Here is a 52,989-nt window from a genome sequence, read left to right as displayed (position 1 = left end):
GGGGGGGGGGGACGCTGGGACTCGCAGTCGGGGGGGGGGGGGGGACGCTGGACTCGCAGTCGGGGGGGGGGGGGGACGCTGGGACTCGCAGTCGGGGGGGGGGGGGGACGCTGGGACTCGCAGTCGGGGGGGGGGGGGGGACGCTGGGACTCGCAGTCGGGGGGGGGGGGGACGCTGGGACTCGCAGTCGGGGGGGGGGGGGGGACGCTGGGACTCGCAGTCGGGGGGGGGGGGGGGGGGGACGCTGGGACTCGCAGTCGGGGGGGGGGGGACGCTGGACTCGCAGTCGGGGGGGGGGGGGGACCGCTGGGACTCGCAGTCGGGGGGGGGGGGACGCTGGGACTCGCAGTCGGGGGGGGGGGACGCTGGGACTCGCAGTCGGGGGGGGGGGGACGCTGGGACTCGCAGTCGGGGGGGGGGGGGACGCTGGGACTCGCAGTCGGGGGGGGGGGGGACGCTGGGACTCGCAGTCGGGGGGGGGGGGACGCTGGGACTCGCAGTCGGGGGGGGGGGACGCTGGGACTCGCAGTCGGGGGGGGGGGGGGGAACGCTGGGACTCGCAGTCGGGGGGGGGGGGGGGGACGCTGGGACTCGCAGTCGGGGGGGGGGGGGGACGCTGGGACTCGCAGTCGGGGGGGGGGGGGACGCTGGGACTCGCAGTCGGGGGGGGGGGGGGGACGCTGGGACTCGCAGTCGGGGGGGGGGGGGACGCTGGGACTCGCAGTCGGGGGGGGGGACGCTGGGACTCGCAGTCGGGGGGGGGGGACGCTGGGACTCGCAGTCGGGGGGGGGGGGGACGCTGGGACTCGCAGTCGGGGGGGGGGGGACGCTGGGACTCGCAGTCGGGGGGGGGGGGGACGCTGGGACTCGCAGTCGGGGGGGGGGGGACGCTGGGACTCGCAGTCGGGGGGGGGGGACGCTGGGACTCGCAGTCGGGGGGGGGGACGCTGGGACTCGCAGTCGGGGGGGGGGACGCTGGACTCGCAGTCGGGGGGGGGGGGACGCTGGGACTCGCAGTCGGGGGGGGGGGACGCTGGGACTCGCAGTCGGGGGGGGGGGACGCTGGGACTCGCAGTCGGGGGGGGGGGACGCTGGGACTCGCAGTCGGGGGGGGGGGGGACGCTGGGACTCGCAGTCGGGGGGGGGGGGCTGGGACTCGCAGTCGGGGGGGGGGGACGCTGGGACTCGCAGTCGGGGGGGGGGGACGCTGGGACTCGCAGTCGGGGGGGGGGGGACGCTGGGACTCGCAGTCGGGGGGGGGGGACGCTGGGACTCGCAGTCGGGGGGGGGGGACTCGCAGTCGGGGGGGGGGGGGACTCGCAGTCGGGGGGGGGGGACGCTGGGACTCGCAGTCGGGGGGGGGGGACGCTGGGACTCGCAGTCGGGGGGGGGGGACGCTGGGACTCGCAGTCGGGGGGGGGGGGGGACGCTGGGACTCGCAGTCGGGGGGGGGGACGCTGGGACTCGCAGTCGGGGGGGGGGGACGCTGGGACTCGCAGTCGGGGGGGGGGGACGCTGGGACTCGCAGTCGGGGGGGGGGGGGACGCTGGGACTCGCAGTCGGGGGGGGGGGGACGCTGGGACTTGTAGTCGGGGAGGGGGGGGACGCTGGGACTCGCAGTCGGGGGGGACGCTGGGACTCGCAGTCGGGGGGGGGGGACGCTGGGACTTGTAGTCGGGGAGGGGGGGACGCTGGGACTCGCAGTCGGGGGGGGGGGGACGCTGGGACTTGTAGTCGGGGAGGGGGGGACGCTGGGACTTGTAGTCGGGGAGGGGGGGACGCTGGGACTTGTAGTCAGGGAGGGGGGGACGCTGGGACTTGTAGTCAGGGTGGGATCCTGGGACTTGTAGTCCTCCTCCGGGGGGGAGACACACCTGTCCGGGGCCCAGTAGCAGGACACACACTCCCTCCTCGGCCAGCACGGCGGACATGGAGGGGGTCGGGCTCTCCTGGGAGGTGGATGGCCGGGACTCGGAACTCTCCGGGCCGCTCATCTTCTTCCTTCTCTTCGCTCCGACATGCCGAGCCCGCTGTGATCGGCTCTTCCCCGGGCGGACCTTCAGGACGGCTCCGGACCGGGCGGGGAACATCCGGGGATCCATCTCTCCCTCTGTCTGAGGAGAAGACAGGAGACACTCCGCGCTTTCCCGCTCCTCCTGTACGCCACTAGGACCCGCCCCTCCGGGCCAGCGTCGAGTCGTACAACGCGGCGTGTGTTCGGGTCACGTGACCCGGAAACGGCCCCACAGAGTGGAGCGCCAGCCTACAGCCCGATATTCGGTCTCGCGAGATCTCGTGTCAGGTGACCTTTAGAAGTCCCACAGGGCGTCCCGCCGCTGGCCGCCATCTTGGTTGTGGCAAACTGTATGTTTAAATCCCCGCTGTCTCGGCCGCTGTACCGGGAACGTTATCCTCTTACAGGATACATCTATCCCTGCTCTGGTCTACCAGCCCGCTGGAAAGGAGCCTAGCTGCGGGTTTGACGTGGGCGTCGGAGAACGGGCGCCATCTTGGTTGTGGCAGCCATGTTGGCAGTGGTAGAAAATCTCTGAGGAGGAGGAATTTTTTTTTTCAAATTATTAAACTAAAGTGAAGGGCCGTGGAGGTGTTCAGTGTTTTATTACATTTCCAGGGTCTGTTTACAGCTGAGGAGGGGCTCACTTATGTTGCCAGCGGTTTAGACATTAATGGCTGTGTGTTGAGTTATTTTGAGGGGACAGCAAATTTACACTGTTATACAAGCTGCACACTCACTACTTTACATTGTAGACAAGTGTCATTTCTTCAGTGTTGTCACATGAAAAGATAGAAGTTAGCTGTCGACGAAGAACATAAGACAACTGAGGACAAGAAATCACTGGGGTCTTTCCAAGCAATAAAGCAAAACCAACCATCAATGGCTTTTTCTGAACCAGCAAAGGCCAGCCGACTTGAGAAGGAAGCACAAAAGCTCGATTCCCATTTGGGGAAGTTAGCCGTGGACAAAAAAACATACGACAAAAGTGGACAAGGAATCACTGGGGACTTTCCAATCAATACCAGAAAAACAACCGACAGTGGCGATTCTTAAAGCAGTTCCAACAATGGAGGCCAGCCAATTTGAGCCTGAAAAACATAAGATTGAATCCCATAACAGCAACTTGATCTTGATTTTGAGGAAACATCTCTATGTGGCCATCACTGCCGGAATCGTCCTCTTACTAATAGCATTGGTGTTGATAGGATGCTTTCACACTGGTTCACATTCGGTGATAGATGACTTTTGTGAGCGCCGTGCTTTTGTGGCGGTTTTGTGGGAACTTTGCATCGCTTTTGTACAGCTTATATGTCACTTTTACAAGGCTTGCGCTGGATTCTTTAAAGGACTCGTGCAAACACTGCTCCAAAAATTCGTTTTTAAGGAACTTTTGAGGCGTTTTTGAGAGGGGGTGCGTTTTTGTCGTGTGTTCCCTCTCACCCCACTGTAGTGTCCTGTGCCTTTCCGTCCAAAGCAGTGTTGTCGGCCCTCTTCACATCACCCCAAACCCCCCCCCCCTCCCCCATTGTAGTGTCCTCCACCCTCTTCACAATATTACCCCTCACTGCATACCTCCCAACTTTTGAACTTGAGAATGAGGGACATTTTAGGGAGAGAGGGACCTGCGGCACGTGTAGCGTGGCATGGCAAAAGTGGGTGTGGCCGAACATGATAGTGGGAGGGACTTGAGGGCAATGGTTAAACAAACCCTGGGCTTCCTTGTACCTATAAAAGTATGCTTCAGTTACTGTACCACAAGCTGGAGTCTCAGGGATACATATAAACTTCAACACAATCATTTAAAAAATGACTTCCAACGCTATGGGACATGGAAGGAGGGAACACTATGGGACATGGAAGCGGGGGAACGCTATGGGACATGGAAGGCGGGAAAGGTATGGGACGCTATGGGACATGGAAGGTGGGAGCGTTATAGGACATGGAAGGAGGGAACGCTATGGGACATGGAAGGAGGGAATGCTATGAGACATGGAAGGAGGAAATGCTATGGGACATGGAAGGAGGGAAGGCTATGGGACATAGAAGGCAGGAACGCTATGGAACATGGAAGGTGGGAACGCTATGGGACATGGAAGGAGGGAACACTATGGGACATGGAAGGAGGGAATGCTATGGGACATGGGAGGGGGGAACGTTATGGGACATGGGAGGGGGGAACGCTATGGGACATGGAAGGAGAGAGCGCTATGGGACATGGAGGGGGGGAACGCTATGGGACATGGAAGGAGAGAGCACTATGGGACATGGAAGGAGAGAACGCTATGGGACATGGAAGGAGGGAACGCTATGGGACACGGAAGGTGGGAACGTTATGGGACATGGAAGGAGGGAGCGCTATGGGACATGAAAGGTGGGAATGCTATGGGACATGAAAGGTGGGAATGCTATGGGACATGGAAGGAGGGAATGCTATGGGACATGGAAGGAGGGAACGCTATGGGACATGGAAGGTGGGAACGTTATGGGACATGGAAGGAGGGAGCGCTATGGGACATGGAAGGAGGGAACGCTATGGGACATGAAAGGTGGGAATGCTATGGGACATGGAAGGAGGGAACGCTATGGGACATGGAAGGTGGGAACGCTATGGGACATGGAAGGAGAGAACGCTATGGGACATGAAAGGTGGGAATGCTATGGGACATGAAAGGTGGGAATGCTATGGGACATGGAAGGAGGGAACGCTATGGGACATGGAAGGTGGGAACGCTATGGGACATGGAAGGAGAGAACGCTATGGGACATGAAAGGTGGGAATGCTATGGGACATGAAAGGTGGGAATGCTATGGGACATGGAAGGTGGGAACGCTATGGGACATGGAAGGAGAGAAAGCTATGGGACATGGAAGGAGGGAACGCTATGGAGCACGGAAGGGGGAAACCTATGGCACATGGAAGGAGGGAACGCTATGGGACATGGAAGGCGGCAATGCTATGGGACATGGAAGGAGGGAAGGCTATGGGACATGGAAGGAGGGAACAATATGGGACATGGAAGGCGGGGACGCTATGGGACATGGAAGGCGGGGACGCTATGGGACATGGAAGGAGGGAACAATATGGGACATGGAAGGCGGGGACGCTATGGGACATGGAAGGCGGGGACGCTATGGGACATGGAAGGGGGGAATGCTATGGGACATGAAAGGAGGGAACGCTATGGGACATGGAAGGAGGGAACGCTATGGGACATGGAAGGAGAGAACGCTATGGGACATGGAAGGAGGGAACGCTATGGGACATGGAAGGAGGGAACGCTATGGGACATGGAAGGAGGGAATGCTATGGGACATGGAAGGAGGGAACGCTATGGGACATGGAAGGGGGGAACGCTATGGGACATGGAAGGAGGGAACGCTATGGAACATGGAAGGAGGGAACGCTATGGGACATGGAAGGAGGGAACGCTATGGGACATGGAAGGAGAGAACGCTATGGGACATGGAAGGAGGGAACGCTATGGGACATGGAAGGAGGGAACGCTATGGGACATGGAAGGAGGGAACGCTATGGGACATGGAAGGGGGGAACGCTATGGGACATGGAAGGGGGGAACGCTATGGGACATGGAAGGGGGGAACCCTATGGGACATGGAAGGGGGGAACCCTATGGGACATGGAAGGGGGGAACCCTATGGGACATGGAAGGGGGGAACCCTATGGGACATGGAAGGTGGGAACGCTATGGGACATGGAAGGAGAGAACGCTGGAGCAGCTAATGGAGGAGAGTTTTCCTGATTGCCGCCTCTGAAATTTCAACTACCAGGCGTGGAGGGAAGTCTGTCTCTACTCAAAGACCAGCTGTTCCTGACCCCGAGAGGAGCTTGTTCAGGCTCGCATGATCTCTGTGGTGGGGATCCATCAAATCTGGTAACCAGACCCCTTTTCCTATTTCTGCACTGTCTTAGAAGATCTATTGAAGATTTACATAGTTACATAGTAGGTGAGGTTGAAAAAAGACACAAGTCCATCAAGTCCAACCTATGTGTGTGATTATATGTCAGTATTACATTGTATATCCCTGTATGTTGCGGTCATTCAGGTGCTTATCTAATAGTTTCTTGAAGCTATCAATGCTCCCCGCTGAGACCACCGCCTGTGGAAGGGAATTCCACATCCTTGCCGCTCTTACAATAAAGAACCCTCTACGTAGTTTAAGGTTAAACCTCTTTTCTTCTAATTGTAATGAGTGGCCATGAGTCTTATTAAACTCTCTTCTGCGAAAAAGTTTTATCCCTATTGTGGGATCACCAGTACGGTACTTGTAAATTGAAATCATATCCCCTCTCAAGCGTCTCTTCTCCAGAGAGAATAAGTTCAGTGCTCGCAACCTTTCCTCATAACTAAGATCCTCCAGACCCTTTATTAGCTTTGTTGCCCTTCTTTGTACTCGCTCCATTTCCAGTACATCCCTCCTGAGGACTGGTGCCCAGAACTGGACAACATACTCCAGGTGCGGCCGGACCAGAGTCTTGTAGAGCGGTAGAATTATCGTTTTATCTCTGGAGTTGATCCCCTTTTTAATGCCAATATTCTGTTTGCTTTATTAGCAGCAGCTTGGCATTGCATGCCATTGCTGAGCCTATCATCTACTAGGACCCCCAGGTCCTTTTCCATCCTAGATTCCCCCAGAGGTTCTCCCCCCCAGTCTATAGATTGCATTCATATTTTTGCCACCCAAATGCATTATTTTACATTTTTCTACATTGAACCTCATTTGCCATGTAGTCGCCCACCCCATTAATTTGTTCAGGTCTTTTTGCAGGGTTTCCACATCCTGCGGAGAAGTTATTGCCCTGCTTAGCTTAGTATCGTCTGCAAATACAGAGATTGAACTGTTTATCCCATCCTCCAGGTCATTTATAAACAAATTAAATAGGATTGGTCCCAGCACAGAACCCTGGGGGACCCCACTACCCACCCCTGACCATTCTGAGTACTCCCCATTTATCACCACCCTCTGAGCTCACCCTTGTAGCCAGTTTTCAATCCATGTACTCACCCTATGGTCCATGCCAACGGACCTTATTTTGTACAGTAAACGTTTATGGGGAACTGTGTCAAATGCTTTTGCAAAATCCAGATACACCACGTCTACGGGCCTTCCTTTATCTAGATGGCAACTCACCTCCTCATAGAAGGTTAATAGATTGGTTTGGCAAGAACGATTCTTCATGAATCCATGCTGATTACTGCTAATGATATCGTTCTCATTACTAAAATCTTGTATATAGTCCCTTATCATCCCCTCCAAGAGTTTACATACTATTGATGTTAGGCTAACTGGTCTGTAATTCCCAGGGATGTATTGTGGGCCCTTTTTAAATATTGGTGCTACATTGGCTTTTCTCCAATCAGCTGGTATCATTCCAGTCAGTAGACTGTCTGTAAAAATTAGGAACAACAGTCTGGCAATCACTTGACTGAGTTCCCTAAGTACCCTCGGATGCAAGCCATCTGGTCCCGGTGATTTATTAATGTTAAGTTTCTCAAGTCTAATTTTAATTCCGTCCTCTGTTAACCATGGAGGTGCTTCCTGTGTTGTGTCATGAGGATAAACACTGCAGTTTTGGTTACTGAAGCCCCCCGATTCACTCGTGAAGACTGAGGAGAAGAATAAATTCAATACCTTCGCCATCTCCCCATCCTTTGTAACCAGATGTCCTTCATCATTCTTTATGGGGCCAATATGGTCTGTCCTCCCTTTTTTACTGTTTACATACTTAAAGAATTTCTTGGGATTTTTTTTTCTCTCCTCCGCTATGTGTCTTTCATGTTCTATCTTAGCCGTCCTAATTGCACCCTTACATTTCTTGTTGCATTCTTTATAAAGTCTGAATGCTGATGATGATCCCTCAACCTTGTATTTTTTGGAGGCCTTCTCCTTTGCTTTTATATGCATTTTTACATTGGAGTTAAGCCATCCAGGATTTTTGTTCGCTCTTTTAAATTTATTACCCAATGGGATACATTGGCTAATGCCCTTATTTAATATGCTCTTAAAGCAAACCCATCTCTCCTCCGTATTCTTTGTCCCTAATATTTTATCCCAATTTATGCCTTTTAGCAAGGTTTGTAGTTTAGGGAAGTTGGCTCTTTTGAAATTCAGTGTCTTTGTGTTCCCTTCATGTTTCCTATTTGTGTGATTTATACTGAAACTAATTGACCTGTGATCGCTGTTACCTAAATTGCCCCGTATTTCCACATCCGTGATCAGGTCTGTATTGTTGGTAATCATTAGATCCAGTAAGGTTTTATTTCTAGTTGGTGCATCGACAATCTGACCCATAAAATTGTCCTGCAAGACATTAAGGAACTGGCGAGCCTTAAATGAATGCGCGGTTCCCTCTGCCCAGTCTATGTCTGGATAATTAAAATCCCCCATTATGATAACACTTCCCATACTTGCTGCTAATCCAATTTGTGATAGGAGATCTGTCTCCACTTCCTCCCTCAGGTTAGGGGGCCTATAGCATACTCCCAGTATTATTTTCCCCTTAGCTTCATCCCTTTGGAGCTCTACCCATAAAGATTCCACCTCCTCTCTAGCTCCCTCAGTGATGACATCTCTCACATTCGCTTGTACATTATTCTTGATATATAGGCATACCCCTCCACCTTTTTTACCCTCTCTATCCTTGCGGTATAGGGTATACCCTTGAATGTTTGCCAGCCAATCATGAGAGCTGTTGAACCAGGTCTCTGAAATTCCCACAAAATCCAAATCCTCCCTGTACAACAGTATCTCTAGTTCGCCCATCTTGTCCGCCAGGCTCCTGGCATTGGTGAACATGCCACATAGTTTGGACCGGTCGCATATTGTCCTCGTATTGGGTGTTTCGAGATTGCAACTAGGACTTGCTACTATATACCTTGGGTTTATGTGTTTTAGTCAACCTACCACTAATGCCTCCAATACTACCCTCTGGAATATGTTCATTGCTGACTATCTCTACCTCTGGACCCCCCCCCCTTCCCCTGTCGCCTAGTTTAAAGTGATGTGAAGAGGGCAAAGCAGTGCTCTCTGCCCTCTTCACATCACTTCTATACCCTCTTCACATCATTACCCCCCCTCCCCCACAGTAGTGTCCTGTACCCCTCTCCCCAGAGAGCACTGATCTTGTGGGGGTAGAGGACACATTGTTCCCCCACTGTCATGTCCCCTCCCCCTAATAGCACTGACCTGTGTCCTCCTTCACCCCACTGTAATGTCCTGTGCCCCCCCCCCCCCCCCCAAGCAGTGTTCTCTGCCCTCTTCACATCACCTCCCCCACATTATAGTGTCCTCTGCCCCCTTCAAATTACCACCCAACCTCACCCCACTGTAGTGTCCTCTGCCCTCTTCACATCATCACCCCCCACAGTAGTGTCCTGTAACCCCCTCTCCCAAAAGACACTGATCTTGAGGGGACAGAGGACAGATCGTCCCCCTACTATTGTGTACTCTCCCCCAAAAGCAGTGTCCTCTGCCCTACCCCATAGCAGTAACCTGTGTCCCCCCCCCCCCACTGTAGTGTCCTGTGCCTCCCCCCCCAAAGCAATGTCCTCTGCCCTCTGTACATCACCCCCCCCTTACACACACACACACTATAGTTTCTTCCGCTGCCCTTCCAATAGCGGTGTCCTCTGCTGCCTTCAAATTGCCCCCCAACTCCCACCCCCTCCCACTGTAGTGTCCTCTACCCTCTTCGCATCATTACCCTCCACCATAGTGTCCTGTAGACCCCTCCCCTAGAGGAAACTGGTCTTGGGGGGACAGAGGACAGAGTAGAGTAGGGACTGGCCAGAGAGGGATTGCTTTGATGCAGTTGGCCGGCTTAAACATGCATTGCAATGAATGTGTGAACTAAAAATCCCTGTTCTTATGCAAAGTGTGCTAAAAAGAGGATTCATTCCGAATGTTTAGCGTTTAGTTGACACGAGTCACACCGCTTTTAGAAGCTGATGGTTTATATGTATATAGAAGCTATTTGGATTTGAACACAGATATATCTTATTCCTCTTGCATAATACTGGTCAGTGACCAGACCTGAACCTGTAGCTCTCTTACAACTTGTGTCTAGATGCCCCATATTGGCACTATATCCACTGGAGTGTATGCTATCAGTCTTTTGCATTTTGCAGAGTAGAGTAGGGACTGGCCAGAGAGGGATTACTTTGACGCAGTTGGCCGGCTTAAACATGCATTGCAATGTATGTGAACCAAATATCCCCGTTGTTATGCAAAGTTTGCTAGAAAGAGTGTATATCAGCGAGCAGAAGATTCATTGAGAATTTTTTCTTTTGGGTTACAGGACCCTGTGGTTGAATTTGGAAATACTGAATACATTTTTGTGCATTTCCTGCTCTCTCGCCTTGATGAGATGATCTAGGTTGTGCACCACCGCCAAACATGGCACATTTAAGTGAATAGGGCCATGCTGCAACTGTGTGTGATGCATGTAATTGTGCGGCGCGGTACTGCAGGCTTTCCAGACTTAAAACAGGAGCCCAGGAGGTGACAGGTCATCACCCCATGGCCTGTCAACTGCCCTCTGAAAAGAGATCCAGTGCAGAATGCTTTTAGAATGCCAGCGCACGTCTATATGAGTGTGAAAACATTGTTGGGGCTGATGGTGAGGGGCCATCATGATCACTCTTAACAGAATATCATACTGGGGCCAATCTTGGACATATTGGACAATTACAGTAATTTAAAGCCCAACACCGGGCAAACTAAAAAGTAAGGGCATAGCCCCACTGCACAGGTCAACGGCTCATTTTGTCCAGGGGAGAAGATAAAGTTGTGTTCTCGCAGAGCCTCTGCTTCACTGGCAAATGGCGCTCCCCCACAATCCAGCGGTGGACTGTTCCTGATGTCCTCACTTCCAGGGCAGGTCTATGGGAGTGATGATGTCAGGAACAGTCCATCACACAAGACCGCTAGAACGTGGGGGCAGGAGCAGCAGGGAACAGTGCTGGGAGGATCGGAGGATTAGGTAAGTATATCTCTGTTCTCCAATCCCCTAGACAAACACGAGATATTAACCCTCGCAGTGTAGGCACAGCCCCACGGCATGGGCAAACTTTTTTTTTTTTTGCCTGGGGCTGGGCTTTAACCGCATCATCGGGGGCGTGCGATCGTGGTGAGGCTGGGTGACATCATATGACGTTGCCCCAGAATGAGAGGAGATCCCGCCTGCCATCATTTGTCTATACAGCGGGCGGGATCTCCTCTCATTCTGGGACAATGTCATATGATGTCACCCAGTCTCAACGCGATCGCATGCCCCCGATGATGCCGCTCTTTACCCATGTGATCATCTGTGTCCAATCACAGTCGATCACATGTAAACACGGAAGTGATGTTCATCGGCTCTCCTCGCCTCACACTGATAGAGTGTGAGGAGAGGAGAGGAGAACCGATCAGTGGCATCTCCTTAGAGGAGAGACCTGTGGTGATCATCAGTGCCCTGATTATCAGTGCAGCACCAACAATGCCCAGCAGTGATGCCAGTCTGTGCCCATCAGTGATGCCAGTCAGTGCTGCCTATGAGTGGTGCATATCAATTCTGCCTATCAGTGCTGCATATCAGTGCCCATAAGTGCTGCATATTAGTACCTCCTCATCAGTGCCCATTAATGAAGTCTATCAGTGCCCATCAGTGCAGCCTCTTAAACCACATCAGTGAAGGAGAAAATGTACCTGTTACCTGTTTCCTTTCCGCTCCTGTTGTATTTCCAGGATAGAAAGTGAAGGATTCATTTTAACAATGGGACACGGAAAAAAGACCCTTCCCTGCATTATTGAACACTAATAAAAGTTTTTGGATAGAGATATACTTTAATAATGAATATATGGGCGTCAGTAGCCCGTCTCAACCCTCGCCCAGAGTGGGGGTTTACAGTTTCTGCTGACCTGCTTTGTTTTCTTACCTTTCCAACATTTAAATGCACGGTGTAGGTCATTTGCCTTTTTTTTTCTGCTCTGTAAATCTTCTGTACAGGGCTTATGCTAGATGGGTTTTGCGTGACGGTATATGTTATGTAACATATGGATTGTGCAATGGAGCACCAGAATGCCATAAATACTGAATTCTCCTATCTGTTCTATCATATATAAATGTATAGCTTTCCATACAATATTCAAATAAAAAGTATGCATTAGCTGAAAAATGTATTAAAATATTTAAAATATAAAAATATATATTTTAAAAAAAAGTTCTTAAAAATAAATCTTTAATTAACTTCAGTATTATTATTTTTTTTAACCCTTTCATGACTAAGCCTATTTTTGACATTTGGTGTTTACAAGTTAAAATCCGTATTTTTTGCTAGAAAATTACTTAGAGCCCCCAAACATTATATATATATATATATATATATATATATATATATATATATATATATATATATATTTTTTTTTTTTTTTTTTTTTTTAGCAGAGAATCTAGAGAATAAAATGGCGATTGTTGCAATATTTTTTATTACACGGTATTTGTGCAGCGGTGTTTTAAACGCAACTTTTTGGGAAAAGGGACACTTCCATGATTTAAAAAAAAAAACAAACAGTAAAGTTAGCCCAATTTTTTTGTATAATGTGAAAGATGGTGTTACGCCGAGTAAATAGATACCAAACATGTCACGCTTTATAATTGCACGCACTCGTGGAATGGCGACAAACTACTGTACCTAAAAATCTCCATAGGCGACGCTTTAAATTTTTTTTTTTACGGTTACCAGGTTAGAGTTACAGAGGAGGTCTAGTGCTGGAATTATTGCTCTCGCTCTGACGATACCTCACATGTGTGATTTGAACACTGTTTACATATGCGGGCGCGACTTCCGTATGTGTTTTCTTTGCTGCGTGAGCTCGCGGGGACGGGGGCGCTTTAAAAAAAAATTTTTTTTTTCTTATTTTATTTATTTTAAAATTTATATTTATAAATTGTGTTTAAAAAAAAAAAAAATTGATCACTTTTATTGCTGTCACAAGGAATGTAAACATCCCTTGTGACAGTAATAGGTGGTGACAGGTACTCTTTATGGAGGGATCGGGGGTCTTAAAGACCCCCGATCCCTCCTTTGCATTTCAAAGTATTCAGATCGCCGTTTTCTGTGATTCTGAATACTGTATATTTTTTTTAAACTAGTGCCATTGGCAGCCGAGTAAACGGGAAGTGACGTCATGACGTCGCTTCCGCGTTTACAATTAGGAGGCTGGAATGAAGCCGCTCACGGCCTCGTTCCAGACTGTCAGTAACCGCCGGAGGCGGCGGATTGGTGATCGGGCCTCCCGGTGGCCTCCCGCTCCTCCGGTATAACAGCCGAGCAGCTTTTAGCCTCATCGGTTGTTATACATGGATAGCCGATTGCCCGCTCTACAAAACGGTACCGGGATGATGCCTGCAGCTGTGGGCATCATCCCGGTATAACCCCCGAAAGACGAGTACGCACATCTGTGTACGCTCGGCAGGAGGGGGTTAATGATAGACTTTGCAGGAATTAAAATCATCACTCCAGTCTAGTCATTTCACTAAGTACTTATTTACTTACAGTAAATACAATAAATGGCCCATAGGTAGCCATTTTTCCACTCCTATAATGGATTCGATATTTGAATAAAAGCCAGCTTAATCCAAAACTGATATACTAGTCTTTCAATGTAGCTAGAAGAAGGAAGCTTCTTGGCTTTTTATACATAGCACCCCGATGACCCCCAGAGGCATAAAAGGGGCACCCAGTGACCAGGGCCGGGACAAGGGGTGGGCAGGAGGGGCGGCTGCCCTGGGCACTGTGTTTTTATGTGAGGTGGGGGGGGGGGGGGACCACAAGGAGATTGAGGAAAGGATTTGTGTTGAGAAGGAGAATTTGGGGATTGGCAGGGTGTATGTATTCTTCTAGAAGGGCAAACATGGTAGTGATTTGGGGGTATTTTTGTTGGGATGGGGATGAATGAAGAGGATTTGAGGCGTTAGTGCTATCAAAGTATCAAAGTAATATGGAAAAGGGGAAATAGTTGTTTTTGTTTTTTTTTGGGGGGGGGGATTTGTGCTAGTAGGGATGATTGGAGGGTGTTACTGCTAGAAGGGAAAGTTGTTGGGGGGGGGGATTAGTGCTAGGATGGGGGAGGGAAATTTGTGTTGAAAGGGGGGAATTTAGAGTGGAGGGAGAGGATTAGTGCTAGGAGGGGGATTTTTTTCATTTGTGTGTGTGTGGGCGGGGGGATGTTTGTGCTGGAGGCAGGCATATACAGAGAGAGAGGATTTGAGCTGGGGGGTGGGGCAAAGATTTGTGCTGGGAGGGGGAATTTTTAGCAGGAGGTTGAGCATGCATGCTTAGGGGTTGATCATGCAGATTTATACTCAAATTTTTATTTTTTTTTCAACGGAGGTGATTTTCGCTGACACATAATGCTCATACCCCTTGGGTTGGGTGCAATGTTCGCCCTGGGCTCTAGATGACCTTTTTCCAGCACTGCCAGTGACAGGGCAGGCTAGAATTTACACCAAAGCTGAGTCCTTGGCTGGGGGATGTGTAACCATTGGGTACCAACCACTTTAATGACTTTTTAAACATTTTTATTCTGCACAGAGCGACTCACAGAGAGAGAGAAAAAAGAAATTCAGACACTCAAACTGTGTTGCAGACTCCGTCATTACAGTTCAGTAAAGGTGAAAGGACCTTTAAGTAGAAACCAGCATTCTGAATGTTCTCTAGCAGCATCAGTGATCCTTCAGATGAGCCTTCAGCTTCTCTGTGAGTACCTTGTCCATAGGATCTCCAGTTTTGTTACTCCATCCAAGCATGACCTTCCACCTTCCAGGCACCGAGGACCTCCAGCAGCAAGACCACCTAGGACAGCGAGCCTTCCATAAAATACTACAAGGCTTTGCACGGGCCCAAGCCTCCTAGGCCCCAGGCCTAGCTGAATAGTGGAGCACATACACCCTCTCCAGGCTGAAGCCTGGGGGTAAGAGCTTTCATGGATTGATTCATGCCATGCATGAATCTATCCATTAACCATATAGGGGGTGGAGTAGATAGATGGCCTGCTATTTGAACTGTATTGAACTGTATTGTAATCGTACTCTTCCCCTCTACATTGTAAAGCGCAGCGTAAACTGTGGGCGCTATATAAAACCTGTATAATAATAATAATAATTCTCACCCATCGGATTCAACAATTACTGGGAAATCTATTCATAGGAGAATGACACCATCCATATAGGCTTAGGAGGAGCGAAGACGCAAACTACTGCAGAGGAATCTCACCACTAGAATCCTTATAAAGTATAAGAACTCATTGGATGAGTAAACCTATTGGTTCCCACACTGCCATTTGTTTATGGTGTTGGCCTGTAAAATATATGTAACCCCCAACCACTAAAAAGCTTTAACATATTCATGTAAACTCAAAAGCCATTTTCTTTTCAATGTCTCTCTATTAAAGTTTTTTTTTCCACGAAAAACAACCATAGTGCATATTGTCAGATTGGCTGCTTGTATTACGTATTATTTGATCCCTGGTGATCCTGCAAAAATGGCCCTTATTCAGGCACTTCCTGTTGACAATGCTCTGTCCCTATCTCCTAGTTGTTCTCCTGCATTGTCACTCTTTCAAACAAACTTCCAGAGGAGACTACAAATGGCCGATTCAAAAAAACAAATTACATAGGTGTGGCCCGCTGTTGTCATCAGTAGGAAACCCACCTTGAGAAGTACCATGCAGTCATTGCTGCAGTTCATGCGGAAAAAGGAGTAGCTGCAAAAATGCTTAAAGTGATTGTAAACGATCACCTTGTAAAACAACCCATTCAGTTTAAAATAGAAATGAAAGGCAAAACATTTTTGTATAGATATAAAGAAAAAAAAAAAATCTATAAATACCTTTGTTTTCCCTTTTTTATACGTGATCACATTCCCTCTGTTCTCAGGTACATAAGAGCTGGGGGGGAGGAAAAGCAGCGGCACACTGAGCTTCCCAGTGAATGGCTGTGCAGCGGTGGCATGTCTGGACAAGTCTGATCATTGGAGGAAAGCACACTGAGTTCCCAGCAGAGCTAGAGAACTGACCACACTGTGCTCTCCTGCTTGGCCTGGTCAGTTTTTAATAGGAAAGCAGAGGGACTGGCAGGAACACCAGGGATTTCACAATAAAGAGTAAGTTCACCTTTACAGAAAAATCTGTAAGGTGAACTTACACAGGATCCCCTCCTCACCCCCCCCTCCCCCATTCCCGCTGACCTGCAGTGCGGCGATCTCCCGTTCTGAGCCCTGCTATAGCCACCTCACGGCTCTGGGGCTTAAAAATCCCCGGAGCTTAATCTAAACGTACCCCGTCAGGAGGTAGCTTAATCCTCCCGTTAGGAGCATCCTAATTGACCAATCAGAACCCGTGTAGCCCGTCCTCTCAGCGGGGAAGAAGACGCGTGAATGTCGAGGAGATTTCTAACCCCCCCGGAGCCGTGAGGCGGCTGTAGCAGGGCTCAGAATGGGAGATCGCTGAGGTGAGGGGTGAGGAGGGGGTCCTTTGTAAGTTCACCTTACAGATTTTTCTGTAAAGGTGAACTTACACTTTAGGGAAGCAATACAAAGAGAACAGTATACATTCTCATACAAGTGCATGGTACAGCAGGCACATATCAGGAATATGAGGTGTTGGGGTAACAAATGCTTTTAGGCAAATAGGAGCACTAAGATGCAACAGAAACCAAAAAAAAAGTGAACCCCCCCCAAAAAAAAACAATAGTTCTCCATTGTCCTTTTAGGGACCCAGGAATTTGAAGTTGGGTTAAACTGCCGCCCACAGGAGATTGGGATTTTTTTCCTCCACTCAGTGTGCTTCAGTTTTTATGTTAGTACCCTAGGAAGTTGGACAGTTTTTCTTCAGCTCTGCTAAGAAAGTCTGACTAATTTTTTTCTTGCCTTCTAACTTCCTGTTTTTCCTTGGTCACTTCAATCAAGATTCCTTAAACTGGTCTGTAAAAAGCAGCTATCTAGATCGGTGGCTCCTCAGCACTTTAAAGTCTGTACCCAGACACCGTTGGAGTGAACGTGCAAAGTTAGCCTGGAATGGTCCACAGGGGGACCTCCATGTCCGCTTTGGACTTCCTAGCTACTTGTGCTCAGATACTGGGACGCTCCACCTGCAGTACTTCCAAGCATGCTTCCGTGCAATCCCCTGCAGAGTCTGGCTCTTAACATCCTGTGCCCCTAGCTCTAGTTGGGCCTGCAGCCCTTGTTAATGCCTCTGATTAAGATTTAGAGTTCCAAAAGTCTATCTCTGGTCTCCGCAGTCTCCTCAGATTTACAAAGGGTTGTTTCAAACCCTATAGATGCAGTGTGTACTACCCTGAACCTGGAGGGTCAGCTTGTTGCTCTTTTAGAGCTCTTACTGCTGCAAAGACCATTCTGCTCCATCTGCTTTTTTTTGGTCTTTGCTCTACAGGGGCTGGAAATGAAGGTTCCTAGACCCTACCTGAGAATGTGTTGGAATATTTTACCGGCAGAGGGATTTTATAGATCTGTGATCCTTTCTCACTGTAGATGCACCAGTGATTCATCTTAACAGGCAGGCCCCAAGCAGGTGAACAGTGGTGTGGCTCACTGTCCTGTGTTAGTGGTAATTTGTACCTGCTCTGCCAATCCATGTCAGAATAGGTGGATTCCCTCAAAGATGATCCCTCTATCACTGGGGTAGGCCCCTGCTTTAGTGGTTAAAGAAAATGTCTAGAGCCTTGTGCTTTAGTTTTGATGATTTGTTAGAAGCATCTAAAGTTGTGTTAAGGGACATATGTTTGTATAAATGTGCAGAGCACTTTGGTTGCCTGCTTGGGGTGCGAAGAAAGCTTCCAAGTAGCATCTGATTTGGTTACCCTTTGAGAGAAGATGTCTCTTCAAACCTGCTCTTGACACCGCCATTAGCAATACCACAGGTGGCCAGGGCGAGCTTCTGCCTCAACATAGGAGGTCGGTAGAGAGGGCTAAGGAATCCCACCTTGGTCCTTCATCTACCATTCAATCCATAGGGTTCGAAGCCAGAACTCAGCCAACCCCCCTGGTAAGCCTTCTGCATGAAGGTATGTCTCTACTTCTAGAAGTGTGAGGGGGCTGTTTGCACTTCCCCATGGGTCCTTGAGTAGTTTGCCTCCTTGGCATTCAAATGCTTTGGTCACCTTCTATAACTCCCAGGCTAATCCCCTGTGTCTGGCATCTCTTTCAGCCAACCAAACCCCCTTTTTGTAGTGGTAATTCACACTGAATTGTATCTTCCCAAGTCTGCCTGGGTTCTTCACACCCTGTGACCCCTTGTTACTACCCTTGTAAAATCTTTGTACCCTGCATAGACCTACATTTCCACTTTTAGTAGAGTTCTGGTGTTTTCAGGGATAAGGTTGTTCTGTTCCTGTCCCTAATAAAGGTCTTGTCTTTGTGGGGTCCTCTAGAGCAGGAGTGTCAAACTCAATTTCATTGCGGGCCACATCAGCATCATGGTTACTCTCAAAGGGTCAGTTGTATGACTAATGCCCCGTACACACGGTTGGACTTTCCGACGTAAAATGTGCGATCGGAGCTTGTTGTCGGAAATTCTGACCGTGTGTAGGCTCCATCGGACAGTTTCCATCGGAATTTCCGTCGCACAAAATTTGGGATCTGGTTCTCAAATTTTCCGACAAAAAAATCCTTTCGCGCAGATTCCGACAGTGTGTACACAATTCCAACGCACAAAGTGCCACGCATGCTCGGAATCAAGCAGAAGAGCTGCACTGGCTATTGAACTTCATTTTTCTCGGCTCCTGATACGTGTTCACCTTGTTCTTCACGTTCGGAATTTCCGACCAACTTTGTGTGACCGTGTGTATGCAAGACAAGTTTGAGCCAACGTCTGTCGGAAAAAATCCATGGATTTTGTTGTGGGAATGTCCGATCAATGTCTGATCATGTGTACGGGGCATTAGACTATATAAATTTATCCAGGGCTTTTTCTCTCAGAGAATAGGTGCTAAAACTCAACCCCCTCACCCCCGCCAAACTGCAACGAACAGTGGGTACGGTTAAATTGCAGTGTGTTATGTGTTCAGGAACGCACTATGTACAGAGTGCTGTTTCAGAGGTGCCCTATGTACAGAGTGCAGAGTTCAGGGGTGCACTATGTGCAGAGTTCAGGGGTGCACTATGTGCAGAGTGCAGAGTTTAGGGGTGTGCTATGTACAGAATGCAGAGTTCAGGGGTGCGCTGTGTACAGAGTGCAGGGTTGAGAAGTGCACTACATACAGAGTACGGGGTTTAGAGGTGTGCTATGCACAGTGTGCAGGGTTCAGCTCTCTTTCACAGGTTATCCACATTCTCACTTCCACCCATCCTCAGCTCCGACCTCTGCACCACTCAGCCCCATCCACCACCTCTGCTCACATCTCCCTCCATAGTCCTTATCTCTCCCCCACCCAAAAGCTTTCTCACATCTCCCCTACTCAGCCTGGTTCTAGTACCTCCAGGCAGTGTAGGCAGCTTGAGATCAATGTTTAGCATCTGTGCACCCAGGACACAGATGGGGATCACAGTGCAGCTTACCGCGTGATGCCCCATCCCACACTGCACCTGCACCTGCATCTCCATCTCCCTTTTCCCTACCATGAGTGCAAGGCAAACAGAGGTCTGTTATAGCCTCTGTTGGAGAGGAAAGCTGTCATTGTAAACACTAAAGGCTTCTGTGCTTACAAGTGACAGTTAGAGCAAGACATCCAGATGATCTCTCTGGACCAAGAAATTCCTGGTGCTACCTATCAGTCTCTTGAGGTGAATGGAGGGTTTCTTCCCCTTCTCTGGAGGGACTCCACTTGCGGGTGTGTCCCAATACCTAGGGAGTCAATCCGGTTCCCCTGTACAGAGGGTTCCCACTTTGTCAGGGGACCCTTTTTAACTCAGTAGTCTGACCTGGTCTCCTTAGGACATCATTCAGGTGTTGTGAGCAACACTTCCGGGAAGGTCTGGGACCCTTCCCTGTGACAGGTCAAATTGCTTAGTCCCTATGATGGATGACGTTGAGTGTGCTACGTCTGCACTTTTGTCCTTACAGGCAAGGCAGGCATCATTATGTGGCTCTTCTCCATTGATGGTCTTCACATGGAACAAGGAGGATTTTGTACCTCTGCACTCCTTATCTTCTGCATGGCAGGAAGTATCCATTTCTGGATGGCCCTATGCTCTCCTGGATTGTCAACAGGCTGAATATGCTGGGGTCCTGTTGCCAGTACCCTCTGCGGGGATACAGTACAGCATGAGGCCTTTGTGACATCTGACTACTGGAAGATAGGTCCTCCTGCAGTGGCTTGTGCGCCCAATGCAAAGTAAGTTCTTCCAGTTACCTTCCCCATTCCTGCCCTTAAATTAGAACTGAAAGCAAATATTTTTTTTAATTTTGGATGAAGTAAGGAAAGGATAGAACTCCTGTTGCTTTCTTTTGTTTGTTTTTTTTTTGTTTGTTTTTTTGCCATCTGTATCCCATTGGGTAGACTTCCATTCACATTTCCATAGCCACAACAGGAAGTGAAAGGAAATCCTTCTAAACAGAGGAAAATTCTTGGTAGTCACCAGAGAGACCAAAACCAATATCTCCAGTGGAAGATTTCCACTCTAATCCTGTTCTGATGACCACTCAAAATTTGGGATTTTCTTTCACTTTCAGGGCTCACTGGGGCAGATAGAAGGTGACACTTCCTAACAGGAACACAGACAGCAATAAAAACCTTTCCGGTGTTCTAATCCCTCTCGACGTTATCTATAACTGTAGCACCTTCATAGTTAGGCTGCTGTTTGGTAAATGTTTGGATGTTTGGTAAATTTTAATCTTTTTTAGCTCCTGGCTGTAATCATTGCAGCAGTTGATTTCTTTTGGCTCTTCTGAGTTTTACAGACTGCAAGCTTGATTGCTCTCCCCTGCCTTCCAGAAAGTGCTGGAATATAGGAGTGGAGCAAGGCAAATGGACAGCAAGAATATGGTGCTGCAGCCAATCCCTGGGGTGGTGTGCCCAGAAGGTGGCTGAGAAGCACATACATAACCTGAGCTGTAGAACAGCAGGATCTTCCTCTTCAAGGGTTTCCAGCTGTTTAAGTAGGGGGTGGCTACCCCCTACCTCCATCTGTCCTGCTGTTTCAAGTTAAAGTTAATCAAGGACCTGGTTGTGTCCTTCATCTGAGAGCGTATGGGACACCCTGAAACTTCATCTAAGGATCCAGTCCACATATCTTCACTGAAAGGCACCTGGGAGAAGTTGAATGGGCACAGCTGTTCCCCTGGCCTCTTGAGTACTGCTTTGATGCGAGATTCTAGGGACTGTGTACTATTGGGATTGCTGGGGCTCGTAGTTTTTCTACTAAGAGGTACATACTGACCAGCCCCCCTTAGTTTTGTGGAAAATCTTTAATCCAAGTAGTTCCACTCCTGAGAGGTACATACATTATTCTCCTCTGATTTCTTGAGGAGGACTGTCCTTTAAAGCTGGGTTAAGTAGTTCTCCTCCTGGGGAGTACATACAGTGCCTGGAAAAAGTATTCATGCCCCTTGAAATTTTCCACCTTTTGTCATGTTAAAACCCAAAATGTAAATGTAATTCATTGGGATTTTATGTGATAGACCAACACAAAGTGGCAAATAATTGTGAGGTGGAAGGACAACGATAAATGGTTTTCAACATTTTTTACAAATAAATATGTGAAAAGTGTGGTGTGCATTTGTATTCAGCCCTCTTTACTCCGATACCCCTAACTAAAATCTAGTGGAACCAATTGCCTTCAGAAGTCACCTGATTAGTAAATAGAGTCCACCTGTGTGTAAATTAGTCTCAGTGTAAATACAGCTGTTCTGTGAAGCCCTCAGAGGTTTGTTAGAGAAGCGTAGTGAACAAGCAGCATCATGAAGGCCAAGGAACACACCAGACAGGTTAGGGATAAAGTTGTGGAGAAGTATAAAGCAGGGTTAGGTTATATAAAATAACCCAAGCTTTGAATATCTCACAGTGCACTGTTCAATCCTTCATCCGAAAATGGAAAGAATATGGCACAACTGCAAACTTACCAAAACATGGCCGTCCACCTAAACTGACCGGCCGGGCAAGGAGAGCATTCATCAGAGAAGAGCCAAGAGGCCCATGATAACTCTGGAGAAGCTGCAGAGATCCACAGCTCAGGTGGGAGAATCTGTCCACAGGACAACTATTGGTTGTGCACTCCACAAATCTGGTCTTTATGGAAGAGTGCAGGGGCGGAACTACCACCATAGCGACCCATGCAGGCGCTATGGGGCCCACAGCCGAGTGGGGCCTGGTGAGGATGAGAGCACCTCCGGCACAGTCTCCCAGCCAGGGAAAGAGAGAGGAGAGGAAGAGGCGAGCTGTCCGTATCAGCAGAGAGCTGAATTGCCCGATGTAATAGCTTTCATTAGAACTTCCAGTGTTCCCGGGACTCACGTCACATAGCTCCACCTCTTGGCCTGGCACCTTTGATAGACAGAACGCCAATCCAATGCGGGATGTGTGACGTCATCAAAGGCGTCGGGCCCAGAGGTGGGGCTATGTGACGATGAGCCCCGGGAAGACGGGAAATTCAAATGAAAGCTATTACAGTGGGCAATCCTGCTCTCTGCTGACCCGGGTGGCTTGCCTCTTCCTCTGCACAGGTGAGGTTGCATGGGGCACAGGCAGACCAGGCTGTATTGGGCACAGGCAACGCTGCATTGGGCACAGGTCACGCTGCATTGGGCACAGGTCACGCTGTATGTGGCACAGGTCACGCTGCATTGACACTAGGGCAGCTGTGGGGGGGGGCTGTTTGCAGGGGGGCCCCATACAACATTTTGCTATGGGGCCCTGCTATTTCTAGTTATGCCCCTGGAAGAGTGGCAAGAAGAAAGCCATTTGCAGTTTGCAAGAAGCCATGTAAGGGACACAGCAAACATGTGGAAGAAGGTGCTCTGATCAGGTGAGAACAAAATTGAAGTTTTTGGCCTAAAAGCAAAACGCTATGTGTGGTAGAAAACTAATACTGCACATCATCCTGAACACACCATCCCCACTGTGAAACATGGTGGTGGCAGCATCATGTGGTGGGGATGCTTTTCTTCAGCAGGGACAGGGAAGCTGGTCAGAGTTGATGTGAAGATGGATGGAGACAAATACAGGACAATCTTAGAAGAAAACCTGTTAGTGAGTCTGCAAAAGATTTGAGACTGGGGCGGAGGTTCACCTTCCAGCAGGACAACAACCCTTAAACATACAGCCAGAGCTACAGTGGAATGGTTTAGATCAAAGCGTATTCATGTGTTCCTGCAGCTATGGGAGGTGGATCTCCGCTCAAAGAGTGCCGACAATATCTCCCTTGCTGCAAGAGGTTATCTCACCCATCACATGTACACGCTTACAACAGGCTGCATGTGGAACTTTCGTTACCCTTAGTAACCACTGTACCTTCACTCTGCATTAACTCTTGTACCGTTATCTTCATACCCCAATGTGTGTAGCGACCTGAGCTGTAGACTATATGTGGTGCCGGTTATTTGCATGACACCCCTTTAGTAACTTCAGACCAGGCAAAGGCAAAGTTTCAAACATTTTACTTGAATATATTAACATGATGACATGCATTGATAACAATTCAACAATAAATACAGTCCTAATCCCTAACTCAGGCTTGTGGCTGCCCCAGTGTACCTGCATAGGAATGAGTCCATTCTTGGAAAAGTCCATGGTTGGTGTGTTCAGAAACCATGGTTGGTGTGTTCCTGGGTAGTGGGAACTCCATCTTTGGCATATCATTGGACTTCCAGATTTTGACAAAACAGCAGCAAGAACTCACCTAAGCCCTGTAGACCGTCTATTTAGTCTAGTTGCTCTTTTTCAAGTCATGTTGTTCCACCTGTTTTGGTGGTTTGCTAATGGGTTCCCACAGCCTTGTGCTGACTCAGGCTCAATGTTCCTTAGGTGGTATCATTACCTTTGGTAATAGCATCTCTGTCCTGGTCTTGAGTACCAGCTTCATCCTCTGTTCTCCCCTTGGTTATGGTAGTTCCAAGCTTAGGCGTTAGTCTTTTAGGTACCTCCATACAATTTCCAATACCTTGGGTCTGTCCAAGGCTGTTGCACACCCCTCAGTTGGAGTGCTTTTGGACACCCTGACTGTTTTTATATTTCTGTGTCCCTCAATGGACGATGAAGAAAATACGATATTTTGTACTTACCGTAAAATCTTTTTCTTCATGTTGGGTGTGGGACACTGGACCCGCCTTTTTCCTGGTCCTGTGTATTGCGTTCTCACGCCCTCTTGCTGAGTAGAGGAGGGTTTATACAGGCGGCCGGCCGACCACTTTTCTGTTTGCCATTGTCCCCGCTTCCTGTAGGCAGCAGTATAACCCGACTGTTTTTGAATTCCGTTGTCCCTCAAAGTATTTGCAGATAAATATTTTACGCTACAAAAATCTTATTAAAAAAAGGCCAGTCGTTTTCAATACACAATGATTGTACTGAGAAGAAACATACACTATATTACCAAAAGTATTGTGACGCCTGCCTTTATAGGCACATGAACTTTAATGGCATCCCAGTCAATATTGAGTTGGCCCACCCTTTGAAACTTTAACAGCTTCAACTGTTCTGGGAAGGCTGTCCACAAGGTTTAGGAGGGTGTCTATGGGAATGTTTGACCATTCTTCCAGAAGCGCATTTGTGAGGTCAGGCACTGATGTTGTACGAGAAGGCCTGGCTCGCAGTCTCCACTCTAATTCATCCAAAAGGTATTCTATCGGGTTGAGGTCAGGACTCTGCACAGGCCAGTCAAGTTCCTCCACCCCAAACTCGCTCATCCATGTCTTTATGGATTTTGCCGTGTCCACTGGTCCAAATCATTTGGTGGAGGGGGGATTATGGTGTGGGGCTGTTTTTCAGGGGTTGGGCTTGACCCCTTAGTTCCAGTGAAGTGAACTCTTAAGGCGTCAGCATACCAAGACATTTTGGACAATTTCATGCTCCCAAGTTTGTAGGAACAGTTTGGGGATGGCCCCTTCCTGTTCCAACATGACTGCACACCAGTGCACAAAGAAAGGTCCATAAACACATGGATGAGCGAGTTTGGGTGGAGGAACTTGACGGGGATGACCTCAACACCTTTGGGATAAATTAGAGTGGAGACTGCGAGCCAGGTCTTCTCATCCAACATCAGTGCCTGACCTCACAAATGCTCTTCTGGAAGAATGGTCAAACATTCCCATAGACACACTCCTAAACCTTGTGCACGGCCTTCCCAGAAGAGTTGAAGCTGTTATAGCTTTAAATGGTGGGCCAACTCAGTATTGAACCCTACGGACTAAGAATGGGATGTCATTAAAGTTCATGTGCGTGCAAAGGCAGGCGTCCCAATACTTTTGGTAATATAGTGCAGCTTTCTTGAATTTAAATTGACGCAGGTCTGTGTCTATAGCCAAATATCTCCTTAATTCACTCTTAAACTCTTCTTTGTAAACCTACACAGTGTTTTTGGATGCCATTTGCCTCTGTGGAACACCTCCCTATTCCTGTTGCTATGGAAGGCGAAAGCTTGCGCATATTCAAATAAGCTATGCTGATTTTGTGGAAGGACGACCAATGTATCATATAGATTTGTCATCTACAGCAAAGCAAACTCATCCTATAAATAGACTGTGTGTCCAGAGCGTATTCAGTATCAGAAGACGTGACGCCGACCACCATGAAGGACAATGTGATGTTGGGTGTGCACTTCTTCTATTTAGTTTTTCAGCTCACCCATGCCTCGAATTGCGGAGAAATGAGAGATGATGTGGAATTCAGTTCACCTGGAGATTTCATCCTCGGAGGTTTATTCACTGTCCACAATGCAGACGTCTCTATGCGATCCGCACCTCTGATTGACATTTGTGAAAGGTTAGAACATTTTCACTTTGTTTGGACTTTCATGGCAGCTCTAAGCCCTGATATTGAAAAAAACTGACTTTGAGAGGATGGGAATAAGATCATCAACTGATATGTGTGACTTTAGTAGATGTTAAAGAGTAACTCCACTTTTTTGAGAAAACCCCCTCCTCTCTGGGTGATCTCTGTACATTGCAGGGATTGTAACAAACTTTGTTGCAGGTTCCGACCTTTTGTTATTATGAAGAAATCCCTGTGTGTGTTTGTCTGTATCCATGTGGGAAAGGGAGTGTAATGGGAGTGGTTTCATAATGATCAATCAGCTGCTTCACCTGCAGAGGTGACAGAGGCTCTTTACCACGTAAACAGGAAGACGCATTGATCGGCTCTGACAGACGCGAGTAGAGGAGAGCCGATCGGCTGCTCTCCTGATGGGGGGGGGGGTCTGTGCTGAATGTTTATCAGCGCAGCCCCCCCTCAGATGTCCACCCAGGACCACCAGGTATGCCACCCTATACCACCAGGGAAATGCCAATCAGTGCCCAGGCAGCTGCCAATCAGTGCCCATCCCCAATGCCTGCCAGTGCCAGTGCCATCAGTAATGCCTATCAATGCCATCTATCAGTGCCGCATATCAGTGCCCATCAGTGCCACCTATCAGTGCCAGCCATAAGTACCCATCAGTGCAGCCTTTCAGTGCCCAACAGTATCGTCTATCAGTGCCCATGAATGCCCACCAGTGCCACCCATGAGTGCCCATCAGTACCGCCTATCAATGCCCATCAGTGCTGCATATCAGTGCCGCCTACCAGTGCCCATCGTCAGTGCCCATCAGTGCCTGTCAGTGCCACCTGATTGGTGCCACCTCATCGGTGCCACCTATCAGTGCCACCTCATTGGTGCCACCTCATCGGTGCTGCCTTATCAGTGCCCGTCAGTGCCGCTTAATCAGTGCCCATCAGTGCCACCTCATCGGTGCCGCCTATCAGTGCCCGTCAGTGCCACCTAATTGGTGCCATCTCATCGGTGCCGCCTTATCAGTGCCCATCAGTGCTGCCTTATGAGTGCCCATCAGTGAAGGAGAAAACGTACTTATTTACAAAATTTTATAACAGAAACAAAAGAAAAACTTTTTTTTTTTCCAAAATTTTAGTTTTTTTAAAATTTGTTTAGCAAAAAATAAAAACCGCAGAAGTGATCAAATACCACCAAAAAAAAGCTCTATTTGTGGGGAAAAAAATGATAAAAATTCTGTTTGGGTACAATGTCACATGACCGCGCAATTGTCATTTAAACAGCGACAGCGCTGAAAGCTGAAAATTGGCCTGGGCAGGAAGGGGGTGTAAGTGCCTGGTATTAAGATGGTTAAAGACGGCCCTGACTGGGGGTGACATTAACAATGAATGTCATTCCAAGCGTGACAGACGTTTTTTTTTTTTTTTTTTGCGTATTTCATGAACACATACAAAATTGTGCAATTTTTATGCATTCACATGATACACAAGTATATATGCAATCTAGTTTGCTACAACACTCTGTATCATATAAAAACGCCTTTGTTTCTTAAAAAAAAAATACTTTTTCACTTTTTTATTTTTTTTATCTTTTGTTGAACGTACTGAATGTCCCCGTGAATCTTCTGCAGCCTCTTTGCTGCCACTTTTTATCCACATGTACTCCAGCTGATGGTAACAACAGTGGTAATGCATGTTGCAGTGGCCACTTGTAGTTTCTACCCGGTGTGGCAGGGTGACAACGCGGGAACACAGCTGGGAGACAGGGACAAAGCCGTGTCACCCTATAACAGGAAGTGCCTGAACAAGGACCTTCATGGCAGGATCAGCAAGTATTATTTTCATGAAAGTTGCAGGGTTAAAAAAAAAAATGTAAATGACTATTGAAAAGGCAATAACACAATACAATTTGTATGGGGTTTTAATGTTTAAGGTTTACACATACCCAGAAGTCTTTTTTTTATAAATGTTTTTATCTAAAATGTACATGTTTTTCTGATTAGATTTAATTGGAAAATTCTAACTAAATTCTGAGTAAGGCTTCATTCACAAGGGTGATTCAGTGAATGAATGACAAGCTGACAGCGAGCAGGTATAACGGGTATAGAAAAGAATCACCCCCCTTTAAAATAATCACATTTTGTTGCTTTGCAGCCTGAAATGAAGACAGACACAGTTTTTGTTTTATCCAGTTGTATTTTATAACAAGTGAAAGATATAACACCAACATGTCCGAATCAAATGTTTAAATAAAAGTGCTGCACTTTTATTTAAACACATTTCTTTGTGCCTGATATTTGGGTTATAGCGCTCAGCTGCTGGCTATTTTATGCACGGATATCTCTTTACACTATATCAGAATCAAAAACGGCACCACAGAGTTTGCAGAACCACTCAAGTTCAGTTACATTTGATGGAGAGCGTTTTTGGACTGCAGTCTTCAAGTCATTCCACAGATTTTCAACGGGGTTTAAGTCTAGGCTCTGACTAGGCCATGCAAGGACATTCACCGCCTTCAACCACTGTGTGCTCATTGGTGGAGATTTACTACCTTCTCCTCCAGCCACTGTGTGCTCATTGGTGGACTTTCACCGCCTTCTCCTCCCACCACCGCGTGCTCATTGGAGGACATTCCCCGCCTTCTCTTCCAACCACTGTGTGCTCATTGGTGGACATTCCCCGCCTTCTCTTCCAACCACTGTGTGCTCATTGGTGGACATTTACTGCCTTCTCCTCCAACCACTGTGTGCTCATTGGTGGACATTCCCCGCCTTCTCTTCCAACCACTGTGTGCTCATTGGTGGACATTCCCCGCCTTCTCCTCCAGCCACTGTGTGCTCATTGGTGGACTTTCACCGCCTTCTCCTCCCACCACCGCGTGCTCATTGGAGGACATTCCCCGCCTTCTCTTCCAACCACTATGTGCTCATTGGTGGACATTCCCCGCCTTCTCTTCCAACCACTGTGTGCTCATTGTTGGACATTTACTGCCTTCTCCTCCAACCACTGTGTGCTCATTGGTGGACATTCACCGCCTTCTCCTCCCACCACTGTGTGCTCATTGGTGGACATTCCCCGCCTTCTCCTCCCACCACTGTGTGCTCATTGGTGGACATTCCCCGCCTTCTCCTCCCACCACTGTGTGCTCATTGGTGGACATTCACCGCCTTCTCCTCCCACCACTGTGTGCTCATTGGTGGACATTCCCCGCCTTCTCCTCCAACCACTGTGTGCTCATTGGTGGACATTCCCCGCCTTCTCCTCCAACCACAGTGTGCTCATTGGTGGAGATTTACTGCCTTCTCCTCCAACCACTGTGTGCTCATTGGTGGACATTCCCCGCCTTCTTTTCCAACCACTGTGTGCTCATTGGTGGACATTCCTCACCTTCTCCTCCAACCACTGTGTGCTCATTGGTGGACATTACCAGCCTTGTCCTCCAACCAGTGTGTGCTCATTGGTGGACATTCCCCGCCTTCTCTTCCAACCACAGTGTGCTCATTGGTGGACATTTACTGCCTTCTCCTCCAACCACTGTGTGCTCATTGGTGGACATCCCCTGCCTTCTGTCCACCAATGAGCACACAGTGGATGGAGGAGAAGGCGGGGAATGTCCACCAATGAGCACACAGTGTTTGGAGGAGAAGGCAGGGGATATATCCACCAATGAGCACACAGTGGTTGGAGGAGAAGGCGGGGAATGTCCACCAATGAGCATGCAGTGGTTGGAGGAGAGGGCAGGGGATATGTCCACCAATGAGCACACAGTGGTTGGAGGAGAAGGTGGGAATTTCCACCAATGAGCACACAGTGGCTGGAGGAGAAGGCAGGGAATGTCCACCAATGAGCACACAGTGGTTGGAGGAGAAAGTGGGGAATGTCCACCAATGAATGTCTTGGTGAATGTCTTGCATGGCCTAGTCAGAGCCCAGACTTGAACCCCATTGAAAATCTGTGGAATGACTTAAAGACTGCAGTCCACAAATGGTAACCTTCAAATGTAACTGAACTTGAGCGGTTCTGTAAAGACCACTGTCAGCTTGTCAGCCAGCAGTTTGGGATTGCAAACGCCAAGATAGCAAACTCCCCAAACTTCTGTTGAAAGCCTTTTGATAAAAGAGATATAATGGCAGATTACCATGAAATATGTGTCTGATTCTGTTATTAGCTTACTTGACAACCCCACCCCCCCCTTTCACTTTTTTGTTTTTGTCTATATTAAGGTCCTCCTTTAACCCCTATCAGTTTCACATACTTCAGGCAATAAGGTTGGCCATCAAGGAGATCAATAACTCCACCATACTTCTCCCCAATATTACGCTGGGCTACGAGATCTTTGACACCTGCTCGGAATCCGCCAACATATATGGAACTCTGAGAGTACTTTCCCACTGCTCACAGCCTTATCTCAAGATTCAGAACAACTTCACCGACTACAAACCCAACATCATCGCCTTGGTCGGTCCAGACAGCAGCAGTTATTCTTTTGTGACCGCCAGTGTTATGGGCTTGTTCCTCATACCTGAGGTAAGAATTGTCCATGTAGGTCTACTTATTGCTTGTAGCACTTGTAGTCTCTTGAAGGCTGACAGAATCTTTCTTGCCATTGTTGGCATCTCCACAATGTTGAAAATGTTTTTTGATTATCAGTGGAATATTTAGGGCATGTTGATGATGTTGATGTAATGTTGGCAGACGTTTAGAAGGTGGTCCAAGCCCAGCCTGTAATAAAACATCTAGAAATGTTGCGATGACCTTAAAGGGTTACCCTGCTTTCAAAGATCATCCAAGGCACTGCTGCCTCTGCTACTGTGGTCTCACCAGATATGGGCTGAGATTTGGTGATGTCACTACTGTGCTGCTCACTGTTCTCCTTGCTGGAGAGGAAGCTGTAGTGCAAGCATCTCACAGCTTTTGCTGCATTCATTCTACAAATCAGATGAAATCAGATGCAAATCCTCCACCTCTCCTGTTGCTTCTTGATCATAACCTCATTAGTCATCCAGGACTGCTGTTAGAAATCACGGGGCCCCATACAGCCTACCTGACAGGGCCCCCCCGCCAGAAAGTGACTGAGGACATAGATTTATCAGTCCCTTTCTCAGCTGCACAGATGAATGAATAGGAAGTGCTCTAATGCCGCGTACACACAATCGGAAATTCCGCCAGCAAAAGTCCGATGAGAGCTTTTGGTCGGAAAATGCGATCATGTGTATGCTCCATGGAATGTTCTCAATTTTTCGGTCGGAAAAAGTTCCGATCGGAAATTCCGATCGTCTGTACAAATTCCGACGCGCAAAATTCAGAGAACTTTTGTGTGACCGTGTGTATGCAAGCCAAGCTTGAGCGGAATTCCTTCGGAAAAACCATTCAAGTTTTTTTCCGACGGAAAATCCGCTCGTGTGTACGGGGCATTAGGCTTCCTGCTCATTCACAAACTGAAGCATAGTAAACATAGCATGGCAAAAACTAGGTGAGGGAGAAGTGTTTGCAATAAGACAGTACAGCCGGCCCTCCTTTGCCTTGAGGGTTGAAATGCTAGCCCACCGAGCAACCTGGGAGTCCTCCATCAACCGCCCAGGGGTAAGGTGTTACCACACAAACACATTTTTTCTTTTGTATTGAAGTTACACTATAAAGTATCTGAAAATTCCACAATATAAATTTAGATATTGGGATATGCATTTTAATGAATGCTCTTGACTTTTGTATTCCAGATAAGTTATTCTGCTTCCAATGAACACCTGAGTCTCAAACAGACGTACCCTTCATTCTTTCGAACTATTCCCAGCGACAATCTGCAAGTCCAAGTTATGCTGCAGTTGTTGAAGAGGTTCAATTGGACGTGGGTGGCCATAGTTGGCAGCGATGACGTTTACGGCAGACAAGGGTTACAGGACTTAAACACCTTGGCGTCCAAAAATGGCATCTGCGTCCCTTACCACGGACTACTGCCATATACCACAAATATAACTGTCATGAAGAACATAGTGGACAACATAGTCCAGACTCACGTCAGAGTAATTGTGGTTTTTTCTGCAGCTCTCGTTGCCAAGATGTTCCTTGAACAAGTGATTAATGGAAACATCACTGGAATGGTCTGGATAGGCAGCGAAGATTGGTTGGTTAAATCTGAAATTGCAGCCTTGCCAAATATAGAGACCATTGGCACCATTTTTGGGGTATCGGTAAAGCAAGTCGGCTTTCCCAAACTCCTAGACTTTGAGATATCCTACGTCAGCTCATTGAAATCTGGAGACGCGAGTAACTATAGCTGTAACCAGGTTTGTGACGAATGTCGGTCATTCACGTTGCAGAACATGCCCATTCCTGGCCTGGCTGAAATGTCGGCCTCTTTTAACGTCTATGCGGCAGTGTACGCCATAGCCTATGGCCTGCATGGACTGCTGAACTGTACATCTGGCCAATGCAGTAATGGCACTTACTATCCATGGCAGGTGAGTACATTGATTGGGCAATACAATTTGTTAGAGCTTGAAGTATAACTAAAGGCAAATCTTTTTTTAGTTTTGGAGAGGGATTAGAACCCTGTCAGTTTTTATTGCTATCCGTGTCCCCCTTAGGGAGATTCACCTTCTTCAATTAACCTGTTTACCATTATCATTGAAAGTGAAAGTAAAAGAAAACCCTACATTTTGGGTTGTCCCCAGAAAAGTAATAGAGGGGAAATCTTCCAATGGGCACACTAGGTCTGAACAATGTGAACAAATGACTGGGATGGGCAACTACATGGCAAAAGAGGTTTAATGTAGAAAATGTAAAATAATGCATTTGGGTGGCAAAAATATGAATGCAATCTATAGACTGGAGGGGAGAACCTCTGGGGGGATCTAGGATGGAAAAGGACCTGGGGGTCCTAGTAGATGATAGGCTCAGCAATGCCAAGCTGCTTCTAACAAAGCAAACAGAATATTGGCATTATAAAGGGGATTAACTCTGGAGATAAAACGATAATTCTCCAGCTCTACAAGACTCTGGTCCGGCCGCACCTGGAGTATGCTGTCCAGTTCTGGGCACCAGTCCTCAGGAAGGATGTACTGGAAATGGAGCGAGTACAAAGAAGGGCAACAAAGCTAATAAAGGGTCTGGAGGATCTTAGTTATGAGGAAAGGTTGTGAGCTCTGAACTTATTCTCTCTGGAGAAGAGACGCTTGAGAGGGGATATGATTTCAATATACAAATACCGGACTGGTGACCCCACAATAGGGATAAAACTTTTTTTGCGGAAGAGAGTTTAACAAGACTCGTGGCCACTCATTAAAATTAGAAGAAAAGAGGTTTAACTTTAAACTACGTAGAGGGTTCTTTACTGTAAGACCAGCAAGGATGTGGAATTCCCTTCCACAGGCAGTGGTCTCAGCGTTGGGCATCGATAGTTTAAAAAAACTATTAGATAAGCACCTGAACGACCACAACATACAGGGATATACAATGTAATACTGACATATAATCACACACATAGGTTGGACTTGATGGACTTTGCGTCTTTTTTCACCTCACCTACTAGTTCTGACAACCTGGGGGATCCCAAGGAATTCCCTTTATTTGCAGGGATTTCCTCTCACTTCCCGTTTGGCTATGGGACAGGAAGTGAAGGGAAATCTCCACAACGGGACACAGATGGCGAAAAACAATCTGACAGAGGTTATAACCCTTCCTTGCGCTATCCAAAATGAAAAAAAAAAAAAAAACGAAAAATTGTATCAAATACCGTAATTTTCCTTTCCTGACGCCAATCCATGGCAGCATACTAATGATAGACTCCGCCTTTCTTCCACCCACTCAGGGCCAATGAATAGCATAAATAAAAGCTTAGTTATGGCCCCGCCTCATCCTTCGTAATTAACTAGATATGGAAACGCACAAGGTTGGGTCCGTTTGCTGCCATGGATTGGCGTCAGGAAAGGAAAATTACTGTAAGTATTTGATACAATTTTCCTTTTTTCTGACGCCACCATGGCAGCATACTAGTGATACATAACCTAACTCTGACAGGGGGGGTTCTACTTGACAAACCAATTTTTTTTTTTTTTAATTAAAATGGGACAGAAGACTGAACAGTCATTCCTCCGGCATCCAGATCTACTCTGTAAAGGTTGAAAAGGTATGCTGGGAGGACCATGACACTTTCCTGTAGATTGATTCCATAGAAGCTTTCAACTGGGCTGCCTATGAGGCCACAACCACTCTTGAAGAGTATGCATCCTGCTGCTGAAGGAGGCCCACGACCCATCTCCCATCTGCACAACCAAGCCTGCTAGAGTCCAGGAGGTAACCTCTCTTGCCTGATAAATTCCAGCTGGAACAATGAAAGACTTATCATACGAATCGAAAAGAGCAATTGTGGATAGAAACCTCTTTCAAGTTCTGGGAACGACCGATTTGTGTGATTTTCTTGCGTGAACGTCTGGAAAGGTAGGCAATGGACAGATGATTGTTAGATGGAGGGCTGTCGCTACCTCTGATATAAGTTGATCTACAGGATGCAACTCTACTCCTTCTGTAACAAAAGCAATATGCTTTCCTGAAGCTCTAATGCCGCGTACACACGGCCGGACTTCCCGACAGAAAAAGTCAGATGGGAGCTTTTGGTCGGACATTCCGACCGTGTGTATGCCCCATCGGACTTTTTCTGTCGGCATTTCCGATGGACTCAGACATAGAACATGTTCTAAATCTTTTCGTCGGAAATGCCAACGGAGTTTAGCCCGTTGGCAAGTCCGCTCGTGTGTACGCGGTATAAGCGTTTGAAGCCTTCTGTATGAAGTTTTTTGCGCTAGATACTGCTTGGTAAGCGATGTCTTTAACCTGAACAATGCTCTGTTGGAGTAAACGGTCGAACTGAAATAAACACCAGCAACATTGATAGACTTTATTGTGAAAGATTCTCTTTCGCGGTTGACGAATCCTCATGGCTGTCTTCAAAATTTGTGCAAACTAAAGGGCCTTCGGCCAATTTAAACCTTGTTATTGCCAACATAGATGACACCTGCGACCGCAGAAGAGTGTAGGGTAAGGCTCATGTCTAATCTGGCCTACAAGAAGTCCAGAACAGCTGCCACCGGAGGCGCGGTAGAATCAATATCTCGCCATGCCAAAAAGAAAAAAAGGCAAATTGGTTCCACATCTTGGCACAGAAGTTGTTAGTAGAGTGCCTTTTCGCACTCCACAAAGTAGAGCTCTCTCTGGAGTAAGCTAGGCTCTCCGGCTTCCCCTTCCAGCCACCATGCTTGCATCTCTGGTCTGCGCATGTGCGAAGGGGAATTGGCTTCTATATGGTAATTCAAGTGAGCTCAAAACAGAATTTTGTGCCACCTTTATAAATAATAAAGACATTTGGCGTTGCCTGTTAAGTGCAAACTTCCTCCAGGCAGACTTTACTCACCAGCCTCCTGGGCATAGGCACTGCGCCACAGGTCCTGGAGGACTCTTGTTGGGGTGCTGGCTCTGGGAAAGAGGAGCTAAGACGTTTTCCCTTTCTCCTGAGCGGGAGCGGGATCCGCCTTTCCCTGGCCTCTAGCTCTGATCTTTGAGAGCGTGGGCGTGCGGGCCTGAAGCAAATCAAAGCGATCCGCATGAGAGGGCACCCTTTTCCTGAAAACTTACCGACGCAGTGGTCCCCAACCTAAGTGTTGAGGGTCTTTTGCATGGGTGGTGACTGATTCCTGATCTGTGGAGAAATGGGACGGCCAGCTGAGAAACGGATAGCCTAAGAAAAGACAGAGAAGGAGCAGGAATAGATAAGAATAGATATTAGTAAAAAGTGGTTCCCCTTCTCTCTCTTTTTCTTGGTCCCTCTACAGGAAGTGTCTCTGTAGAGGGACCAAAAAAAAAAAAAGGAATGCATGCTGGAGCTATGGATAGGAGTCCAGCCCCCGCTATACCTATTGAGAGAGAGAGTCTCTTTCCTGGACTTTCCTCTACAATATTGGAAAAAGGAAAAATGGCGCCCGTTCTCCCGGCCGGCCAGTGCGCATGCTCGAGCCAGTGCGCTCTTATGATGTCACCAAGTGTGTCCCAGCCTAGAAAAACAGAGCTGGGCGGCCGCGCTCGCCCTAAAGGGATGCTAAGACAGCAAGGAACAGAGATCCCTCTTTTTTGGGAGAGTAATGTACCTAGAAATGAGCCACTGCAGGAGGAAAGGAAACAGAAGGTGCAGGAAGTGAGAGATATAAGAGATATAGTGAGAGATATAAGAGATATAGTGAGAGATATAAGAGATATAGTGAGAGATATAAGAGATATAGTGAGAGATATAACAGGAGACATGGGCAAAGGTAAAGAAAGGATGCATAGCTGCCCCCCCAAATACCACAAGCGCTGCAGTCACTAACCTTGAAGGCAGATTTTGTTCCTAAAGAGGAAACACTGCAGGGCCCCATCCAGACCCACAGAAAGGGGCACCCGAGCTACTCTGGCGCATTTAGCAGCCTGACGCTGGGACTTCGCACTGGGGGAGGCTTAACCCAGACGGATGCTGCCCAGAGGCAGAGGAAAAAAAGAAGAATGGGGCGGGGCCTAACTAAACTTTTATTTATGCGATTCATTGGTCCCGAGGGAGTGGAAGAAAGGCGGAGCCTATCACTAGTATGCTGCCATGGATTGGCGTCAGGAAAAAGTTTTGCCTATAGTTCTACTTTAACACCACACAATGCATCTCTGTATTTAATAATACATCCTTAGATATATATATATTTTTTTATGCAAATAGTTTAAATATGTGAATCTCACCTGGTATCTTGGCAGAGCTCAGAAAGGGGCAGGAAGAGGCAACACAAGGAGCCAATCAATTATTAGGAACATTCTAATAGGAGGAGAGAGCACTTTAGCCTTTTCACCTTGGGTACTAGAAGACCTTATCCTGTCACTGGCTCCCACATACTGTATGTACAGCCCCTTGAAAAAGTATTCACACCCCTTGAAATTTTCCACATTTCTTCATGTTACAACCGAAAACGTAAATGTATTTTATTGGGATTTTATGTGATTGACCAACACAAAGTGGCACATAATTGTGAAGTGGAAGGAAAATGATAAATGGTTTTCCACATTTTTTGCAAATAAATATGTGAAAAGTGTGGGGGGGCATTTGTATTCAGCCCCCTTTACTCTGATACCCCTAACTAAAATCTAGTGGAACCAATTTCCTTCAGAAGTCACCTAATTAGTAAATAGAGTCCACCTGTGTGTAATTTAATCTCAGTATAAATACAGCTGTTCTGTGACGCCCTCAGAGGTTTGTTAGAGAACCTTAGTGAACAAACAGCATCATGAAGGCCAAGGAACACACCAGACAGGTCAGGGATAAAGTTGCGGAGAAATATAAAGCAGGGTTGGGTTATAAAAAAATATCCCAAGTTTTGAACATCTCACGGAGTTCTGTTCAATCCATCATCGGAAAATGGAAAGAGTATGGCACAACTGCAAACCTACCAAGACATGGCCGTCCACCTAAACTGACCGGCCCGGCAAGGAGAGCATTCATCAGAGAAGAGCCAAGAGGTCCATGGTAACTCTGGAGGAGCTGCAGAGATCCACAGCTCAGGGGGGAGAATCTGTCCACAGGACAACTATTAGTCGTGTTCTCCACAAATCTGACCTTTATGGAAGAGTGACAAGAAGAAAGACATTGGTGAAAGAAAGTCATAAGAAGTCCTGTTTGTAGTTTGTGAGAAGCCATGTGGAGGACACAGCAAACATGTGGAAGAAGGTGCTCTGGTCAGATGAGACCAAAATTGGACTTTTTGGCCTAAAAGCAAAATGCTATGAGTGGGGGAAACTAACACTGCACATCACCCTGAACACACCATCCCCACCGTGAAACATGATGGTGGCAGCATCATGTGGTGGGGATGCTTTTCTTCAGCAGGGACAGGGAAGCTGGTCAGAGTTGATGGGAAGATGGATGGAGCCAAATACAGGACAATCTTGGAAGAAAACCTGTTAGAGTCTGCAAAAGACTTGAGACTGGGGCGGAGGTTCACCTTCCAGCAGGACAACGACCCGAAACATCCAGCCAGAGCTACAATGGAATGGTTTAGATCAAAGCATATTCATGTGTTAGAATGGCCCAGTCACAGTCCAGACCTAAATCACATTGAGAATCTGTGGAAATACCTGAAAATTGCTGTTCACAGACGCTCTCCATCCAATCTGACAGAACTTGAGATATTTTGCAGAGAAGAATGGGCAGAAATGTCCCTCTCTAGATGTGCAAAGCTGGTAGAGACATCCCCAAAAAGACTTGCAGCTGTAATTGCAGAGAAAGGCGGTTCTACAAAGTATTGACTCCGGGGGGCGCTATACAAATGCCCCCCACAATTTTCACATAATTATTTGTAAAAAAATGTTGAAAACAATTTATCATTTTCCTTCCACTTCACAATTATGTGCCACTTTATGTTGGTCTATCACATAAAATCCCAATAAAATACATTTACATTATTGGTTGTAACATGACAAAATGTGGAAAATGTCAAAGGGTATGAATACTTTTTTCAAGGCACTGTATGCTTAAAGTGGACCTTCAGTCATTTTTTCAACTTTCCATCTATTAAATCTTCTGCTCTTGTTGTTGTTTTAACTTTGGATAGTAAAACCTTTTTTTTTCTGCCAGTAAATCCCTTATACAGCCCACTTCCTGTTTCTTGTCTGGTCATTAGTCTAGGATTATGACATCATGTACAGCTCTCACTCTCACTCTTGTGAGAGTTTGCCAGGATGATAGGGATAGGGATAGGATAGATGAGTCATAAGAGGGCCAATGAAAGCTGCAGAGTTGGAGGTGTGCCTCTGTGTAAATCCAGGATATGAACAGGCAGCAGCTTCAGCTGCCCACAGTTTCAATGGCTGCAGCCAGACTCAGTGGAGGGAGATTTCTGTAGCATATTTAACAATTACAGAATCACAGTATATCCCCTTAGCGCAAACCGCAGGCATGTAAAAAAAAATAAAAAGAAATAAAAGAAATAAGAAATTTTTTTTTTTTTAAAGCGCCCCCGCGAGCTCGTGCATCAAAGAGAATGCACACGTAAGTCGCACCCGCATATGTAAATGGTGTTCAAACCACACATGTGAGGTATCGCCGCGATCGTCAGAGCGAGAGCAATAATTTTAGCACTAGACCTCCTCTGTAACTCTAACCTGGTAACCGTTCATTTTTTTTTTTTTTTTAAAGCGTCGCCTATGGAGATTTTTAGGTGCCGTAGCTTGTCGCCATTCCACGAGTGTGCGCAATTTCAAAGCATGACATGTTAGGTATCTATTTACTCGGCGTAACATCATCTTTCACATATATAAAAAAATTCGACTAACTTTACTGTTTAGATTTTTTTTTTAATTAATGAAAGTGTCTTTTTTCCCCAAAAATTGCGTTTGAAAGACCGCTGCACAAATACCGTGTGACATAAAATATTGCAACGATCGCCATTTTATTCTCTAGATTCTCTGCTAAAAAAAATTATATATAATGTTTGGGGGTTCTAAGTAATTTTCTAGCTAAAAATATACAGATTTTAACTTGTAAGCAACAAATGTCTGAAAGGGATATATAAAATAATATGCAAAGTGGTTGGAGGGAAGCTTCAGAATGGCAACGATGTTTTTATTACAAATTATGTGAGCGGACAGCAGCTCCTCTTTAACATGCTATTAGTTTCTGTGTCACCATCTTCTGCATGTAGATGTACCACCCTCTAGTGCTAGAATAGGTGTAGGAAAACTTACTTGACTCATAGTAATTGCTTGAGTCTGTTAATGAAGTCAGGGTTCAGATTCAGCTATAGGGGGACGGGACCCAAAATCCAGCAGCTCCTTAAGGGGTAGCGCTGCATAGACTTCAGATGTTTTAGAACTACATTTCCCATGATGCTCATGCACTCTCCAATGTAGCTGGGCATCATGGGAAATGTAGTTCCAAAACATCTGGGGTGCCAAGGTTCACCATCACTGATATAGACCGTCACTATCAGCTTTCTACAATAGTGTTGAATCAATTCTAATGTCATTTGGATTTATAACCATATTGCCCCTTTTTTTTACAATTGGCAGCTACTGCAGCACGTGAAGACGGTGAATTTCACTCTTTACAATCAGTCCATGTTTTTTGACGAGAATGGAGATCCTGCTACAGGCTATGACATAGTCATGTGGTTATGGGACGGAGAAAGCCCAACTTTCAGCATCGTCGGCTCTTACAGTAAAACCGCACAGACGCTGCAGCTCAATGAGCGACTCCCATGGAACACCAAGGATAATAAAGTGAGTCTGGGAAAGATAATTTTATATCTTCTAAATATATTCAAGAAGAGTGGTTGAATAGGTGTAACCCCCACAACCCCCAAATTACCTTTCTTCTAAACACCCCCCAGTACAGAGCTCTCTCCTCAATACCCACCCCAGTACAGAGCTCTCCCACCAATACCCACCCCAGTAGAGAGCTCTCCCACCAATACCCACCCCAGTACAGAGCTCTCCCACCAATACCCACCCCAGTACAGAGCTCTCCCACCAATACCCACCCCAGTAGAGAGCTCTCCCACCAATACCAATCTCAGTACAAAGCTCTCCTTTTAATACACCCCCCCCCCCCCCGTACAGAACTCCTCCACTAATACCAATCTCAGTGCAGGGCTCTCCCATCAATACCCATCCCAGTACAGAGCTCTCCCACCAATACCCATCCCAGTACAGAGCTATCCCAGCAATACCAATCTCAGCACACAGCTCTCCCACCAATAACCACCCCAGTACAGAACTCCAGTACAGAGCTCTCCCACCAATACCAATCTCAGTACAAAGCTCTCCTTTTAATACCCCCCCCCCCCCCGTACAGAACTCCTCCACCAATACCTATCTCAGTACAGAGCTCGTCCCCAATACCCATCCCAGTACAGAGGTCTCCCACCAATATCCATCCCAGTACAGAGGTCTCCCACCAATATCCATCCCAGTACAGAGGTCTCCCACCAATATCCATCCCAGTACAGAGGTCTCCCACCAATATCCATCCCAGTACAGAGCTCTCCCACCAATATCCATCCCAGTACAGAGGTCTCCCACCAATATCCATCCCAGTACAGAACTCTCCCACCAATATCCATCCCAGTACAGAGCTCTCCCACCAATATCCATCCCAGTACAGAGCTCTCCCACCAATATCCATCCCAGTACAGAGCTCTCCCACCAATACCCACCCCAGTACAGAGCTCTCCCACCAATACCCACCCCAGTAGAGAGCTCTCCCACCAATACCAATCTCAGTACAAAGCTCTCCTTTTAATACACCCCCCCCCCCCCCGTACAGAACTCCTCCACCAATACCAATCTCAGTGCAGGGCTCTCCCATCAATACCCATCCCAGTACAGAGCTCTCCCACCAATACCCATCCCACTACAGAGCTATCCCAGCAATACCAATCTCAGCACACAGCTCTCCCACCAATAACCACCCCAGTACAGAACTCCAGTACAGAGCTCTCCCACTAATACCCACCCCAGTACAGAGCTCTCCCACCAATACCAATCTCAGTACAAAGCTCTCCTTTTAATACCCCCCCCCCGTACAGAACTCCTCCACCAATACCTATCTCAGTACAGAGCTCGTCCCCAATACCCATCCCAGTACAGAGGTCTCCCACCAATATCCATCCCAGTACAGAGGTCTCCCACCAATATCCATCCCAGTACAGAGGTCTCCCACCAATATCCATCCCAGTACAGAGCTCTCCCACCAATATCCATCCCAGTACAGAGGTCTCCCACCAATATCCATCCCAGTACAGAACTCTCCCACCAATATCCATCCCAGTACAGAGCTCTCCCACCAATATCCATCCCAGTACAGAGCTCTCCCACCAATATCCATCCCAGTACAGAGCTCTCCCACCAATATCCATCCCAGTACAGAACTCTCCCACCAATATCCATCCCAGTACAGAGCTCTCCCACCAATATCCATCCCAGTACGGAGCTCTCCCACCAATATCCATCCCAGTACAGAACTCTCCCACCAATATCCATCCCAGTACGGAGCTCTCCCACCAATATCCATCCCAGTACAGAGCTCTCCCACCAATACCCATCCCAGTACAGAGCTCTCCCACCAATACCCATCCCAGTACAGAGCTCTCCCACCAATACCCATCCCAGTACAGATATTATATTGTCAAAAAGTATTGGGACGCCTGCCTTTACACGCATATGAACTTTAATGGCATCCCAGTCCGTAGGGTTCAATATTGAGTTGGCCCACCCTTTGCAGCTATAACAGCTTCAACTCTTCTGGGAAGGCCGTCCACAAGGTTTAGGAGTGTGTCTATGGGAATGTTTGACCATTCTTCCAGAAGAGCATTTGTGAGATCAGGCACTGATGTTGGACTAAAAGGCCTGGCTCGCAGTCTCCGCTCTAATTCATCCCAAAAGTGTTCTATGGGGTTGATGTCAGGACTCTGTGCAGGCCAGTCAAGTTCCTCCACCCCAAATTTGCTTATCCGTTTCTTTATGGACCTTAATTTGTGCTCTGGTGCGCAGTCATGTTGGAACAGGAAGGGGCCATCCCCAAACTGTTCCCACAAAGTTGGGAGCATGAAATTGTCCAAAATGCCTTGGTATGCTGACGCCTTAAGAGTTCCCTTCACTGGAACTAAGGGGCCAAGCCCAACCCCTGAAAAAACAACCCCTCACCATAATCCCCCCTCCCCCCCACCATAATCCCCCCTCCACCAAATGGTTTTCACCAGTGCACAAAGCAAGGTCCATAAAGACATGGATGAGCAAGTTTGGGGTGGAGGAACTTGACTGGCCTGCACAGAGTCCTTACCTTAATCTGATAGAACATCTTTGGGATGAATTAGAGCGGATACTGCAAGTCAGGCCTTCTCGTCCAACATCAGAGCCTGACTTTACAAATAATCTTCTGGAAGAATGGTCAAACATTCCCATAGACACCCTCCTAAACCTTGTGGACAGTCTTCCCAGAAGAGTTGAAGCTGTTATAGCTGCAAAGGGCGGAGCCAACTCAATATTGAACCCTACGGACTAAGACTGGGATGTCATTAAAGTTCATGTGTATGTAAAGGCAGGCTTCAGAATACTTTTGACACTATAGTGAATGTCTTGTGGGCTTTAGCTACTCTTCTTGTCCTGAAATGTTCTGCTCCCTCATTCACTTTTGTGAGTTTGTTACTATTTGTATACAATATTAATGCAGTGGGTCTGTGTGCCCTTGTTTGGCTCCTCATTCATACATACTGTAGCTGTATAACCCCATCGTACACCTTTTCTGTAGGTAACTTTATTATGATTTGCAGGTTCCGGAGTCGTTTTGTTCTAAAGAATGTGGGAAAGGCGAGAGAAGGGTGCAGACCGGCTCCTACGCTTGCTGCTTTTATTGTTTTCCTTGCCCAGCGATGACTTTTCTTAATAAAAGCGGTAATTTGTTTTGTTTTACTTCCCTTGCTCTGCGGCCAGTTTACCCCCCTCAATACCGGGCACTTCCACCCCCTTCCTGCCCAGGACAATTTTCAGCTTTCAGCGCTGTCGCATTTTGACGCTGTACCCATGTGACATTTTTATCATTTTTTCCCCACAAATAGAGCTTTCTTTTGGTGGTATTTGATCACTGGGGGGGGGGGGGTTATTTTTTGCTAAGCAATAAAAAAAAGACTGAAAAGTTTTTCTTTTTTTCTGTTTTTAAAATGCTTTAAAATTTTGTAAATAAGTATGATTTGTCCTTCACAGATGGGCACTGATGGACAGCACTGATGGGCACTCATAGGCCGCACTGATGGGCACTTATAGGTGGCACTGGTGGGTACTGATGGGTGGCATTGATATAAGACACTGATATGCAGCACTGATGGGCACTGATATGTGGCAGTGATAGGCAGCACTGATGGGCACTGATAGGCGGCACTGATATGCAGCACTCATGGGCACTCATAGGTGGCAATGATAGGCACTTATACATGGCACTGATGGGCACCTATAGGTGGCACTGATGGGCACTGATAGGTGGCATTGATGGGCAGCACTGATGGGCACTGATAGGTGGCACTGATGGGCACTGATAGGTGGCACTGATGGGCACTGATAGGCCGCAATAATGGGCACTGCAAGGTGACACTGATGGGTGGCACCGATGGTTGGCACTGATAGGCAGCGCTGATGAGGAGGCACTGATGGGCACTGATTGGCATCCCTAATTGGCATCCCTGGTGGGCATGGGTTGGCATCCCTGGTGGGCTCTAGTGGGCATCCCTGGTGGGCTCTAGTTGGCATCCTTGATGGGTCTGCACTAATAATCAATGGGCTGATTATCAGCACAGACCCCCCCTGTCAGGAGAGCCGCTGATTGGCTCTCCTCTACGCTCGCCTTGTCAGCGCGAATAGAGGAAAAGCCGATAAACGGCACTTTCTGGTGTACGATGTGACCAGCTGTGATTGGACATAGCTGATCGCATGGTAAAGAGCCTACATCATAGGCTCTTAACCTAGATCGAAGATGTGCTGTGTCAGAGCGACGCACCACACCACCGATCGCCGCTCTGCGCGCCCTTGCGAGCGTGTGCGAGCTGCTTATCCTGCTGGATGTCATATGATGCCCCTGCAGGATAATGAAACCACCCTGCGGCCGTCATTCTGCATACGGCGGGTGGGAAGTGGTTGAAGTGTATCTAAGGCCTCGTACTCAACTACTATTTTTTTTTTTCGTTCAACCCAACAGGTTGAAAGAAAAAAAGAACAAAAATACTGACAGCTCAGATCGGAGCCGCTGAACTAACAATCCGATGTTAGTACAGCGATCTCCACTGCTGTGCTGTTGTGTTCTGAGCCCCCCCACGCCAGAACACTCCGATTGCAGTCATTGGCTGAGAGCGCTGACCGGGAGCTTTTTCTTGCTCCTTCGACAGAAGGCGGCCAAATGGTTGTCTCCTGACGGACCAGCTGCCATACACATGGTCCGAATGTCGGCCGGTTTCCATTGAACCAGCCACATCCCTATATAGTCAGATCAAGAAGGTAAATGAGTGGCCTGGGATTTTTAATTGGCACCACAAATACAAACAACTGAATTAAAATTCACAATATTTATTGATACAAATTCTTAAAGAGACAACAGTCTGCAACATATTAAAAGCCAACAAAATAAAATGTACCATATTTTTCGCTCCATAAGACGCACTCCCCCCCCCCCTAAAAAAATGGGGGTAAATGTCTGTGCGAATATTGACCTGTTGCCCTGTTAGAATGGTCGGGCCAGGGGGCACGGCTACGGCGGCCGGCCGCCAACTAGCTGGCTCACGCTGACGCTGTTGCATTCTGGGGGGTTGCAGTCCACTCCACACAGGCTCAATCCCTACCGGTGGATGGAGAAGCAGCACAGCCAGGGAACTACAAATCCCAGGATCTTGGAGGCAGGGCGCGCCGGGGAGTTGGGACTGGGTGCCAACGTGACTGGCTCAACTTTGCTAGACCCCAGGACAGGAGCATCACCCCCCAGGACTGGAGGATGCCATGCAAGGATCTGCTGAGCTGGCCACTGGCGGCTGCTATCACTAAGGTGAGAGACCCTGACACCCCCAGGGCCAGCTGACCCCCATATCCCATCTATCTCCACCCCCCCCCCATACACCCCATTTACTCTGCCCCGGTGTCCACCCAGTAACCACAAAATAGCCATCAACACTGTGAGTCCTGCTGGGAGCTGGCCATGGTCTGTGGGTCTTGCTGGCCTGTGTGTCCTACTGGCCATGGCCAGATCCCAGCAGGACCTGCAGCCATTTGGTCCAGAATATTTTTTTTCTTGTTTCCCTCCTCTAAAACCTAGGTGCGTCTTATGGTCAGGTGCGTCTTATGGTCAGGTGCGTCTTATGGAGCGAAAAATACAGTACTTAGATTCTGTGCATATGGGTACTTGCCAGTGGCAGCTGGTGCTCAAGCACCCCCCCTCCCTGTAGCTCATGCGATCGCTTGCCTGTCGACCGCCAGCCCCCACCCCGCTTACCCCATCCAGGTCGCGGCTTCGGTGGCTTCCCCCCTGCATTTCCTCCCGAGTCCTGGCAGTCACTTCTTCTCCTGGCCAACCGGGTCTTAAGACTCCCGGCGAATCGGGTCCCAGGATCTGCTTCCTGATTGGCCAGGAGGAGAAACAGGAAGACTTTAGCAAATATTAATTTGCTAATGTCACACAACTGGGAGAGCTCGGGGCACAGTGCTCGGCGCCCCAAGCCCACCCTTTTTCAGGCCAATTAGAGCCTCAGGCTCTAGACACGTGCTTCAAAAAAGAAAAACCCATAGAAATTCATGCGTCCGGCGCCCCCTGCATGGAGGTTGGGGGTTAGGCACATGGATTGGGGGGGTGGTGCCCCTGCGCCCCATAAGAGCGGCCGCCACTGGTTGCACTGACCCCAAAAAGAATAAATAATAAATAATAAAATGCCGTAATATTGTGAGGAGGCTCCCTAAATAAATGGGGAAAACCCTTTTTTAGTATGTACTTACACAGCTTTTCCCATTTATTTAGGGAGCCTCCTCCAATAATATGGCATTTTACTATTTCCTTTTTTTAAGGTCAGTGCAAATACCCATGTGCACAGAGTTTATATTTTTTTTTTTGGAGGGGGGCGGGGGTGAGGGGGTCTTGTTCATTTTCTGATAGACCTTTTTTCACTTATTTAAGCTATATACTATACTAGAGCGTTTTTTTTTCCCCCATAGAATGCTTTGAAATGTGTGATTTGCGCATTTTCGCGTGTTTTGTCACACGTTTTTGAGCATTTTTCTGCTCAAGTGCAATAACATAATAATAAAAAACAATAATAAATAAATACAATCAATAAATAAACAATACATAATAAGATATTAAATAATGATTTAAAAATAAATAAATAATAAAATAAATAAATTTACCCCTAACACTAACTCCTAACCCTAACCACTAACATTCTAACCCTAACAAAAAAAATTATAATTACTAAATAACAATAACAATAATAATAATAATACATAAACAATAATAATAATTATTAGTATTATTATTAATAATAATAATAATAATAATAATAATAATAAAAAGTAACTAAATACATTATTGAATTGCCTGCTACCCCTAACCCCAATCCCTAACTCTAACTCTAACCCCAACCCCTACCTCTAATTCTAACCCTAACCCTTGCTTCTAACCCCTAAGCCCTAACCTTGACAAAAATGTAATAAAATAAATAAATAAATAAATACATAAAAGCAGATGAAAAAATCTGAAAAACGGCAACAAATGATGAAACTGATGATATTTTGGCTAATAAAAAAAAAAAGTTAAAGCTCAAAAACATGCATTCAAACACACAACAAAATGCCAGAAAAAGGCACAAAAAAGTGAAGCTGCCATAATGTTAACACTAATAAAATGAGTTTTAGGTGGGCTTTGGACTTTTTTTTTTTACAATATGTCAACCTTATTTATGTATAAAAGAAATGTTAAATCAATATTTTATGTTTTCCAGATCTTTATTCCTGCCTGCCTTGTGGACCTGACCAGTGGTCTCCAGTGAGAAGTGACATCTGTTATAACCGAACCGTGGAATATCTGAACTGGACGGACCCGTTATCCCTCATCCTTCTGTCTATCCTTACTTTATTGATATTGGTAATCATCACTATAGCCGCCATCTTTGTTATCAATCTGAACACTCCGGTAGTGAAATCGGCGGGAGGGAAGATGTGTCTGGGGATGTTGCTGTCCTTAGCGCTCTCTTGTTTCACCTTGTATTGCTATTTTGGTGAGCCGGGGGTGGTCACGTGTATGGCGAGGCAACCCGTCTTTGCCGTGAGTTTCACCGTCTGCTTCTCCTGCATCGTGGTCCATGCCTTTCAGATTGTGTGCATTTTTAAGATGGCCTCCCTTATGCCAAGAGTATACGACATCTGGGTGAAGAAGAATGGCTCGGACGTCTTCATTGCCGTCAGTTCCACCATCCAGGTTCTGATCTCTGTTGTGTGGGTCGTGGTGAAGCCTCCAAGACCTGTAGCGGATTATTCCACCTTCCCGGATCAGATCATACTGAAATGTTCCGAGACGGTATCTGTCGGCGCCATCACTCAAATCACCTACATCGGGTCCCTCTGTATGATATGTTTTATCTTCTGCTACATGGGGAAAGACCTTCCGGAGAGCTACAACGAGGCCAAGTGCATCTCATTCAGTTTGCTGGTCTACTTCATCTCCTGGATTGGGTTCTTCACCACGTACATCGTCTATCAAGGGAAGTACCTTGCCGCGGTCAACGTTGGCGCTGTGCTCCTCAGTGTGTTGGGGATTCTCATTGGCTATTTCGTTCCAAAATGTTACATCATTCTTTTCAGACCAGAGCTGAACACTACGGAACATTTCCAGGCCGCCATCCAGAATTACACCAAGAAACAGTCCGCACAAGAGTAGAGTCTCACACTTCTTGTGCTTTGTGATTTTTTTTTTTTTTGGCATCCGGTCACATTAATTAGAATTTTTTAAGGCTTTCTGTGGGTCATAGCTGAAGTTTAATATACTTATGTTTTGCCTTCACTGGTTCTTCTCAACCCCCCTTGTTAACTCAGTGGCGGTGCATCCATAAAGGGCTCATGGAAGCCACAAGGGAAGTTGCTTTTCTAACACTGAACCGCCTCTCCGCCAATCAGGAGGCGCGGATCTAATACCGGTCACCTGATTGGCTGAAGGCAGAGGCAATCCCATTGGCCGCCTAGCAGAACAGGAAGAAGAGACACAGGGAGGACACAGGAGCCATCGCCTGACCCGCGCTACCCGTCCCACAGCTCGCCACTGTCACCCACTGCCTGACCCGCCACCACGATGGGGTAAGTGCCGGGCCGACAGCAGGCGGGTGGAGGGGGCACAGTGGCTGCATATTATGGGCACAGAGGCTGCATATGATAGGCACAGTTGGCTACATTTGCTGGGCACAGAGGCTGCATATGATGGGCACAGAGGCTGCATATGATGGGCACAGAGGCTGCATATTATGGGCACAGTTGGCTGCATATGATGGGCACGGTTGGCTGCATATTATGGGCACAGTTGGCTGCACATGATGGGCACAGTTGGCTGCATATTATGGGCACAGTTGGCTGCATTTGCTGGGCACAGAGGCTGCATATGATGGACACAGAGGCTGCATATGATGGGCACAGTTGGCTGCATATTATGGGCACAGTTGGCTGGCTACATATGATGGGCACAGAGGCTGCATATGATGGCCACAGTTGGCTGCATATTATCGGAACCGTTGGCTGCATATGATAGGCACAGTTGGCTGCATATGATGGGCACAGTGGCTGCATATAATGGGCACAGTGACTGCATTTGCTAGGCACAGTTGGCTGCATTTGCTGGGCACAGTTGGCTGCCTATAATGGGCACAGTGGCTGCATATGATGGGCACAGTTGGCTGCATATTATGGGCACAGTGGCTGCATATGATGGGCACAGTTGGCTGCATATTATAGGCACAGTTAGCTGCATATGATGGGCAGAGTTGGCTGCATATGATGGGCAGAGTGGCTGCATATGATGGGCACAGTTGGCTGCATATTATGGGCACAGTTAGCTGCATATGATGGGCACAGTTGGCTGCATATGATGGGCAGAGTGGCTGCATATGATGGGCACAGTTGGCTGCATATTATGGGCACAGTTAGCTGCATTTGATGGGCACAGTTGACTGCATATGATGGGCAGAGTGGCTGCATATGATGGGCACAGTGGCTGCATAAGATGAGCACAGTTGGCTGCATATAATGGGCAGAGTGGCTGCATATGATGGGCAGAGTGGCTGCATATTATGGGCACAGTTGGCTGCATATAATGGGCACAGTTGGCTGCATATGATGGGCACAGTGGCTGCATTTGATGGGCACAGTAAGGCTGCAATTGATGTTTTTGTTTTAGTATTTTTCTGAATTTTTCAGTTCGTTTGCACTCCCCCCCCCCCAAAAAAAAAAAAAATTTTTGAACACCAGCCGCCACTGATTAACATGCTAATGAACATCTGAATACCTCATTTTAAACCCACTGATGTCATAACTGGTTCTCTGCATTTCTCTATGCAGTGTAAGCTTATTTCGGCTGGTGGGAGGGACCAGCAAGGAGCTGTGCATAGATTCTTATAAACCTTACAGCACCCTTACCTCAGTACTCCTCCCAAGAGACGCCAGTCCTGACGCAAGCGGTGGACCGACCCTTGGGAGAGGTTATGCAAATATCACAATGCCTTGATGACTGGAGTTCCTAGGCAGGCTGCATTTGCTAAGTAAAGCCCACATGTGATGTTTAGCCTCTTTGGTTGAGAGACAGCCAGCCAGGGACAGTCAGGCTGGGTTGGAAAGGGCTAGATGATGCTGGGTGGATGTCTTCCAGTCAGGAAATGAGGCCAGGTCTACCTGACCTGCTGCAGCTTCTATTGCACATTGTCAGAAGCTCACAGTGTGCAGTGAAATCAGAGTAAGTGCATTCGGTACAGGAGAGGAGCCGGTACAACTGTCTCACATATTGCTGGAGTTTAGCATTAAGAATAATTTATCTCTACTATAAGTGCTATTGTGGAGCACACTTCCACCCTTATATATTTTTTTATCTGCACTCAATTACTGTCTATTCTATTTTGGTGAGCTTAGTAAAATAAAACCATTACAGTTTCACTCCCCCTGTGTTTCCAAATATTTATTCCAGTTTTTACATAACTGTTAAAGTGCATTCTGAAATACTGCCACTAGGTGGCATTATTGATCAAATGTTCAATCACACAATGGCTTCCATTTAAAGGAGAAGTCCAGTCTGAGCTCATTTGGTTGGGCTTCTCCTATGGGTCACAGGAGTGCAATTCGTTTTGCACTCCTGTGACCCATTTTCAGCAGAGAGCGGGCTAAAGTCTGCCCTCTGCTGACGTTACAGGAATCAGTCCAGGCACCGCGTCATCCCGACAATGGGAGTCTGGATCCGCCAGGTGTCTGGACTGACACCCGTCTCAGCCTCTCGGCGAGCCACTGAGAGCCTGAGACTGCCCCCCCCCCCCCCAGCCCCCTCCACAGCTCAGCGTTCCAATGAGCGAGGAGGGAGAAGAGCGGAGAGCTGCTGATTAAAAGTCAGCAGCTCTCCGCTCGGGGATCTGTGAGAACCGAGCCATCGAAGATGTTCGATCTCTTGCTTCTCAGTGCAGAGACGTCGGGGGACAGATGCAGCATCGGACCGAGGTTAGTATGATACTGGAAAAAAAAAAAAATCCCATGCTTCTCTTTTAAAGGTGTCTGTTTCTTCCTTGCCCCGATACACTATATTGTCAAAAGTATTGGGACGCATGCCTTTACACACACATGAACTTTAATGGCATCCCAGTCTTAGTCCATAGGGTTCAATGTTGAGTTGGCCCACCCTTTGCATCTATAACAACTTCAACTCTTCTGGGAAGGCTGACCACAAGGTTTAGGAGTGTGTCTATGGGAATGTTTGACCATTCTTCCAGAAGCACATTTGTGAGGTCAGGCACTGATGTTGGACGAGAAGGCCTGGCTCGCCGTCTCCGCTCTAATTAATCTTAAAGGTATTCTTTCGGGTTGAGGTTAGGACTCTATGCAGGCCAGTCAAGTTCCTCCACCCCACTGGTGCGCAGTCATGTTGGAACAGGAAGGGGCCGTCCCCAAACTGTTCCCACAAAGTTGGGAACATGAAATTGTCCAAAATGTCTTGGTATGCTGACGCCTTAAGAGTTCCCTTCACTGGAACTAAGAGGCCAAGACCAACCCCTGAAAAACAACCCCCCCACCATAATCCCCCCCTCCACCAAATGATTTGGACCAGTGCACAAAGCAAGGTCCATAAAGACATGGATGAGCGGGTTTGGAGTGGAGGAACTTGACTGCCTGCACAGAGTCCTGATCAGGAGAGAAGCCCCCCCTATACATTGGTGATCATTGAGAGAAGCCCCCTATACATTGGTGATCAGTGAGAGAAGCCCCCCTATACATTGGTGATTAGTTAGAGAAGCCCCCTATACATTGGTGATCAGTGAGAGAAGCTCCCCATTACATTGGTGATCAGTGAGAGAAGCCCCCCTATACATTGGTGATTAGTGAGAGAAGCTCCCCATTACATTGGTGATCAGTGAGAGAAGCCCCCCTATACATTGGTGATCAGCGAGAGAAGCCCCCTATACATTGGTGATCAGTGAGAGAAGCCCCCCTATACATTGGTGATTAGTGAGAGAAGCTCCCCATTACATTGCTGATCAGTGAGAGAAGCCCCCCTATACATTGGTGATTAGTGAGAGAAGCCCCCTATACATTGGTGATCAGTGAGAGAAGCCCCCTATACATTGGTGATCAGTGAGAGAAGCCCCCTATACATTGGTGATCAGTGAGAAAAGCCCCCCTATACATTGGTGATCAGTGAGAGAAGCCCCCTATACATTGGTGATCAGTGAGAGAAGCCCCCTATACTTTGGTGATCAGTGAGAGAAGCCCCCTATACTTTGGTGATCAGTGAGAGAAGCCCCCTATACATTGGTGATCAGTGAGAGAAGCCCCCCCATACATTAGTGATCATTGAGAGAAGCCCCCTATACATTGGTGATCATTGAGAGAAGCCCCCTTATACATTGGTGATCAGTGAGAGAAGCCCCCCTATACATTGGTGATCATTGAGAGAAGCCCCCTATACATTGGTGATCAGTGAGAGAAGCCCCCCTATACATTGGTGATTAGTGAGAGAAGCTCCCCATTACATTGGTGATCAGTGAGAGAAGCCCCCCTATACATTGGTGATCAGCGAGAGAAGCCCCCTATACATTGGTGATCAGTGAGAGAAGCCCCCCTATACATTGGTGATCAGTGAGAGAAGCCCCCTATACATTGGTGATCAGTGAGAGAAGCCCCCTATACTTTGGTGATCAGTGAGAGAAGCCCCCTATACTTTGGTGATCAGTGAGAGAAGCCCCCTATACATTGGTGATCAGTGAGAGAAGCCCCCCCAT

The 52,989-nt window shown here is 47.6% G+C and overlaps 2 protein-coding genes across 2 annotated transcripts in view; one reads left to right on the top strand and one right to left on the bottom strand.

Moving 5' to 3' along the window:
• The window catches only part of LOC141111385 (polynucleotide 5'-hydroxyl-kinase NOL9-like), a gene marked incomplete in the record, with an annotated part of 14,518 nt that extends 12,273 nt beyond the window's left edge, over positions 1–2,245 (bottom strand). Inside the window, 1 exon segment of the mRNA XM_073603638.1 lies at positions 1,875–2,245. Coding sequence (XP_073459739.1) covers positions 1,875–2,102 — 228 coding nt within the window.
• A 23,510-nt stretch (positions 2,246–25,755) lies between these two features.
• LOC141109914 (taste receptor type 1 member 1-like) lies at positions 25,756–48,832 on the top strand. Its single transcript, XM_073601168.1, has 6 exons — positions 25,756–25,949; positions 30,175–30,478; positions 31,669–32,409; positions 40,022–40,231; positions 43,282–43,402; positions 47,476–48,832. Exons 1-6 carry the CDS (start codon positions 25,756–25,758, stop codon positions 48,408–48,410), a joined length of 2,505 nt encoding a protein of 834 aa, XP_073457269.1. The 3' UTR covers positions 48,411–48,832.
• The last annotated feature ends 4,157 nt before the right edge of the window (positions 48,833–52,989 follow it).

Source organism: Aquarana catesbeiana, linkage group LG10 (genome assembly GCF_042186555.1).
Source record: "Aquarana catesbeiana isolate 2022-GZ linkage group LG10, ASM4218655v1, whole genome shotgun sequence".
NCBI classification, from domain to species: Eukaryota; Metazoa; Chordata; class Amphibia; order Anura; family Ranidae; genus Aquarana; species Aquarana catesbeiana.
This window is presented reverse-complemented; position numbering and strand designations above follow the sequence as displayed.

Coding starts and splice junctions, on each gene's coding strand:
- LOC141109914 (XM_073601168.1), top strand. CDS start 25,756: ATGAAGGACAATGTGATGTTGGGTGTGCACTTCTTCTATTTAGTTTTT. Junction 25,950..30,174: donor CTGATTGACATTTGTGAAAG/GTTAGAACATTT, acceptor GTCTATATTAAG/GTCCTCCTTTAACCCCTATC. Junction 43,403..47,475: donor GACTTTTCTTAATAAAAGCG/GTAATTTGTTTT, acceptor TATGTTTTCCAG/ATCTTTATTCCTGCCTGCCT.